Raw genomic sequence first — 72,089 nt, 5'->3', positions numbered from 1 at the left:
TGACCATGGTGTTGGTGTGCTTGACTGGCCAGCAAACTCACCAGACCTGAACCCCATAGAGAATCTATGGGGTATTGTCAAGAGGAAAATGAGAAACAAGAGACCAAAAAATGCAGATGAGCTGAAGGCCACTGTCAAAGAAACCTGGGCTTCCATACCACCTCAGCAGTGCCACAAACTGATCACCTCCATGCCACACTGAATTGAGGCAGTAATTAAAGCAAAAGGAGCCCCTACCAAGTATTGAGTACATATACAGTAAATTAACATACTTTCCAGAAGGCCAACAATTCACTAAAAATGTTTTTTTTATTTCTTATGATGTATTCTAATTTTTTGAGATAGTGAATTGGTGGGTTTTTGTTAAATGTGAGCCAAAATCATCACAATTAAAAGAACCAAAGACTTAAACTACTTCAGTCTGTGTGCATTGAATTTATTTAATACACGAGTTTCACAATTTGAGTTGAATTACTGAAATAAACGAACTTTTCCAGGACATTCTAATTTATTGAGATGCACCTGTAGGTGAATTTGTGTCTTTTCTTTCACATAAAGTCAGAAAAAAACAACATATGAATCCAAATTAACACGTATTTATACTAAAGTAATATTCAAAGCCGTGCTGGTCCATAATTGTAACAAGTACCCGTCTCTTCCCCTGGCTCACTCGGTGCACCTCAAAGAGGATTACAGCAGCATCAAGACCTTGCTGGACACCTTGAATTATGAGGAGTACGGCTGGGAGGTCATAGGAGACTTCAAAATGGTGGCATTCCTGATGGGTCTCCAAGGCGGTTTTACCAAGTTTCCCTACTATCTTTGCCTTTGGGACAGCAGGGACACCAAGGCGCACTACCACAGGCGGGACTGGACACAGCGGACCGAGTTCTCTGTGGGGAGGAACAACGTCAAGTGGGAGCCACTGGTGGACCCCCGGAAGGTGCTGATGCCACCACTGCACATCAAATTGGGCCTTATGAAACAATTTGTCAGAACTCTAGATAAGGAGTTGGCAGCCTTCAAGTACCTTCAAGACTTCTTCCCTAAGCTGTCTGAGGCAAAGGTCAAAGAACGTGTCTTTGTCGGACCACAGATAAAGAAGGATTTTGGATTCATATGTTGTTTTTTTCTGACTTTATATGAACGAAAAGACACAAATTCACCCGTTTTCTCATTGGAAATAGATACATTTCAAAATATCACTGTCCTGGTCACAAAGGCAAAGTTTGTGGGGGATATTGGCCATTTTCTATACTTCTGAGGCACAAGCAATTAGGAAATAACACTTACTACCCAGGAACAAAAATTGTGTTACATCGTGTAATTAGAGGAGTGGGGTATATAAGTGATTTAGTTTCATTTGTGAAGGGGGTGGCTCTCTATGCAGAAGGCTCTCTCAGGAGGGGTTCTCTATTGAGATGCCACATTTTATTTTATTTTGGTCCCTTTATTCATGTACTCCTTAACCATGTAGTTCCAGAAGATATTTTGTTAACATTTTATTTTTGTTGAACCTTAGACTTCTGTTTGTTATTATTTGTATTTATAGTTGTTAAAAATGAAACCACTTGCATTTATTAATTTAGTTGGTGTGACCTCTCTTTTATGTTGTGGCATGGAACGAGCTGTTTGTAACATCTTTTGAACCTACTTCATCTCTGCATTTTCTCCATCATGTGCTACCGGTCGGGTATTTTGTTGTCTGGGCAAATACATCACTTATTGTGGGTTGTTGGGGTTTTAATGTTGGTGTTTTATTACCTTTCATCCCAGGACCCAGTTTAGCTGCTTCGGAAGGGTAATGACTTTGAATGTGTGTGAATAATTATTTTTTTCCCTCCTAGGGCTGGGCGATATGCAGAAGTGGAAAGTAACGAATTACAACTACTCTCGTTACAGTACTTGAGTACATTTTTCACATTTTTCTACTTTTTTTTTTTTTTTAAGTATAAATAAATAATAGTACTTTTACTTGAGTTGATTTCACTTTCGCTTCAGTTATTTTTCACCACAATTAAAAGTACAAAAAATACATAATATTTCTGAATTTTTGGGAAGAAGAAAGTTATAAGCGCTAAATCTGTTTAAACAAAAACCCGCTGTGCGCTGCACGACGGAAGCCTGCAGGGCACAGCATCATGAGCACAGCAGCTTGCAAAAACTGCCACCGGTGTCCTCTCATCTCTAGCTTCTCCATGAATCTCTGCCCTGTCACTATACCGATTCAGGTTTAATCAAATACTGTGATTTTCTGCATGTTTCATTTTATTCTGGAAAGGAGCCGTTCATTCAGGTACGAGGGAACTGTCTGAACATGTTTAACCACTGATCAAACTTCACTTGTTTTTAAGGTAGGCAATGTTTTAACTGTCAAACATTAACACAATGTAGTTTGATATATATGTGGGGATATCTGGTTTACTTGCTACTATATGTCTAAAACAAACTTTTAAATACCTTAGAAAGATACAATTCCAATAGTGTCAGAAATTAACGGGGACTCGGGGCAAAAATGCCACCGAAATTAACAAAAATATCCCCGAAATTCTAAATATGGAGGCAAAAAATGCCCAAGCAACGAGTTCCCGTGTTTTATTAATAATATCTGATATAGTTACAATTACATACATTGCGATCTTCTTTTGACTTTTCACTGAACATTATTTTTTCCCCACCGCCCAGTTTCTCGCATCATCGCACGCACAATCCGCATCAGTTTGGTATTGTACTCCCACGTTAAATTCTGTAACCGTTTGCCCCTCTTGTTCAAAATAAACTGTCCTAGCGGGTAACACTCTTGCTCACGGTGCAGTATTGTACTTGCCTGCGCTGCTGTTTATCGGTCTGAAAAGCCTCACCTGCTAGAGGCCAAGGGATGGATGTTATATAATGTATGAGAAATCACAAAACATAATGTTACCAAATGCTACAATTTACTTAATTATAATATCTCAATATGTTAAATAACCATAATGTTAATTAAGACTTTATTATTACAACTGTATTACAATAATACATATACAGAACAACCACTTTTAGTATTTGAATCAATCATATCTCTCACTAAACACTGTGTGAAATGTTTATTTTTGCCTTATTTTATTCAGTTGGCATGTAGGAGCTGATAAGTTACATACAGTATATTAACTTAATAGCCAAAACACTTGGACATACGTGAATGAGAATAAACCTAAAATAGGAAGTGAGGAGTCTGTTTCACAAACTAAAGACTGTGATTTACTTGCCTTTTTGTTGTGCATCCGGCCATCCTCTTCCCTCTCTTCCCTGGTTAGAGAATCTTTTTTCAAAACAGTAATGCGGAATAGCCTTCATCTCTCTAAAACAGTCGACTTTAGGAGAAAATTGAATTTCAGGAGAAATGTCTTTCTTTTTGCCTATTTTTAAAACCAAAATTTGACTTGCAAGTGTAAAGCAACTTGTAAGAACTCAATACCTCAGCAAATGGGGAAAAACCCCATGATTTCCGCATTTTCTTGAGTACCAAATTAGCACTTTAGGATTATTTTGTAAGAAATAGGTGACACGGTATATGTTTGCAGTCACAGATAAAGAAAAAAAATTATAATTACCACTTAAAACAATTATTTCAAATCGTAATAATAATTTGCAATTAATGATTTTGGGAGTATTTTTGATCAATTTAATGCATCCTTGGTGAAAGGAAGCTTCAATTGCTTTCAAGAACAAAAATGTCTCAGTGTTCTAAAAATGTAAGCGTATATACTATATATTATAATATTTTAATAAAGTAACTTGTAACGTAATTACTTGAGAAGTTTTTTGGCAAACTACTTATTTACTCTTACTTGAGTCATAATATTTCTCAGTACTTCTACTTGTACTCAAGTGAATTATTTCTTAAGTAAAAGTACTGCCACTGATGTAAAAAAACAAATCAGTACTCTTTCCACCACTGGCAATACGCAAGAAATATGTTCACAATATTTTTATATATATATATATATATATATATATATATATATATATATATATAAATTAAATAAAATAATAATAATAATAATAATAATAATTTATTATTATTATTATTATTATAATATATATATAAATCACAATAACTAATTACATTGTCAACCCCCCAGCTGAGGGATCGGTGAATATTCTTGCTTTAGTGATTTTGCATTGAAAATTAAATTCATTTATTTAAAAAACAGAAAACTTAAACCAAAGACATTTCTAAATTAAAATTTCACTTCAAACGAAACAAAAAAGCAATTAAAATAACGAAGTGGTCAAAAAACATCAACATACAGTATATAACCACCTTTCCATTTACCGTCCGTCTATGACAACAGGTGGAAAATTACTAATACAAATTAAGATCTAAAAACAATTATAAATGTAAACATAATAATTATAATGATGATAATAATCACTGAAATATAAATAATGGTTCGAGATGAGCATGTTTTTGTATTATTTTATGATTTATTATCACAGATGTGTAGGCTACTGTATATATAAAGTGACCCTGCAGAGTTGTGCTCCCAGCGAACTGCTCTGTGGAAATAAAGCTAACTGAACTCAGAGCACCTCCTGAGCTGAGATGGTCTGAGGTCATTTGCAGCATTCTTATAGATGATACTATTCTCTCAAAGAAATTTCAGAAAACTGAAACAAAGAAAGAGTGAGAACCCTTTACATCCACGTGTTCCACGAGACTGCACGCCTCCGAACAAACAGCGTGTCAGACATGCACATAGCTTTTCTGTCATCTGTTCTTACAAATATAATAAATTGCGTTTCTTTAAGCGCGTGTCTGTGTGTCTAACAGCATTTATTGTGTCATTCCGAATCCAAGACATCTTACAGTTACCCACCATGCACATTATATTCGCTACCTGCAATTAAACATCTTCTGTCAGTGCGCTTACTTTGCTGCCTGTGTAATTTGATACATTGGTAAAGAACATCTGGCTTTCAGTGCGTTATTTAGGTTCATTTATCATGGGTCGCAAACTCTTCATTAGGCAACTATTCTTTATTTAAGGCTATCCTGTTCGTTAGGCTATTGTATTGATATTGGAAGTTTCACTCATAATGTTTGCTCCTTTTCCCGGTATAACTTTTCACACCGGTGTTGTCCCTTGTACCGAGTAAAACCGGTAACACCGTACACCGTGGCAAACCTACTGTACACCCACTTATTCATGAGATTATCTAATCAGCCAATCGTGTGGCAGCAGTGCAATGCATAAAATCACGCAGATACGGGTCAGGAGCTTCAGTTAATGTTCACATCAACCATCAGAATGGGGAAAACATTTCGACCGAGGTGTGATTGTTGGTGCCAGGTGGGCTGTTTTGAGTATTTCTGTAACTGCTGATCTCCTGGGATTCTCATGTCTTTAGAGTTTACTCAGAATGGTGCCAAAAACAAAAAAAACATCCAGTGAGCGGCAGCTCTGTGGATGGAAACACCTTGTTGATGAGAGAGGTCCTCGGAGAATGGACAGACTGGTTCGAGCTGATAGAAAGGTACAGTAACTCAGATAATTAGTCTGTACAATTGTAGTGAGCAGAATAGCATCTCAGAATGCACAATACATAGAACCTTGAGGCAGATGGCTAACACAGCAGAAGATCACATGGGGCACTTTATTAGGACCATAATGTTCCTAATAAAGTTGCTCAGTGAGTGTAAATTTCTGCTTTTAAACCCTCAACTGTAAGCATATTACTGTAAACCATTTTTTTTTATTTTTATTTTTTTTACAAACTGAGGTACTGGTTAAAAAAAAAACTGCATAATCAATAACTTGTATTGAACCAGTAAACAGCGACCTTCTGGGCCCCATTCACACTAGCTGATAATCAAAAATAAAATGTAAAAAACTGACTTTATGTTTTAAATTTTTAAATGTCTCCAATAAAAGAATGGGGTGACATCTCGAGAACTTTTAAAGGGATAGCTAACCCCAAAATAAAAATTTTGTCATTACTTACTAATCTTCATGTCTTTGCAAACCTATTTTTTCATCCGTGAAACTCAAAAGGAGATGTTAGGCAAGCTGTTAGTCTCAGTCACCATTCACTTTCATTGTATGGAAAAAAAGATGAATAAAAGTGAATGTGACTTACATTCAGCTTAACATCTCCTTTTGTGTTCCGCAGAAGAGAGAAATTCCTATGGGCTTAGAACAACAAATGGTTGAGTAATCATGATAGATCATAATTTTTTGCTGTGAACTATCCTTTTAACTACCTGTAAAAGTATTTGTTAAAGGTATATGCCAAGAACAACAATATGAATGTGGCAGGGTGCTACAGGATTTTGTAAATTCTCAAAAGGATGCCATGACTGAAAAAAGGTCGGGAAACACTGCCCTAGAGGAAGACAACTTTTGTCCAAAAGGACAAAGTTATTTGCCACCCACTGGTTATACACTAAATATATCACCATTTGAAACATTCAGCTCTATGAGTAACAATAAATGTGACACTTAAAAGGCTCATTATGTTGTCAACTTATTTAAGTGTTACATGCTTGAGTCAGTGATATTGCCGTTTTACAACAGTGACTACGCAATGTTAAATCGATTGTCTCTTTGTACATTCAAATAGTCCTCGGTGACTGGAAAACACACACATACTTAATTCCAAAGGTATGGAGACACTCCTACTGGTAGAATTTTTTATAAATGATTGTTACTAAAGTTTTAAAACCTTGGTGGCCAAAAGCAAACACAGGCCTTATTGATCTTGCAGTGAAAACAAAACCACACTGTCTCAACTGTGACATTAATGTTAAAGTAAAAAAAACCTGGGATTTGAAGTACCACTTTGTTGTACAAATTTAGCACTAGCTGTCTATGTGAAGTGGGTCTGCATTCTGTGGTTCCAAAATCTGCATACTGTAAATGTACATACAAATCACACATACACACACACACACACACACACACACACACACACACACACACACACCTCTAATTAAGAACTGAGTCTTAATAAGGAGTCATCGGGTTAGTTGTTATTGCTCGTATCACAGATTGCCCATGAAATGTATCCAAAAGCAATGTAAGCCTCAAATGAATAATGAATGAAAATGACTTTACACATTCCCTTATAACAAATACCCACATGACTAATGATCTCATGTTGTTTTGTGTCTGTTTGGCTGAGGATAACCACAGTAGAAGTCATTGCATAGTTGGCCTACTTTAGTACGAAATGATCAGATATCGGATCATATCAGTAGGAGGTATGTGTATGTATGACATGCCAGTATGCATGTAAGAAGCTCAGACAAGTGACATTTTTATGGCCTTGCTGATCACAGAACAGGTAACAACAGTCCTTAAGCAGCTAGAAAAATGCAACATACGCAACACACCAGAATAACTAGATTGCAGAACATTAGTCACAATCACAAGTATTTCCAAATGTGCCATTGCACAGGTAATATATAAACCACCATCATACAGGGTTCCCACACCTTTTACCAATGAATTTCCATTATTTTTCCATTGGTTTGTGATAACTGGATAAGGGTATTCAAAAATAATTTAATGATTATTATTTTATATTAAGATTTTTTTAAAGATGTTTTTCATTTCCAAGACCTGGCCTGGAAATCACATTTTTAAAATTCCCTAATATGTCCAGGTGGTAACCCTAAAATGCACCTCTTTCCCTCAGTGCATACATTCTAGCTGTTAAAGGGAAAGTTCGGCCAAAAATGAAAATTAATTTACTCATCCTCATGTTGTTTCACACTTGCATGACATTCTTCTGTGGAACACAAAGTGAGATGTTGGGATGATTGTTATGATCAGATGTTGGGATGATCATTAACTTCCACTGCATTTTTTTTCTCCATACAATGAAAGTGAGTGGTGACTGAGGCTAACATTCTGCCAAACATCTCACTTTTGCCTTTCATAAACTTAAAGTCAGATGGGTTTGAAATTACATGAGGGTGAATAAATGATAAAAGAATTGTCTTTTTTGGGTGAACTAACCCTTTAACCTAAAAAACTGCACCACATTGAAAAAAGGCTTTAAACATATTGCATGGTAGCCCCTGAAAGACAATTATGGGCCTTTTTAACACGTAATAAATCTATGGAGAGAGTCACAGAAATACGAGACAGTCCAGTCAATCATCAACTTGCGTTGTAAAATCAGCAGAGGTTTGTGCCTTTTAATAAATTACCAAGGAACAACTTGTCATATCTAATTGTTAAGTAGGAATTCTGTGAATGCTGCTCAAATCTTGTCTAATCTGCAAAAAATGCTTTTGTCAGGTTTATGAAAGCACTGACTAAACCAAAATAGCATGAATGTGGTATGTGGTGTGGAAGCATAAAGAACTGGCTCTGAGTTGTAAAACAGCCTACCATGCTTCTTCTTGAGCAAGCACACATAAAAAGGGCATGCGCGCACCCACACCCACACACACACACACAGGGTGCTGTGTGACCTGTTTTTAGTGACTGTAAGTACATTTCAGTTGTGGTACAACCACACACATACCTAGTTCCTGTCTTGTGCTGCAGACCCCCACTCCGTACTGCTTGGTCTTCTGTGCTACTGTTTTCAGAAAGTCGACATTGTTTTCAGCGAAACCCAGATAGTTGTAGGAGCCCATGTTTATGACATTCTCAATCGTTTTCCCTGTTAACCTGTCAAAGTGGTAACAAATCATCCAACCAACCATTATTAACATTGATTTCTTCTGCATATTGTGTACATACAGTAGTTCTTTCTTAGTTCAGGCTAGAACTGAAATCAATGGGTATTATATACTGTAAAAGCAGCTGCTTATATTACAGAGAAAGCAGTTAGGGTAGCTGGTGAAAGAAATTAAGAATAACATGAAAACAATTGAAAAAATGAGACAAAACAATTTAATAGGAATCTAATACTTTAGTTTATCAAGACCCTTCCTCATAATCAGGCCCACACAGAATCTGCACATACAGAACTCTGCAGAAATTTCTGCTGATTTCCACATAACTGGAATGACAATCCAGTTTACAAATTTCTACATTATTTCCCACCCCTTGTGTGCATGATTATACAGTATTTTGGTTAATTAGATTATGCTTTAAGCTACCAATAAGACTGTAGTACTCTCTCAACTGTGTTTAAGACATTCCATTCAGTAGAATTCCAAAGATTCCCCAACCAAATCAGTGCAGAAAACAAGCTGTGGGGGGGGGGGGGGGGGGGCACACAAAAGTGCAGATTCTATCTGTTCATAACTGCTTGTTTAAATGCAATGCATTGAACCCAATATACCTGAAAGTCCAGTTGTAATCATCAGAGACCCTTTCAATGAGGTCAAAAACCGGACCAGGTAAACTGCATATGGGCCGGTTCCAGTTGTCTCTGACTCTCATGTACAGGTTCCGGGTGTAAAAGTTTTCAAAATCTTGGTAAAGAGGAACAAAGTCCTGTAATACAAGAAATCAACAGTTACAATTATAGAACACGTAGCATCAGTATTTTTTGCTGCCCTTCCTCAATCTGCACAATTCATTACAAAGAGGAGGCATTGCCCCCAGATTAGCAATAAAAATACACTGTTTGTGGGAGTCACGTGACGCCATGCGAGGATCGGACTTGTGAATAGCGAGCTCTGCGCACTTTGTAGTTTTAACACTTTTAATTACATAAACCGGTGAGATTCGATACACTCTGTTCCATAACTGTTCTAGGAGGACAATATGTCAAAGAATTAAAAATTCTCGGGCTCTGGAGACATTAAAAGACACTTACGTGCTCAAGCTGATGCCGCCGAGCAGGCCCCGAGCCAGAGAGTCAATTTAGTCGGAGAGATGCGGGAAATGCGGCGAGAGATGTTGAACATGTTGACAATGCTGACGGAGGTCGTTGCTGACTTGGAGGATCTTGCTGTGATATGTCAATTGATCACTGCCATGAAGACGAAATTCTCTGAGGTGGTTATAAGAGTGCGAGATGTTGAGAAACAGATCGATTATCTGGAGTCATCGGATAGGGAATTATCTGCTAATCCGCTAGCAACCAAGGTGGATTTGGAGCATGTCTGGAAGAAGTTGGAGGACATGGAGAACTGTAGCCGGCAGAATAACATCCATATTGTCGGAATTCCTGAGGCCAAAGAGGGTCAGGATATGGTTAAATGGACGGGCTCTTTCCAAATCTGCTTGACATAACAGGCCATAAGCTGGAAATTGAGCAAGCTCACAGGGTTCCTTTTCGGCGAGCTGTGGAGAGAGGCAGGCCCAGATCAATTCTGGCCAAATTTCTGAGATCATCCGATAAAGATCTTGCGTTACGCAAGGCAAGGAGTAAAGAAGGCTTTCTTGGAAAAACCACAACATTTTCTTGTTCCCAGACTTTGCGAATTCGACAAGAGAGAAACGTGATCGATTAAAGGAATGCAGTAAAATTTTACATCAACGGAAGATCGCTTTTGCACTGATATTCCCGGCCAAATTGAGAATAGATGCTAAGGATGGCCATAACACATTCACATGCCCACAGCAAGCGATGTCCTTCATATATATATCTCTAAGTCCCTCATTTTATCTGTTGTTGATTTCTCAATTGGAAACATTAAAGTCTCAGATCATGCCCTGGTGTGTATAGAGGTGTTGCCACATATGAGAAAAGGAAATCATATAGTTGCCGCTTTAATGTAATCCGTAATTGCAAAATCCTGAATTCCAACAAATGTTAAAGGCTTAAATCAATGTCTATATGGAGACCAACTGGTCCTCAGTATCCTCTGTGGGCGTGGCTTGGGAAGCAACCAGGCAGTTCTTAGAGGCCGGATCTATATGTAAATCCCATTTCATTCAGCCAATTTCTTACAGTCCTGTCACAAACATTGTCTCCTGTTTCCACCCATTTGTGTTTCATTTGTTTTGTTGTGCATTTTCTATTTTCAAGGCATATTGCTTTGAGTTTTCTATCCTGACACTCTGACGTCTTCCTTGGTCTACCCGTAGGTTTTCCTTTTATAAACTTCCCATTTTGTTTATACTTGCACCAAATTTTAGACACAGCACACTGAGAACAACCAAAACATTTTGTGTCATATCTGTGATTTGTTTATTTGCTACGAAGTAAAAAAAGCTGGGTGAACATCCTCTAAGTGTGGTGATTCCATAATTTCTGCCAGGGGTTGTACAGAAGTAGTCAAAATGCTTGTGATCATATCATATTTGAGGTGTAAATGCTAAACTTTCCTGAATGTGTCCCGGACAGCAGCAATGCCCCATCCTCACCTGTTAACAAGGCCGGTGCTGGCCAAATTTGTGCCCTACAGGGGTTGCGATGCGAGTCATGGTGCAAGCTGTGAGGCAAGAGAATTTCAAGGATCTTCTTCATTGTGTCTGATATCAACATGCAGTGACAAAGATGAGAAGCACACACATCTGCAGCTCAGCAATGTACTGTACGTACTAAACTAAAACAACGGATTGTGCTCGAAATGTTGCATTTGTGCTTAGATTAAATTTTCACTGCATCTGGGAAAAACAGTGCACCATTTTTTTTTTCGTGCTTTCTTTGTCTTTTGACTTTTTTGTGGTTTATTATCATGCAATAACACAATGACATAGTGATTGAAGTCATTATGAAATCAGAGACCCTCTCCTTGAAATCTGATGACAAGTGGTCCCAGTAGATGTATTTAAGTGAACAGGTGTAAACAGCAATGTGTCTCGTCTGACCACATGTCATCGGATCACCCGAGACGCATCTTAATGCCAGGGGTAAAGGGGGTCTTGATTAAACTACTTTGAACTAGTCTTTATCCAACTTTCAGTATGGTGATAAAGTTCACCCAATAATTACAATTCTGTTATCATTTACTCCCCCTCATGTTGTTCTAAACCCGTATGACTGCCTTTCTTCTGTGGAATACAAAAAGGATATGTTAGGCAAATTATTAGCATCAGTCACCATTCACTTTCATTTCATGGAAAAAACAAAAGATGTAATGAAACTGAATGGTGACTGAGACTAACATTCTGACTAACGTCTCCTTTTGTGTTCCACGGAAGACAGTCATATGGGTTTAGAACAATATGAGGGTGAGTAAATGATGACAGGATTGTAATTTTTGGGTGAACTATCCCTTTAAGACAGCAAAAAATAACAAAGGCGCAACAAATTGCCATCTGACTTTTACACATTTTGCATAAGCTTTTGACTGTCACTCATTCGTTTCACTGGTTAGCAGGTATATGACCTCGGCCCATTGTTTCAGATCACATCAGATTAAAAATCATTATTTAAAAAAAAAAAAGCTCAAACAAAGAACTGTGTTCTTATTCTTTCGCCCAAGTTTTGTTCTCATTTATTACAATAGAGCGAGCATACAAACTAAAGCTTTGCTGGTGTTTTGACTTAAACGCTGATGTAGAAATCTTTATTTCAAATAGGGAGAATAGAAATGCTGTGAGATCCATATGTACATTTTGCTCTTAAATGCTAATGGTGCACTTAAGCCTACATATCAAACATCACAGTGAAATGTGCAGTGCAAAACAAGTTTTTTTCTGTTCATATATTTATCTTTATTGCATATTCAAAAGAGGGTGGTATTTGAGCATTCCTACACTGAAAGGTCTGATGCACACTCAAATCTATCAGAGTTCATTTTGTATTTATTAAAGCTGTCTTGTGAGAGCCAGTTTGGCTGCAGTGATTCATACTTACAGGGAAACATGGCAACAACAGAGCAGAAAATCTGCAATATGTTCACTTATATCTAGAGGCTGACTGATATGGGTTTTTTTAATGGCCGATGCCAAAATCCAGAGTGCAGGGTCAATATAATGCTGACATATCACACAATTTAATATAGGCCTAATAGTAAATTATATATATATATATATATACATACACACACACACACATACACTACTGGTCAAAAGTTTTGAAACACTTACTCATTCTTTATTATAATTTTTTTCACATTTTAGAATAATAGTAAAGTCATCAAAACTATGGAATAACATAAATGGAACTATGGGAATTATGTTGTGACTAAACAAAATCCAAAATAAATCAAAACTGTGTTATATTTTAGCATCCTCAAAGTAGTCACCGTTTGCCTAGAATTTGCAGACATGTACTCTTGACATTTTCTCAACCAAAACTTCTTGAGGTATCACCCTGGGATGCTTTTTAAACAGTATTGAAGGAGTTCCCATCTATGTTGGGCACTTATTGGCTGCTTTTCTTTATTATTTGGTCCAAGTCATCAATTTCAAAAATGTTTTTTTTTTTAATTAAATTTTAGTTTTATAATGAAATAAATTAATATGGTGGCACTATTATATTTTTGTCTACAAAACTAATTTGAAACATTTAAGCATACGTCTTCAGATCAAAAGATTTTTAAGATCATGAGAAACATTTCAGTCAAGTGTTTCAAAACTTTTGACCTGTAGTGTGTATGTATATATATATATATATATATATATATATATATATATATATATATATATATATATATATATGTATGTATATATGTATATATATACACACACTGTATATAAATGTTCTAAAAATGAATGAAATTTTATTTAGCATTACATTTACTCAAACTTACACAAAAAACTTAATAAATAAATCTACAAAAATAACATTTTATGTGTTTTAGATGGTAGATAGCAGTTTATCTTGGTTTCTGTTTAGTCTTTCCATTTTAGTAATTGTTTGCACATAAAGAAATGGTAATATATTAGGAAGAAGGAAATAACACAGTGCACACAGTAATCCAGCAACCACAGACAGTGGTGGTGCTAGGGCGGGGGTTGCCGGGGCAAAAGCCCTGTCAGAAATTTGCATAGAACCAGCACATCCCCCCAAAAAAATTTTCCTAAGGATGTAATTGTTTTTTTTTTACTCTCACTTCACATTCATTAAACATTTCAAAATAAATAATTAAAACCTGAAAAAAATTCATAAGATTAAAATGTGAGAGTATATGTATAAAAATAAACAATGTTCTTGATTATATTTGTTAGGGGGGAGTAGTCAGTTTGGCTCTGTACTCAGGTAAAGGCGCGCATTAGCGATCTGAAGTTGATCTTCAACGTCGATCACAATGCAACTCTATCTAACATGAAGCAACAGATCACGGACTTCAGACACCTCAAAATAGTTTAGAAGAGGACATTAAAACAAGTAGACAGCCTCTGTTTGAGCCTGATGTTCAGGAAGCGATGCAGTGAATCGAGACGGCTGGATACGTGCAGTACTAACAACTGTAGAGTATGTAGCACATATCTTTGGTAGGTGAATAACATTTTTGTCAACTACTTGAAAGTTTGCTAGGAAGAGAATAGCTGGCTAGTTAAGTCCAAGTATTTCTTTACATGCTCTAAAAGTGACTATAGATCACTCCCATTATAAAGAATGAAGCTGCGCAAGTCACGCACTTGGCAGCATTATCAACTTCATTGAGTATACTGGGTGCGATCAAATATTTCATCCCTTTCTGCTAAGCAAATAATTATAAGCATCTAAACTACGATACGCTTTAATCGCCGTGACCAGATGTCCCGATAAAACCGGGACAGTCCCAATTTTACGAGCCAAGTCCAGTGTCCAAATGTAGGTACAGTCAGGACATCTTTTGTCCAGATTATCAGCCTTAGCTTAAATGTTTTACGAAACTGACATAGCTGTGCTTCGTGCCTCTTCTGTTGTGAGAAACAAGCGATGAGTTATGAGAGAATTGTTCATTTCCGCATTCAAAATCAACCGTACTTTCTCCGCGCAGCTCCCGGCCTGTGCAAAACGTACCCCCCCCCCCCCCCCTTCCTGCCCCCTCCCACCTCTGCTGCTGTCTGTCTGCATATAAGAAAAGTCTCTACACCTGTTAGAAGCACAAAAAAAACAGGGAGGGATGGATGATAGAAGCATGTGTGTGTGTTTTTATAAAGTATTAATTTGGGAGTGTCATAGTTGGCAGTAGATGAGCTATTTTGCTAACATCAGTAAACAGTTTAAAGCTGTGTCCTGAGCTGGGCAAAGTGGAAAACCATTTAGAAAAATTAAGTCTTACAAGCTGTGCTGTATCTGCACAATGCTATATGGATGAAACTGCATGTTGTTTAGATACTGCATAGCTGCAGTTTATAGCTGCAGTTCATGCATTCATTACACAGTTTTATTATTTTATTAACATCACCTCTAAACCATTAAGACTCCCCTTAGCACACCCAACAAAAAATTACTGGAGCTGCCACTACCCACGGATGTCATGTGTGCATTAGCAATCATATTAAACATCATGAGCTCATACAGGTCTGTCACACCTCTGATATGCGTGACCGTTTATTAAATGAATCTTATGCCGATAATTTAAAATTACCAAATACTGGCTGATTTATCGCCTCACCGATATATCGGTCGACCACCACTTATATAAATATAACTCTACCACACTGACTGGACCATTTGAGTTTGATAAAAAGTGGCAAAAGGTGGGATTTTCTCTGAAATATTACCATTTCAAAATCTTACAAACTAAACTTCAAAAGACTCAAGTGATGCATGATAAAAGAGTGGTGACAGCATTCTCAACAGACAGACTTTGAGCAGAAACAATGAACTCACTCTCCTTTGAGGTTTAATTGCATCTTTAACCTCCCCAGCATCACCTCACACATACTATGGAGACTTTCCATGATACCCAGTGTGCAAATGAGAAATGACACACACAAAAACACATTGTGACATTTACTGAATAACATCAATATTCTATTCTATTGTTTTACTAAATACACATCCTTTTTTTTTTTTTTTTTGTTTAAATATGAAGTAGATAACTCTCTAAATCTCTGCCTTTGAGATGCTTTTAAAGTTGCATAAGCCCATTCCTACAAATTCAGTAGAAGTTTTAAATGAGATAAAGGTAAAATGTTAAAATATATAATATTGCTGGACTTCCCAGTGTGAATTCCCTTGACCGGAACAAAACAACTTTGTGTCTTGAATTATCTTGCACAAATCATTGTGTTTTGCGTTAAAATCAACAATACAAGAGGGTAACTTTAAGAAGGTAAATTCTTCTTACAGAGAGTAAACCTACCTTTTGCTCTTCTCTCTCTTGGGCCTGATGGCACTTCTCTAAGCCAACAACTCTTAAGAAGTCCCTGAAATAGCCAAACAGGGTGACAATCCCAAATCCCATGTAGGTCAGGACAGCCACATACATGGGGGCCTGCTCGAATGAATCTTCGCCCCTGGGTCGGGGCTGATGAAAACCGTTCCCTTTGCCATTTTTCTGCACCTACAACATCACATCTTGATATTATAACCCAACAACACTCAAAGTTAAACATCAATGGAGTTAATATGAATTTGATGCTAATGTAATTTATCTGGCACAAACAAGCACAGCCAGGATCTCACTTGTGGTAACAACATCAAACTGGAACTCCAACATAAACATAGTTTCTAAATGTGTTTTAGCATTGTTTCATAACACAACATAGCCTACAAATAGGCATAAGAAACAGCATAGGTTTATTTTTTTTATTTTTTTAACAGAAACCATCGATCTAACCATGGTAGCGAGGAGCCACCCATGGTGCATGTGGTTATGGTCTTAAAAAAATAGTATGGTTACTATGCAATAAATATTTTCATATTGGTAAACATTTCTATTTCACTACCAAAGGGAAGACATAAATGCCGCGGGCAAGGACTTCAAGTAACATTTTAAGCGATGACTCAAACGAATCGGTAAATCATTTAATAAAGGCGATTCATTAAAAACGAATCGTCCAAGCGAACCGATTCGCTGAAAAGAGTCGGACTCTCCAACGCTACAATACAAGTGCTTCAACTCTATCGGAATTTAAACCGAAGTATACGTTGTAGAAAAGTGTTGACGATGAAACTTAAGCTTTCCAGCGCTTTCCTTTAACTTTTCATTTTAAAACAAGTTTAATGTGATAAGAAATTGACATAATTAGGATTTAAAGAAGCAAAAAATTATGCCATGATATACCTGTTCATTTCGGTGATGTCCATTTTTCACACCAATGTTATTTTTCAGTCGTTTCTGTTCAAAATTAGACTTCAGGGCTCCGTTGCACGGATGATGTTCTGCTGCTCGTATCATGTTCGACAAGTGTCAAAACTGAGGGATAAATTCTGTTATTTAACTTGTCTACTCGCTCCCCCAGTTTAGAGAAGTGCGTTTATGAAACCGGTCCGTTGAGCTGTAATTCCTTAACGAGAGTTAACCATCCGATTTCATGCTAAATTGCCTTTGGTTTGTGTGCACACAAACACAACTTTGTACCAGGAAGTGTTCACGGTCATCAGAGGAGCGATAACGCGACCCAAGCAACTGGACGCTCCCATTGACAGCTTCATTGATCATAATGGGGGAGTTCAAGTTTTGTCCCATGCAAATACTGCTTTCAAACTTTGTGACAGTGCTGCTCGCGTGGTTTATAGAAATAAGGAAGTAAAACTAAAAGTAAAACTGCCGCAGTAACTAAAACTCATTGATGCAAATTTCAAAAAGCTTAGTGCAATAAAATGTCAATTGTATAACATATTTTGGGCAATATGAAATTTTTAGTTTTTGCATAGTAAAAAAACAATAATGAATTTTCCATCACTGTCGTGTAGTATTAGGACAAAATATCGGCCAAATACCATAGCTAGACTATCACAGGTAGTGTTACTCTAGTAAAATCAGATCAATTTCAAAGGGGGCACTACATGATTTTAATTCATTTAGTATTTTTACACTCATATCACTAAGTAGGATAACAATAATATCTGTTTAGATAGGGAAGAGGCGTTTCCAGATGGGTGGCCCTAGCTAGGTAGTTGCTCAACGCTGAACAGGAACTTGTCATTAGCGTCGTTTCCATGACGACTAAATTATTCACGCCCTGTCTGCATCCTAGCAACCGGCCTCCGCCACAGACGCACATAGCAAAGAGTCACACGTCATTCATTTAGGCTCTACTTACATCAAGAGCGATGTAAATGGGCTTTATGCGGTACGTAAATAATGATGAACAATGTTCTATATATTTTGCAACTTGATCTCTATTGTAGCCTATATTTTGGTGATTATTCTACATTTAGAAGCGCAGCATAAACGTGCATGTGAAACATCTTTCTTGAAGAACTGGCATTTATGCTTATTTTTCTAACTTTATTTAGCCCCAGATCGGTAAAGGTCTATACTGTATTGTTATTATATTATATTATAATATTATTCTATTGTTCAGAAGATTTAAGAATATTTTTTAAAGATAATTGTCTTTGGGAATGTGTATCTCTTTTTGTTTAATTATATAGTTTCTTGGCAAATGGCAATAGTGTTTATGGGGAAGCGTACAATGGGGCCAAGGGTACCCAATAAGGAAAATTGACTTTTTTATTTATTTATTTATTTTTTTCTGGTCGCAAAGTGTAACAAGACTGCAAAAAAATAAATAAATGTATTTTTATTGAATAATATGGCGTGACATTTTATGTTGTTTTGAATAAAATTACTTGAAAAAAAGTGACGGGCCTTTTAAAGGGATAGTTCACCCAAAAATGTAAATTCTCTTATTATTTAGCCTACTCACCCTCATGCCATCTAAGATGTGTGTGACTTTTTTTTCTTCTGCTTAACACAAACAAAGATTTTTAGAAAAATATCTCAGCTCTGTAGGTCCATACAATGCAAATGAGTAGTGAAGCTTCAAAAAGCATATAAAGTCAGCATAAACATAATCGATCAGACTCCAGAGGTTTAATCAATGTCTTCTGAAGCGATCCAGTTGGTTTTGGGTGAGAACAGACCAAAATATAACTAATTTTTCTCTGTACATCTTTCCATTGCTGTCTCTAGGCACGATCATGATTTCAAGCTCGATTACACTTCCTAGTTCTTGACGCATGCGCAGAGTGCTAGATGGCACTATAGGAAGTGTAATTGAACTTGAAATCATGATTGCCAAGGAGACTGCTGTCAAGATGTACATTGAAAAAGGAGTTATATTTTGGTGTGTTAAGAAGACATTGATTAAACCACTGGAGTTTGATGGATTATGTTTATGCTGACTTTAACTTCTTTTGCAGCTTCAAAGTTCTGGTCACCATTTACTTGTATAATATGGACCTACACAGTGGTGTAGTAGTGTCTGAAGAGGTGGGCATTCTGTGAATTTATGAAAGAGCCCCCAGTACATTATATATGTAAAATGTGTAAGAAATAGATTTTTTTTCCATAAAAAAACAAAAAAACAATAAAAAAAAACAAGACTATTGTATTTACAGTCCCACGTAAACGTACAAAATGTATATTAGGGTAAGTTTCTTGCTGGCATGGTGTACAGTACACTATTAAGAACCTTGGTATGGTAACAATGTTAAATATATTTAAATAAATAGGTGTCATTAATGTTCCTTTCATTAGGCTACTATGAAAATTGTTAATACTTTATGATTACTCAAATTAATAAACTAATGCATACATAATACGCAATATACTGTTAAGCATTGTAAGCTAATATGTGTGTAGTAATGTTCACATTAACATGTTATCTTGTATTACCATATGTAGCATAAGAATTATCTGTTTTATTTGTGTCTATAATGTGCTTTTCTGTGTATAGTGAAATTGTTTTCCTATTTAGAAATGTAAATTGAAATGATTTGATATCACAAGAAAAAGTCACCACAGACAGCAGTAAAAGGCAAAAATAGAAAAAAAAAAAAAAAAACGACATTTGATATAATTAAGGGACACAGTTGTCCAGCATCTGCGAAGAGCATAAAAAACTAGCACGGGTGCAATAACATGCAGATTTTCACAAAGTTTAACTGCATAAGTTCGTTCTGTAAGTATCTACATATATTTACATTTAACAGGGAAATGCTTGTGCATCAGACGCTGGTAATATCCCACCCCTTACTGAAATGGAAAATATTACTGGTTAGCAAATATCCAATCAAGTCTGAAATTCATGTTCTTAGTCCGACTGTCTGTCTTGCTTGTGCCATCAGTTGTGCTCCCGCCTACCGCTGCTCTGTGCGCATTCAGAGAGATGCTCTGTACACTTTTAAAATAATAATAATAATAATAATAATAATAATAATAAACAAAATTCACTCAATGGTGATGTGGTCTTGCATTGGTAGAATGAAAAATGTAGTGTCAAAATCGGTCATCATTTATTTTAGGTGGGCATCTGCTAGACTATACTACTGGACCTACAGAGCTGAGATTTTTCTTCTAAAAATCTTCATTTGTGATTTGTAGAAGAAAGAAAGTCATACACGTCTGGGGTGGCATAAAGGTTAGTAAATGATGAGACAGTTTTCATTTCTGGGTGAACTAACCCTTTAACCCTCACTACGTGATATAGTGTAGACATAGGGGCAATAGTTATAGGGCAAGACAGCAAGATGCTTTTGTGACTAACAAATTTAGATGCTTTTACAAATTAGTGCCTTGTTCCCTGGGGGGCCTTTATCCCCATTGTACCCCACCAATGTAACATAAATACAGTTGCAAAACGAATCCTATATTGTACTTTACTATTATATTGACAAATATTGCTTTTTAATGATTTATAGTTTAATATTTATAAAATAACTATTAAATCAGGGGCATAACAACAATTATAACTGAAAATATTTTATGAGGCCAAGTTTAACATGCATCTCAGCCCATAACCTCGGCAAACATTGTATGATACAAATTCATGACCACAAAGGTAACTGATAGTGTTTTATTTTGTGTCGACTGGTTTCTAAAATTAAAATTTAATTGTTACAGGGATGAGTGTAACCAGCCTTTGTGCCAGGTGTAACCTCTAAATAAGTGACCCATAGCCATCATTACAGTTTTAAAGAAATTTGGAAAAATTATTTGGTACTAGAGTGCTTTAATTCCACATTGTTGCATTTTATATTATTATTATTAGTAGGAGGAGGAGGAGGAGGAGTTGGAGTTTAAGGAGCAATCTATCCAACTTGGTAAGTTTGCACAGGTCTACTGCCGCAGCACTCTACTCTTTAGAGTCATTGCAGTTGCTCCAACTTGAGCTGTATTTGAAACCATTTACTACCTTCTGCATGTCTACAACACCAACTGCATTCAGCAGAATGTGGGAAGTCTTACCTGCATCACAAGGAAGTCATTGTGTTTACATAAATGGTGAAATAAATTGTGCTTATGTCTGTGTGAGTTTTAGATGGAAAAGAGTGTGTACTGTAGGTGTTAAAAAGGTGGAACGGCATCCACTGGCTTAAGGATATGATTCCTAAAGCCAAACATTCCTACCTTCTGTATTATGGCTAATTGTGTTTCCAACGCTCTGGAATGCACACAGATGAGATATAAATAAATAAAAACACCTGAGTGAATACAGAAGAGAGGAAGATCTATCTAGAGTGGCCCTTTATGGCAATGGAGAGTGAATGAAAGTGGCAGCGTGTGGCATTGGTTGCTGGCAGCAGCCTGCAGCTGTCTGAACCAATGCTGGACCAACCGTGGAACTGTCACTGCTAATTAACCACATCTAACTCGATCTTTCTTCTTACTGAGCCCTAAACCCTCCCCTCTGTCCACCTTGAGCTCTTATTTCTCCACTTCCACTTCCACTAAGCTCCCTGATCCTCCACCAGAGCCTTCATGCTAAGGGAGCTGCACTAGCCTAGATCTGTCAAGCATCATTAACTTTATTAATATTAGTGCTCATTATTTATTTCATATCTCATATTTGCATGGAAGGTGTTTCTGAGCTCTCTCCCTGTAGACCTCTAATGAATTATCAGTTAGTGTTAAAATTATGCACAAGGCCTTGGTTCTTTTATTATGTTTGTTAATCTTTTATCAGAGGTAATTAACATTTATTTATTTATATTACATTTATTTATTATTATGATGGTAAAATACTCTCTCCTATTTCAGCTTAATTTATAGAGGCAACTATATGTAAACTATTTGTAGGTTGATTTCTCTGAAAAGTGTAAACACTGTGGCCCATTTGATAATCCCGTCCAGCCTGACATGGCAACAATGGATTCAACAATGGCGTAAATTTGGGGCGGAGCTGTCTGTTTGATTCACCGCCAATGGCAGACAATGGGGATTATCTGGGAAATCTGTTTGAAAAGAGTCATTATTTTTGTGATTCAGTTTGGTGATGTAGTGCTACAGAAATTACACCTCCTTTAAAGAGTCTGTTTACCAAAAAATTTAAATTTTTAACTCACCCTCATGCCATCCCATATGTGTATGACTTTCTTTCTTCTGCATAACACAAACAAAGATTTTGGCTCTGTAGGTCTATACAATGCAAGTGAATGGTTATCAGGCCTTTGAAGCTCCTAAAAGTTTAATCAGTCTTTTGAAGTGATCCAGTTGTTTTTTGGTGAGAACAGCCCAAAACATTACTCCTTTTTCACTGTACATCTTAACAGCAGACTCCTTGGCGATCATGATTTCAAGCTTGATTACACTTCCTATAGTGCCAGGAAGGTACGCTAGTAAGTGTAATCAAGCTTGAAATCATAATCATGCCCAGAGACTGCAATGGCAAGATGTACAGAGAAAAAGGAGTTACATTTTGGTCTGTTCTCACCCAAAACCAACTGGATCGTTTCAGAAGACATTGATTAAACCTCTGGTGTTGAATGGATTATGTTATGCTCACTTTATCTACAGTACTTTTTGGAGTTTCAAAGGCCTGATCACCATTCACTTGCATTAAATGGACTGAAATATTCTTCTAAAAATCTTCGCAAATTTGCCGCAAATTCGCCACTGATCATTTTCACAAGCAAATGAGCTTTGCTGCAAACTTGCGACAAATTGTACATTGTTGCCAAAGGTTTGCCAGAAGTTTACAACTACCGCCGAAGAGCTGCAAACTTCTGGCAAACATTTGCGACCAATCAAAAGCTAATTTGCATGTGAAAATAGCGAGCTGCGAATTTGCTGCAAATTTATGGCAAGTTTGAGGCTAGTTTTGATTTTTTGTAAATATTGATAGAATCTTTGTCATGCTTTTACTAGAACACCTGCCTGTTTCACTGCTCAGCATGCCTGACCACTAACCCTTCCAGGCAGTATTTCTTAGGTTAGGTAACATGTTAATAATGAAAAGAAAAGTGAGGATTAATGGGAGTTTATCGCTTTAATACTCCTGAAAACCCTGCTGTTTAGAGCCCTCCTGACCTCTTTTAACAGTACTATGTGTCTGTGTGTGTTTAAGATAGTCTCCTTTTTTTGCTAATGACTGTATGCAAAGGAAGTTTAGACTGCAGTATGCTCAATTTGTACCTGTAATAAAAGATGGAAAAATGTGTTCTCAGTGGAACACAGCAGTAGAGTTACTCTGGCACTGCTTCATCTGAATGTTATGTGTACAAAGCATCTTCATAAAAAGGCTTATATTAAATGAAGGAATGCATGGCTTTCTCGTGTTTTTATTTTATTTTATTTTATTTACATAATTTGAATAAATATGTTTTCAATTCTGGGCAATCAATCATGGATTTAGAAATTGGAAGAATGTCACTCAGTTGTGTTTTCTCTCAGATTTCATAGTGCATTCATTGCATATCGTGGTGAGGCTGAGGCACTTATGACAAGATAAAACAGCTCGAAAAGTTTAGTGCACATGTGGGAAAGAGTTTCTCCTCCACCTAGTGGTCAAAGCAAAGAGGTAAGTGTGCTTGACTGACCCTGTGCACTTGCATTTTTAAGAGAATAAGAGAAAAGTAATCATGAAATTGAAAATAGTCAAGTCATTTTTATTTGTATAATGCTTTTCATAACACACATCGTTTCAAAGCAGCTTTACAGAAAATCATGCATTAAAAGTCAGAGTGATCATTGTGTAGTTTGATTAAATACGATTGTAAATTGTGTATAAAAATTAAATAATTAAATAATAATTGTATTTAGAACCCCTGTGAGCAAGCTGAATGCGACTGTGGCAAGGAACACAAAACTCCGTAAGATGTTGGTTAATGGAGAAAAAATAACCTTGGGAGAAGTCAGGCTCACTGTGGGGGCCAGTTCCCCTCTGGCAAACCAGCATGAATATAATGCCAATATTAGTTATTTACATGCAGTTTCATGGTTTAAGATTAGTAAACTAAGTTAAGTGTTAAGGTCCAGTGTTTAAAAAAAATAAAAAAAATAAAATAAAAATAAAAAAAAAGATTTTTTGTGAGCTGTAAGAGTAATGACTAATGTCTTTGAAGTCAATCCTGGATTAACTGCAGAAATGCACATAAATGCATAGTCCTTTGTTAGTTGGCTGATGAAGGCTTTTGTTGGCAATTAAATGATAGTCTATGTATTCCATTTCAAGAGTGTATTCCATCAATAGACAAAGGTGATGCAGGCAGAGATCAATGAGGTGTTCGCAGTTCAACCGGCAAGTCATTTCGGTGCACTTTTTAATTAATAGTTCACATACCAGTAAGGATTTTTATGATATTTTAAGGGCTGCATGTAATCATGAAATGATAATTTATCATATAGTATGAAAGGCATAATGCATTTTCGTTCTTTAACATTTTATTCGTGGTAGACAGGCCTGTGTATGTTGTGTTTTGCTCTTGATGTTTATTGGGTGATGTCCTTGCTGCTCTGTGCTAGGAGGGGCAAGAGTTAATGCAGTGCTATATTTGTGTTTACCCTCAGGGGCCATTAAATCACATAATTTCTTCATCAGCTGGGTCTGACCTGATTTTCTAGACTGCCTCCTCAAGCAACAAGGGGAAAAAATTAATGGTACAGAAATGTAGATACAGTCATGAAATGGTAATTTGGATCTTTTGCAATACATGATATTTTTGAAAAGACATGAGATTCCATTTATTGCAGTCTGTATGTCTGTTTGCTTGTGTGTACGCACATAGCTATATTTTTGGGACAAAATTCTCACCAAAAGTGAGTTAAATTTGTAATATCCTCCCTTTGTTTGGCTACATTTAAGGACATCTTCAATTGTAAAAACTTCAATTGTAAAAATAAATAAATAAATAAATAAATAAACAGTTTCTAAACATCCAACATTTTTGATTTCTGGGTTAGGGTGTTGTTTGGGTAAGTCAATAGCAATTATAATTAGCTTTGTATAAAAACAATAGAAGTCTATGTGGTATGTCCCAATGTGGAATGTGTCAGTGAAAATCCACCCTTATACACATTAGTCATACAAGTAATATTGCAAGTAAAGTCTTCTCAGCCTTAAAACCTCTCTCTTACCACACAGTTTTTATTTATTTATTTTATTATTATTATTATTATTATTATTATTTTTTTTTTTAAGGAATATTGTAATAGTACATAGCACATAATGTGCATTTCCACTCCCTTGGAGCTAAAATAAGTGTGAAATAAGCACTATACTCAGACCTCAAATAACTGAGCAAGTGTCTTTCTCTTAACACTAAACAATAGTACACATATTATTAAATAATTACCAAATCTATACCATTCGTTTGTGCTGATTTGTGCCGCACAATGATGAACGTTTGTGCTGGTTCGGTGTTTGAGATAGGCAATTAGAATTTTTTTTTGTTTGCCTGTGTAACGTCTCTTTCCACCCCATATGGTCCAAATCGCTCCAAACCGGTGCCGTTCGTTTGTGCTCCATTTGTGCCGTGAAAAGAAACACTGTAATTATTTCCCTTCCTTACATATTGCAAGAAACTTTTCGGGAGCAGTGATGTCACTCTCCACCCCATGTGTTCCAAATCGCTCCAAACAGGTGTCGTTCGTTTGTGCCGATTTGTGCCGTTAAAAGAATCATCATAACATATTCCTTTCTTTGTATTTAACAAGATAGCTTTTGTAAGAGTTCATAAGACTGCAGGCATATGATATTAGCCAAATTTAGAAAAGTCGTATGAATCCTTACGATTTCGCTGTGAGAGTGTGTAGGGTTTTGCCTGCGTGATTTTATGGATCCCAAAAGCTATCTTGTTAAATACAAAGAAAGGAAATGTTATGATGTTTCTTTTAATGGCACAAACTGTCACAAATCGAGAAAAAACAAACTACACTGGTTTGGAGTGATTTGGACTTCATGGGATGGAGAGTGACGTCACTGCTTACGAATACAAGCTGTTATTTCTAAGGAAGGGAAATAGATACAATATAAAATTTAACAGCACAAATCGAGCACAAATCGAGCTCAAACGAATGACACCAGTTTGGAGCGTTTTGGACCACATGGGGTGGAGAGTGAAGTCACTGCTCCTGAAAAGTTTCTTGCTATATCTAAGGAAGGGAAATAGTTACAGTGTTTCTTTTCACGGCACAAACCGGTACAAATCGAGCACAAACAAATGGCACCGGTTTGGAGCGATTTGGACCACATGGGGTTGAAAGTGACGTTACACAGCCCAAAAAAAGTCTAATATCTCAAACACTGAACCAGCATAAACGTTCATTTTTGCGGCACAAATCAGCACAAATGCAGCACAAACAAATGGGATAGATTTGGTAATGATTTAATTATATGGGGTACCAACTTCATGGAGGAAGTAAGAGTGCCTTTTCAGTCCCTTGCAGCTAACAAAGCATTTGACCCAGATTAAAACTATCAACATTTGCAATAGTAATGTTACTGGTGACAACATCAAACAGTTCTCCGAATGCAGGCAGTCTTTAGCTAATTAAAACACAGTTAAATTTTGAATGCAAGTAAATGGTGTGGACTAGAGGCCGGTCTCCCTGAGGTGTTTTTATGAATACAGTTAGGTCATGACTGTTTAACCTTGAATTGGGCAGGTGAGCTCTAGGGGTTGGCGGCAGCCACACAACATTCCTCAGTACTGTCAGTGCTTTTGAAGGGAGAGGCGGCATGGAAAGCACCCTCTGACTATCAGGGAGAGAAACAAACAGATAGTGAGATAGATAGAGTAGAAAGAATGCTATAAGCCAGCATTTCCCGACCTTTTTTGTCTTATGTACCCCAACAGTACTGTATGTAACATAAACTAGATAATACACACCCCATCAATAAGCCTCAAGTCCATGACGCTTCAAGGTTCACTCAGTAATTTTTTTCCTCATCAAAAAGTTTTACTCCTCAAGAAATTAATTGTAAATTTGAAACATATGTATAAAATCAAGACCATGAGATGAAGACTTTTTACATGGAGTGGGTCCCCTCAATTGTCAAAAGATGATACCAGAGATCCAAGTGCAGAGGCAAAGTAACACAGTGTAACAATGTAACACAGCAGAGCTGGCAAAGCGTGATGAAAGGACCCGGCACCGACTCCAGCGTGGAGATGGAGAGTGTGTTCGTAGGCTTGTGTGCGTTGTGGTAGTGTGGAGTGCAGATCCGTGAGGAATCCTCTGGAGAATAGTGTGTTCGTAGGTCTGTGTGCATCATGGTAGTGTGAAGAGCAGATCTGCGAGGAATCCTCTGGAGGATAGTGTGTTCGTAGGTTTGTGTGTGTCGTGGTAGTGTGAAGAGCAGATCCAGTGTAGTGAGATAACCGATAAGGAATACTCAGGTGAAGCGTCAAGGCGAGCGATGCACCCAACAGGAAGGTAAACACATGAAACACGGGGTGGATGCGACTGAGGAAGTGGGGCAATTTGAGACGGAGTGCCACCGGGCTAATGACCTTCATGATGGGAAATGATCCAATGAATCGGAGTATATGAATAGTCAGAGTGGGGTGTCCTTAGAAGACAACCAGACCTTCTGCCCACAGAAGTAAGCTGGGGGCTTAGACTGGTGGTGGTCCACCAACTTCTTAACACGTGCGACGGTACTGTTGAATAAACGCGTTCTTGGGCAGGGAACAGAGGGGGCTGGTAACCTTGGCAACACAGGAAGGTTGGTAGCCCTGTAGACGACGACGGTAAGGAATTTTGGGCATACTCGACCCAGACTAAATGAGAGCTCCAAGAAGACGGATTACGGGAGGTGACACAACGCAGGGTCTTTTCAAGCTCTTGATTAGCCCGCTCTGCTTGCCCATTCGTTTGGGGATGGAACCCAGAAGACAGACTCACGGTAGGCCCCAGCTGTTGGCAGAATTCTGCCCAAAACTGAGACACGAATTGGGGTCCCTGTCAAAAACCACATCGGCCCGGGAGGCCATGAATGCAGAAGATGTGATTAATGACTTCAACCACTGTCTCCCTCGCTGAAGGTAATTTGGGGAGGGGAATGAAATGAGCCGCCTTCGAGAACTGGTCCACCACGGTCATGACGACCGTGTTGCCATGGGATGGGGAAGACCGGTGACAAAATCCATGGCTATGTGGGACCAGGGTCTTAAATGGACTGACAGCGGTTGGAGGAACACGGCTGGAGTCTGACAGGAAGTCTTACTAGACACACAAATAGGGCAAGCGGACACAAACCGGTAAATGCCCTGCGCTAGCGAAGGCCACCAGAATCGCTGTCTAATGAGTGCCTGGGTATGAGCAGCCCCTGGATGGCAGGCGACGTAGCATGAGTGGCCCCACCGGAGGATGTGTGTCCGGACAGAACGCGGAGCAAATAACAGGCCTGTTGGGCACTCGGTGGCATGGCGGCGTTGCGCAGCACGGAGTGGACTTTAGCCTCCACATCCCAGGACACCATGCCCACCAACTGAGAGGCGGGCATTGGGCTTAACGTTTTTAGAGCCCGGATGATACGACAAGATGAAGTCGAAGCACATAAAAAATAGTGCCCATCTAGCCTGTCTGGAATTTAGATAAATTATATTAGCAAATATATTCCAAATTTTTATGGTCAGTCCAGACCATGAAAGGTACCCCAGAACCCTTTAACCAGTGGCGCCATTCCCCCAAGGCCAATCTGACAGCCAACATTTCTCTATTACTGACATCGTAATTCCATTCTGCTGGGGTGAGGTGGTGCGAGAAAAAGGCACACGGATGCATCTTCCGGTCCGAGAAAGAGTGCTGCGGCAGAACAGCTCCGACACCGACCTCTGACACATCCACCTCAACCACGAACTGATGTGAAGGGTCGGGAGTGTTAAGAATGGGAACAGTAGTAAACCTTTCTTTTAATTTATAAAACGCAGCTTCAGTCCACGGGGCCCAGCAAAACTCAGTATGGGTGGAGGTGAGATCCGTCATAGGCACGGCGAGCTGGCCGTAGTTTTGAATGAAACGGCGATAAAATTGGCAAACCATAGAAACCTTTGCAGGGATTTGCGGGAATCTGGGGTTGGCCAATCAGAAACTGCTCTGACCTTAACCAGATCCATGCACAGTCCCTCGGACGAGATGATGAACCCCAGGAACGGAACCGATTGCACATGAAAAGCACATTTCTCCGCCTTAACGAACAGCCGGTTCTCTAGCAGTCACTGAAGCACCCGCCTGATGTGCTGGACATGGTCCTTGATATTCTGGGAGAAGATCAGAATATCATCTAAGTAAACAAACACAAATCGGTCGACCATGTCCCAAAGCACGTCATTCACAAGCCCCTGGAAGACAGTGGGGGTGGTGACCAATCCGAAAGGCATGACCGAATATTCAAAGTGTCCCCTATGGGCGTTAAAAGCCATCTTCCACTCATCCCCCTCCCTGATCTGAATAAGGTGATAAGCATTGCATAGGTCCAACTTTGTAAATACGGACACTCCCTGCAATAGTTCGAAAGCTGAAGACATCAATGGCAAAGGATAACAATTCTTCACCAAGTGATGGCATTTAGCCCCTGATAATCTAAACAGGGTCTAAGCGAGCATCCTTCTTCCCTGCAGGAGAAGAGGAAGGATGGATGAGGCCGGCTGCCAGAGAATCATTGATGTATTTATTCATGGCCTCCCTCTCAGGAGCAGAGAGCAAATATAACCAAACTTGTGGGGGAAAAGTACCAGGAAGCAGATTGATAGCACAACCGTAAAGGCGATGAGGAGGAAGGGTCGCGGCGCGGGACCGACTGAACATCGTCCTCAGATCATGGTATGTCACAAGAACTCTGGATAAATCTGCCGGTTCATTCAGAAACGAAACACAAGACTGGACAGAAGAGACAATAGAGTAAAGACAATGGGACAGAGAATACGGACTCCAGGTAAAAACAGTATTGGTTGACCAGTCAATGTGAGGATTGTGCATTACCAACCACCAGTGTCCTAACACCACCGGTGCTGACGGAGACTGGACCAGGAGGAAGAACAGCTGTTCAGAATGGTTGCCAAAGATGAGGGTGAACGGTTTGGTGGAATGGGTGATGATGGCCAGGGGTGTGCCGCTGATGGAGTATGCCATGATGGGCTTGACCACCGGAATCCGCCATCTGGAAGCCGTGGTGACATCCAGGAAATTCTCCTCCACTCTGGAGTCCACCAAGGCAGAGACAGAATGGCTGGTCGGTCCGTTCTGCAGTTAGGCCGAGCTCTGCCGAGAATTCTTGGAATGATGAGGAACAAGAGAGGCCATTGTCCCACATAATGGTTCCACACTCACCGGCCCTCCCGGACAGGTGCGTTATGACGAAAGCCACCTTAGCTGTCTCCGAGGGGAATGCGGAGGGCTACAGTGAGAAAAACAGTGAGCATTGAGAGAGGGATGTGCGGCATTACTCCGCCTCACCTGAGTATGGAGCAGGAGGGTTGAGACAGGGTTCCGAGTGTTCAATGCTGGGTGGAACCGCTGAGGCCGGTGCGGGAGCTTCCGTAGTGAGACCAGTATTGGGAGGCAGGTGAAGTTGATTGAACCAGTGATGTGAGCTCGGGTCGGGTCCTGCAGGCGACCCAACAAAACTCCCTGCTTAGTGAGTGCAGACCAAAGGTTAATGTCCTCTGCTGGATCCATCCTAGCTAGATTGTTCTGTCAGAAGATGAGACCAGAGATCAAAGTGCGGAGGCAAAATAACAGACTTTATTAAATGTAACACAGCAGAGCTGGCAAAGCGTGATGAAAGGACCCAGCACAGGCTGCATCGTGGAGATGGAGAGTGTGTTCGTAGGCTTGTGTGTGTTGTGGTAGTGTGGAGTGCAGATCCGCGAGGAATCCTCTGGAGAATAGGGTGTTCTGTGTGCATTGTGGTAGTGTGAAGAGCAGATCCACGAAGAATCCTCTGGAGGATAGTGTGTTCGTAGGTTTTTGTGTGTCATGGTAGTGTGAAGAGTAGATCCAGTGTAGAGAGATAACCGATAAGGAATACTCAGGGGAAGCATCAAGGCGAATGATGCAACCAGCAGGATGGTAACCACAATCCGGGCACTACGGTGAAGACTGGCAACCAATATAGAAAATGCTCAAAAGGACCGACTAGGGCAGAGAGAGTGAGTGGTAAGTAACTAAACACACAACAACAATCTAGCAATGAACACGATACAGAATGGGGTAAATATAGGCAAAAACAAATCACGATCACGTGCCGCTCGTCCACTGAAAGTTGGCATGATCAGTGTTCCCGTGGAAACAATCAGGGTTCCCATGGAAATGGTGATTCCACAAGCCAGCGGCACCTGAAACACATGAAGAGAACATAAACACAAATGGAACAAACCGGCGGACTCACCAAGACCGTCAGATCAAGGGCTGCGATGTTAGGATCACATAACCAGCTGAACACTACTTTCTTTATCGCAGTAACTTCCCTGTTATTGGAGAATTTTACTAATGGATTAAATTAATCATGAATGACTGGGAATAGGGAATTTCTGCAGTGGAATTGGTAATTGAAATCTATTGTGTTTGAATGATGCTGCTTCCACACCCCTAGGTGCCAGTGTTAGTCCAAGACAACATAAAAAAATTACTAAGAGCACCTTTAATAAGGCTCAAATTATATTGTATGTTATCAGTGATGTGTAAGTTACTTAAAAAATAATCCACTACAAATTAGTAATTACTTTTCTAAAATTGTTAAACAAAGCAAAAAGTTAAAACTTGTAAAAAAAAAAAAAAAACAATTTCCTGATTACTTCATTTACACTTTTCACAGGAAAGTTTTTGTTTTTCCAATCACACAAAATAATATTAAATAATAAGTATATTTCCTCCTTGTTCATTGCTGCATGCAAGCCATACACTCAGCACCATACTTATTATTCTTCAGCTTTCACAGAAACAAAAAAAGACAAAAATATGAACATACAGTAATTCATATTTTTAATATATTCTACATAAATGATATTTCAGAAATGTGCTTAAGCCAATTATTGTTCTTAATTGTAAATCAGTAACTGTAATCTGCTTACAAGAAGTTTAAATGTGGTGTACTTTTAAGTTTTTGACTTAAAATTAATTAGATTATAGTAGTTAATTACTGTAATCAGATTAGACCCAACACTGGATATCATAAAGCATTATCATTAATGTTATTAAAGTCACACACAAAAACAAAAAACAAACAAAAAAAGATCAATATTATGGGCAAAAACAGACACCCAAAATAGCACATACTATTTCTTTATTTGTTACTTCTTTTTTGTTTTTATAGGTTTAACAAAGGAAAAAATACAAGTAAATAGAGTCCAAAACTTTGAAGCTCCAAAAAGCACATAAAGACTGCATAAAAGTAATCCATACAACTCCAATGGTTTAATCCATGTCTTCTGAAGCGATCTAATCGATTTTGGGTGAGAACAGACCAAAATTTTACTCTTTTAATGCTGTCTCTGGGAACCATTATGATTTGAAGCTCAATTACACTTCCTTGTGCTTGACGTATGCATAGAGTGCAGGATGGTGCTAGGAAGTGTAATTGCGCTTGAAATCATGATCGCCAAACAGACTTAACTTTTATAGATTTTTAGTGAAAAAGGAGTTACATTTTGGTCTGTTCTCACCCAAAACCGACTGGATCGTTTCAGAAAACATGTATTAATCCACTGGAGTCATATGGATTATTTTATACTGCCTTGATGTGCTTTTTGGAGCTTCAAAGTTTTGGCCACCATTCACTTGCATTGTATGGACCTAAATTTCATTTGTGTTCTGCTGAAGAAAGAAAGTCATACATATCTGGGATGGCATGAGGGTGAGTAAATGATGAGAGAGTTTTCATTTTTGACTGAACTCTTCCTTTAAGTAACCCCAGGAAACAGTTGGGAATCACTGCTTTTAATGATGGTTCAAAGAAGGAAATGGGGGAGGAATAGGGGAGAATAACTATATAGTCTTATGATTAGAGTAATGAGGAAGACAGAGAAGGAAGAAGTCTGGGGAATAGAACAAAACGAGATAGGAAATGTGAAACAAATGAAGTAAATGTGAGTTGAATTTAATAGAGGGCTTGTTGTCTCACAACTGTTTACATGGTCAGAGGGTCAGAAAAGTCTCTTGGATGCGGATTCCCCCCCGGTAGTTCTAATTAAGATCTCCACCTCTCGTGACTCAATTATGATGAAGCAAGCGTTTATTATTGGAGAAAAACTGCCTTGACTAATGAAAGTTTCAGGCAATATCCTGAGGTATTTCCTGTCACTGTTTTCTCGCGCTCTGTTCTCTCTCTCCAAGCTTCTCATGTCTTTTTGCTGTCAATCAAACAGCATGTTCTCCGCCCCTCTTTCCCTTGCATTGCTGTTTTATCTTTCTCTAACCTACTTCAGCAAGTCAGTCTCAGTTTGGATAAATTGCTAGCTATGTCTGTGTTAAGGCAGCCATGCTTTGATGCCTGTGTCTGTTACTGTACAGATAAGGTTTTCAGCCCATTCCTCAGAGTCAGAAGATGGAAGCCAATGAAGTTAAAAGTAAACAGAATGATCAAAAACTTTGCTTTGCCTCTGTCTCAATGTAATCGCATTATTAATCGTAGGTATTCATACGTAAAGTGTAGTTATGGCGCACATAAATTAGTTTACATTTTGGACAAACACTGATATGTATGGACAGTCTCTAAAACCTAAACGCTTTTAAGAATGTAAATAACATAAACTTTAAAAATTTATAAATTTTTTAAAGGAATTCATAGATTGATGATTTTAGTGTATTTATAATAAATGATTTGAATAAAATGCCATTTGCTTAATTTGACTTTATAGCTGTTTTATTTTATTGTATGTATCAATGTCTACCCAAACATACAAAAATGGACATGTACACTTACATATGAAAATACAATTGAGATCATATAGATTTTTCTTAAACTTCTTTAAGTAAAAGTGTTTGAATCTCGCTTTAAAACATCATGTTTAGGAATTGATTGACCGTTGAATTGCTATCTAGTTTTGTTTTATCCTGATATTTATCCTGATTGATTTGTAATGTGTAATCTACTGCAGATTAACTTTTTATTCTTTCCTTAAGTCTAAAAGAACTTCTTTATTCCTTGTCTGAACACATTTTACAACATTGCACAACAAATCTCATCTCCATCAGTGATTGATGGGTTTCTTTGACAGCTCCTCTCACACTCTCTCCAAATCCCTTTTACTAAAATCAGGAACTATTTGTCTTGATTGCATGCTTGCTTCATGGTCCATATGACACTCCATCTCTGCTGGGGTCTAGTGAGCGATGACGAGCTCTGATGCCTCTTCCTGTAATCCATCTAAGGCTGAAGCAATCCATAAACTATTGGAATTGGAAGACTGCCCTTCTCTGGAACAACACTCATGTGATGGTGCCTGCCATCAGGCTAGTGATGCATAGACTCAGTGTGTCCTGGAAACTCACCTCAATGTCTGGTAGTAATGTATTACTGTTGGCAGGCAGAGCATACACAAGACTTTCAGGAGATAGATGGCTGTTTGCAGAGGCTGCTGGGACTCGGCAGGATGGATCTGTGTCTCAGTCTTCCGGGAAGGTGTCTCTAAGGGGGATGAGGAAAGTGCAATAGAGAAATAGTTTAGGTGCTGCTCAGTCAGAAGTGTGACAGTTATTGTTTGGAGAAGGAAGAGGAGATGGTTTTTGACATTTTATTTAGAGAGACAGTTGAAAAAGAAAAGGAAATTAATGGGAGAGATTTATGTCTCACACATAAGCACCACAGCGCAACACAGAGCACTTGCCCAAACCACTATGCCATGGCTCCAGCCAAAATGAACTGTTTTATTAATGGCCAATATTTCCATCCATTCATCCATCCATCCATCCATCTTCTATAGCCGCTTGTCCTATGCAGGGTCGGGGGTAGTGCTGGAGCCTATCCCAGCTGTCTCGAGCCGAAGACAGGGAAACACCCTGGGCTGCATTTCCCAAAAGCATCTTAAGCCTAAATAGATGGTAGAAACCATTGGCGCCAATAGCTTCTACGAACAACTTAAGCTTGCGATGCTTTTGGGAAACACAGCCTTGGACAGTTGGCCAGTCCATCACAATGGGCAATATTTGCCTATTGAAATTATTTTTGGGGGCATTTTTTTGTACATTTATGTGTGCATTTTTTTTTTTTTTTTTTACAATTAAAAACACACATTTCGTCCAAGTACTTTAATTAAATCAATTAATTTAAATGCATTCTCAATATACTGTAGACAATTATGGTTCTATCTATAAAATCACACCAACATCAAATATGAAAGTATTCACAAGACATCATAACTCTATAAATGCTCTGCTAATATATTATAAATAATTGGCATCCCTATTTTAGATAATCGGCCTACAGCTCTCTGCTCTTTACAGTCACAGTAGATTTTGATGTTATCACTGTTTGAAGTTTTTTCTTCACAATTACAAGTTTTTTCAAAAACCACTTCAGGTCACTATGGTGTAGAGGGTACTTTTTGAAACCTTTGATATTTACTTGTATTTGCCTTAACTGTTTAGGAAAAATAATAATCACAAAACTGAATTCTGGTTATTTAAGAAGTACAGTTTTCAATTGTCACACACATTTTTAAATTAAGCAACTTTGCAAACAAATGTGGTTTTTGCATATTCATTGGAACATATGCACAACAGAAATGAGAATTTGATAACATTTAACAATAAAGTTGTATTAATCGACATTAGTTAACTACATTAGTTAACATGAACTAACAATGAACAATACAATACTTTTACAGCACTTGATAATCTTGGTTTATATTAATTTCAAAATATTCTAATACATTTTTTTAAATAAAAGTTGTATACTGTATGTAAACATAAATAATACATAATGAACTAACATGAAGCAACAAAGAACAAATTAACCTCTAATGTACTAAGATTAATAAACACTGTTATAAAACATTGCTTATTGTTATTTCATGTTACCTAATATTAACAAATAGAACTGATAATTCTTATTACTTAAAAAAATGGCTTGAATTTACATGGTTTAATCATGTACATCGTTCCACATAAATCAATTAAGTTACATGAACATATTTTTTCCTCTTGGTTTAGCTTATAATTCTTTGTTAGAAAACATAACTTGTTCACATAATTTCAACACAGTAGAATAAAGTTATCTTCAAATTACCCAGTTAAGTAGTCTCAAAATGATTTGATATGTGTCCCTAATATGATTAATTTCCTTAGTTTTACATAATACATTAGTTTCACATTACTGATTTATGTTGTAAAGTTATGCAACTTAGCTTACTTTTAGCTATCAAAAGCATACTTTAGCAAACTAAATGGTAAGCAGTAAGTGAGTAAGTCTCCCTCTTTTCTCATCTTGCTCAAAAATACATAAAAAAACAACTTCTCTGCATCAAGTCCCATGCAAAGCATGCTGGGAACTACAAATTCCCTGCCAAAATCCACTTGCCCATGTTGTTGAACATAGTTGATTTTTCACATTCACCCTACATAATGTAATCAAGTAGGCATATTTTAGTGAATTACATTAATCAAAATAACAGAAAACATGTTTAGAAGAGAAACACAATTTTGTTGTGTAGATCACAAATAATATGATTTAGTAAATTGGCCAACCTGCGTTTTCAAGTGGTTGTGATAAAATTCACATTATAAAACAGATAGTTCCAGTCCTCAATGCCACTGGTCAACAGCTGTGCTTTGTTCATGATAATGCACAGTTCTGACCTCTTCACAGAACGTCTATTTGTCACACCGCAGCACACATAGCTGACAATTATTCTTGTTGCCTAGCAGCATTGAGTTTACTGTTTACTGTCTGGGACTATTTTTTGTAGTGGAAGGATGGAATTGAATGATTTTAATAATATATATAATGTAATCGAGCCGAGGGCAAATGTTCATATATATTATGAACATTTGTCCTTGATATTTTTATTATGTGGTAACCATTTTATAAAAGCAATGAGGCACTCAAGGCTGTGCAATATTGTGAATATAGTCACGGCTGAAGGGGTTGCAGGCACTCCACTTCACCTCGAGCCTGTAATGCCGCCTGTATCAAATTTGATATGCTATTTTCTAAAGACTGTGCATCATTAAAATAATCAAAATGTTGCTAAAAATCCTTTTGTCTGCAATGTACTATATGTCTTCCGCCACCTGGTGGACGTTTCTGGGCATTTCTTGATGGAACAATATTTTTTAAAAATGTCCCAAAAATTTTCACTTTTGTATTGCAAGCATTTATATATATATATATATATATATATATATATATATATATATATATATATATATATATATATATATATATATATATATATATTATTTTTTATCTGAAATCTTTGCTAATTTTAATAAAGTAAAAGTGATAGTAATGATTATATTGTTACTGATATTTTAAAAAGAGCTTTTGCTGAATATATGCAACTTGTGCTTGGTTAAAATTTTGCATATTATTTTATTGAAAAAGCCAGTTGAAATCCATGTATCAAATATAATACAACAGGCTTTTGAGGTATATCTCTCAATCCCCATTACATTCCATGAATGTAAAAAAATTACAGAGCTTCTGACATATACTTTTTATAAGATATATTTAACGTGTGAACTAATATTTCTGTGTAATTTCATATATGCAGCCTGCTCTGTCAAGCTATTATGATGTCATCTTACCATAAGTTCCTGAGACCCAGCAAAAAATGTTGTACAATTTCCCTTTTTTAAATGTCAGTGTAGTGTTTGGTGCATAAAATACATATGATAAAAATTGTTTATTGAATTTTTTATTCATATTGTATTTGATGTGCTGAATTGAACTCTGATACATTTCAATCCATATTTATAGACCAAGGAGAGGAAGTTGTCATGGCCAAACTCTCAAACATTTGGTATCTCTGAAAAGTCCAGGGACTCCTCTAATAATACCCCAAGATTTACCACTTAGCATGTATGGGCTAAGAAAAACTTAAATAACAAATGTCCTACACAAAAATTAATTGCTGGGCCTCAGGAGGATAATGTATCAAATATGATAAATTAATTTTTAAATTTTTTTTTTTTTTTTAATATATATTTAAACTATTTTTTAAATAGTTTGTCTAATGGTACTAAAAACAGTTTAATATCAAAATATTATAATTTTCTGACAAATCTTTCATATGTCAGGCTTTACAGGGTAAAATAATAACAAGGAAATACACGTAAATGGTAAAATGTTTTTGGTTTGTTTGTTTGATAGCAAATCATCAGGCCACATCAGAGTGTCTTCCCACACCTCTTCTTTCTTACAAATTTCTCTGGAAGCAGAGATGTTTACTGAAAGCCAGGCTTCATTTGCTTGTCTTGTCATTTGTCATCTCAATAAAGAGGTGGAAAAGAAAAACACATCAATTTTTTCTAACAATGTCCTCAGCGAAAAATAACCTTCTGAAGTGTCTGTCTTTATTGTGGGTTAGTAAAACTGAATCTGTTGTATCACTAGTATCTCAGTGGCTCTGTTTCGCCATCATGTTATTCCAAGAGTTGTGTTTGTGCACTATTCAAAATAAAGATGAAAAAAAGCCATTGATTTAGGCTTTGCCTGTGAGACCTGTCCTTGATGCAGAAGCATATCTGTCTCCAATCCAACTACATATTCCCTCACTTTCAGCTGAATATTTGCATCCAAGCTCCCTTTTCTGTTTCTATCATGAACATTTTGTATGCATTTTACCTGAAGCTAATGGAAATCCTGTTAGCATCTAATAGGAGGTACAAGCAGAACCAGTCAGGAACATTTTGTGATCAAGGTATTTTTATTTATTGACATGATAAATTTAGAGAACACGTTTAAAAAAATGCACGGCCAATTCTGTTCCACAACCATCATAGAAAGAGAAAACAATGAAAGGAAGGCAGGACATCTCACAAATGTCAGAAATAGACAGAGTAGGCTGAAATCACTGAGCATGCCAGTAGGGAAATAATGTTTCCAATTATTGCCACAATATGAATGCTGCATATACAGTATACATAAACTACTGTAAATATACTTACATTACATAATGCACACAAAAACCTTTACATGCATGTACTTTATATGATAAATACATGAATAATCTCTTTATATAATTGGCAGTTCATGTCAAAACTTTCATTTTATCTTTTTTCTATACAATGAAAGTGAGTGGTGACTGAAGCTGCCATTCTGCACAATACCTCCTTTTGTGTTTCACGGAAGAAAGAAACTTATACAGGTTCGGAACAACACAAGTGTAAGTAAATGATGACAGAATTTTCATTTTTTGCCACCCAAGTGTATTAATAGTTCTGTGTCATCTACGCTGTGAGGGACTGAAAATCAATGGAAGTATTTCATATTTATTCAAGCTTTATCCAAGTGGAACAGAGCTGGTCAAAAGCAAGTGCCAGTAGGTGACCCTGAAGGGCTAGGTCTCATTAAATCTTTATCCTAGTGTGCATGTGGTCTACCAGACTCTCCTTCAAAGCATTGTTTCCTGTAGCATCAGTCCAACAGAGACTCACACAGAACAATCAATGTAGGAAAATCTCTCCAAGTGTGGGAAGTTAATGGCCCTGCTGTACTCAGCATCAGATTTTATCAATATAACAAATGAGTACAGTTAAGACTTTTCACAATATCAAACTATCAGACTTATCTTTTATATAAGATAAGCATTAAGTGTTTAAACATTGATGTGTTGAGTTTGTGGAGGTTTCTTTTCTTTTTCTTTTTTTTTTTTTTCTGAAAATAGACTTTCATTATTAATCAGTATACATTAAATCAAAACTTACACATAAGGACAATTCACACAAAAATTACAAATCTATCATTATTTACCCACTTCATATTGTTCCAAACTGGTATGACTTTTTTTTCTTTCATGAAACTGAATTTATGAAAAACATCCTTTGATTGACTTCTGAAGACTTAGACGTTAGCGCATGAGTCATATGGACCACTTTTATGATACCTTTAAGTATTTATTTATTCATTTATTTATTGTTATATACATTTTAGAGCTTGACAGCCCAAATTCTCATTCACTTTTATTTTATGGAAAAGAGTGGCCAGGATATTCTTCAAAAATACACATTTCGTTTCCCCAAAAGAAAGAAAGACATTCGGGGTTGGAACAACATGAGGGTAATTAAATGCTGATTTCCTTTTTTGGGTTACTTTTACTTTAAGACAGCAGCAAATAACAAAAGCGCAACAAATTGCCATCTGACAAGAACATGAGGGTGAGTAAATAATGACAACATTTCCATTTTTGGGTGAACTATTCCTTTAAACAAAAAATGTATAGTTTTGTGTCAAGGACAACAAATGAACTTCCCCACAAAGTTCAAACAAGCAAAGTCAACTTATTGGCTCAACAGCAGACACAGTGCTAAAAGCCTGTTTGTTTTGCACGTTACATGAGCTCATTGATGGAAAGGCCACTTGTGACAGATAACACACAGGGGACCGAACTGGAATCAGTTAGGACAGATCATCCGAGGTGAGATGTGCGGGGAGACAGGTGACAGTCTCAAAGCCTGGGGTTACTGGATTGAGCGACAGGACTGTGTCTCCTCCCCAACACTGCAGGGTGCATAACGAACTCTCGCCTGAGATTAGGTGTTGGAGATAGTGAATAGACAAGTGTCATTTTCATTTTGAATCAGATGCTCCATCAACACCATGAAAGGAGAGAAGGTTAGCACTCCCCTTGACAAGGATGAAAGAGGAACTACTGACGTGCAGTACACACCAACATACACCATGGGCTATTTTAAGAACGCTATAAGCCATAATCGCAAAGTCAGTGGGCATGGCCATGAAGTTTTGGTATTTTCGTGCAAGCAAAAAGTCCAGGCACAAATGGGATTGGCGAAATCATGTTCACAAAGTGCTAATGGGCAGGGTCAATTTAAGTGCAATTTAATTCTGAGGTTCTTCTCCGTTATTATACTGTATAGTCCATTCCCTGTCAAGTACCAGCATTGTATATAAAGACAGCACATTCATAAGAATTTGGAAGAGTAAATGGGCTGTATGCAATGAATTAGAAGAATAAAAATGTGGACTTATGTTCTTTTGTGCATTAACGTCCTTGTTATACGTCAGGCATATCTCTTGTGATGCTCCTTTTGTACGCATGGAAAATGTGGTTCTCGTCAGGATTTGGATTTACACTCTGTTGAATTGTAGAGAATGTAAGTATTATTAATAATATTGATCAAGTGACACACAAATCATGGCTAATATAAATAGTGACATTATTGGCCTTCCAGAGTATAGACTGTGGATTTTTGCATGAAGGTCACTTGAAACATAGCCATTGTCAAACATGCCTTTTAATAGTTTTTAATATAAATTGAAAGAAATCAGCCCATGGACTTCTAAGAGCACTGATAACATGAGGTTTGACACAACAAGTCATCCCAGATGAGTGTTTGCTACAGTTACTATATGTAGTCTACTCTGACCTCTATTTGTTTGCTGCATTACCCTGAAGACCCTTGGTGGCATCCTGTGGGAAATAACCAAGTGAAAATAAACACTGTCGAGCACTGTGTTGAAGACACTATGTGATTTAAAATAATAATAAAAAAAAAGAAACGGCTCACTGCCTCTAGAAAACATCCATTTTGCAAGTGGTTGCATAACAGACAAAGGCAGGACAAATGAATATGGTTTAAAAGCTTTTTTAGTGCTGCAGTATATGTTCATTAGCCTTAACAGCTCTTCAGCGCTGCAGTGAATATCAGCACTTGTGTCTACACAGAAAGTACTTGATGCAGCAAATAACATCCCTCATTTTAAGGTCATTGGTCCATGATGAATGTATCAGCAAAGTGAAAATTTTCTGCACTGTTTTTGCTTCATAACTTTCACACATCCCTGCTGAAAAGACCAGCTTAACCACCATGCAAACCCATGCACGAGGCTGGTTTATGCTGGTTAAGTGCTGGTCTAACTGGTGAAGCTGATCGACCAGTATGGTTTTTCTGGTAATGCTGGTAAAAAAACAGTTCACCCAAAAATGAAAATTCTGTCATCATTTACTCACCCTCATATTGTTCTAAATCCACATGACTTTCTTTCTACTGCGGAACACAAAAGGGGATATTTTAAAGAATGCGCAACAGCTGATTTTCATACAATATCAGTCGATAGTGACTTATTTTAAAGCTAAAAAAAAAGCACCCAAAAGTGTCATAAGAGTAGTTCATGTGACTCATCCAAGTTTTAAACTGTCCACAAATTAAGTCATTATTAACCATAAAATTAAATCAAATCAAGTCAATGTAAAATCATTGTAAAACTGCGAACAAATCCAAAATTGTGACACGTTAATAACATCAAACCCCATTGGTTTAATGTTATTGATGCGCTGCCATATACTGTTTACCCTGAGTGTGTTTACATGCACAGCAATATGCTGATAACTACCAAAAATCTGCTTTTATTAAAAATCTGACAACGCAAGAAAACCATGTTTACAAGTGATCTGAAATCCTCAGTCTGAGTATTCTGTTTTGACGTCAAAACATAAACAGACATGCTCACACACTTAACATTTGCTCACATTGGAAAAGCCAGTGAGAATGCTTGTAAAGGTGTTTTCAAGCAATGAAAAATCTACATGTGTGAAATGAACAAAAATCTACATCTGCTTTTTAGATTTGGCTTAAACTCTTTATGACTTTACCCCGATAAAGGAAAGCCATTTAAACCATTTACATTACCTTGCCCGTTGTCGCTTATTAAGCATTATCGTGTAACATTGTGCATGTAAACGCACTCAGTGATTTGATTTGATTTCATTCTGCATAATTAAGTCATATGGATTTGGAACAACATGAGTGTGAGTAAATAATAACAGACATTTTCTTTTTGGGTCATTTAAGCTTGTCACATAGCTTTGTTGGAACACCAGCACATCAGTATCTCATGTTGTGGACCAGCTATGTTGTATTTTTTTTCCAATAGGAATACCCAACCAAAGCATTTGAAAGTGTGTGTCGCTAATCGTTTCTTTATCATTTTAATGGCTTTATAATGGCTAAATTCAGCACTCAAGGGAAAGGATTATTCAAATTCCACAATGAATGTCTCTGGGTGCCTTTGATGCCCTTGAAACACTCAGTATTGAGTCCAGTGGCCTCAGGTAAGTGTTTTTGAAAGATACTAATTTCCATAACACCTAAAGAAGTAAAACAATGTAGTAGCCACTTCAGCATGACTACCTATCCTTGTCCAGCAGGCGTGTAATTGGCTGAATGTTATCTGAATTGTTGGTAGAAACTGTGTCTGCAGTGCTGCTTAGACTAATTGGATCTTTAGCTGATAGGAGTCTCGATGACTAGCCAAGCAAGACAACTAGGGGCTCAGTATTGCGGCAACTGGACAAAAACCAGCTCCTATCTTTCATGTCCAATGATGAGAAAAAAGGCAGTTATGTTGATCCACCACCTCCTTCCACCATGAATACATTTCTGTTAGTGTTTTGTCCCATCATTTTTGGAAGGTAAGTTTTATAAAAAAAATAAATAAATAAATGCAAGTGTGTTATTAGCCCTTTACACATTCTCGGGTTGGTAATGTGAAAGTAAACTACAGAAAATCATTTTTTTTTTTTTTTTTACTTTTATTTTTTGTCCCTTTCCAAAAGATTAAAAAACAAAAAAAAAAAAAACAGAGAGGGATGGATTACGGCAGTCCACAGAGAGAAATATACCAAATTCAGTCACACCTTCAGCAGCTGTATATGAAACCCCATCGCAGCAGTATTGACAGGTGTTTTTTTTATTTATTTTTTTTTTTTTTATTATTATTAATGTCAGGGTAATGTAACACAAATTATAGTGATATAAATGTACATTAAATAATTAAAAAAAATTGAAAATAAAAAGTTAGTGTAATGCTGATAAATTAAGTTGGAAATGCCTCACAGTCTATAAAAATTGTCAATTTCTGTGCCACAAGCGTCATCAAACAGAGTTGAAAAGATTCTGTTTCAAGAACACTTCCCTCTGCCATCGGTTGGTAAAACAGATTTGAAATACATGCACCAGCTAAACAACTGGCATTTAGATTAATAAGAATGCTATCAGATAGCTCTCACCTGGTATTTCAAACCTTCTTGTATCATCCATATAGCATTGGATGCTACATGGTGAATGTAACAGAATGTAACAGAATGAGTAAACAACAATTAACAAGGATATAGAAGACATTACCGTTTATGAGTAACTAATTATTGTAGTTGCTATATGCAGCCATGCAGCAGGTAGCAGGAAGCAACAATCATTCTAGAGGGCAAAAAACATATTAAAACTGGACACATATGGGAGATGGAAACCATCAAATTTTTATTTTACCAATAGAAATAGCTTTTCGTTCATCTATGACAGTCCTAGCTCAGTAACAAAGTGGCACCCCAAAGATTTTTCCTACTTTTATGATCACAGTGCGACGAGAAAGTATGCTGAGCCGGCCCCAGCTGGTGGGAAGCAGAGATTGTATTTGAGAAATAAAGAACGCTAGCATGGAGTTTATGTATGTGGAAAAGATCATAACCATTCAAAGTTATCATTCTTCAGTGACCTTTGTGCATTGTTGGCATGGAAATGCAGATCATGAATGTTTAACGAGAAAAAGAAACTAATAGGAGACCCGGGATGACACTAGCTCAAAGTCGCAGGGTTGAAAGGACAAGCGGCATAATCAACCCTGCCAGAACACAAGGAGATGGCAGAGAAAGGACGTCACACATGAGAAGAGGTGCTAGTGGCACACATTGATGAGCTTTTGCATATTCACACACTCACAGACATGTAAAAAACATAATGTTTACCTACACATGCATCGCTTTGCTGTAGCCAGAGATAAGGCACAACCTGGAGAGAATTTTTTTTTTTTTTTCAATATTCAAGCTGAATCTCTTTTCCTCCCTAGGTTTTGAACCTTAAAGCCATGAACCAAATCTCAAAGTTTAACCACTCTGTTGCTAAATTTAGCCAGTGTGTAGACAAATTGTCATCATCTTTGCAGAGCAGAACAAGGATCTTAAATCTTTAAAAAAATGAAAATGTTCTCATAATTTACACACCCTCATGTCATCTCAGATGTGTATGACATTCTTTCTTCTGTAGAACACAAACAGAAATTTTTAGAAGAATATCTCAGCTCTGTGGGTCCATGCAATTCAAGTGAATGGTCGAAGCTCCAAAAAACACATAAAGGCAGCATAAAATAAATCCATACAACTCCAATGGTTTAATCAATGTCTTCTTAAATTATCTAATCGATTTTGGGTGAGAAACAGACCAAAATGTAACTTCTTTTTCACTGTTCATCTTGCCATTACAGTCTCTAGGTACAATCATGATTTCAAGCTTGAATACACTTCCTAGTGCTTGACACATGCACAGGGCACTAGGAAGTGTAATCGAGCTTGAAGATTTATAGTGACAAAGGAGTTATATTTTGGTCTGCTCTGAACCAAAACCAATTGGATTGCTTCAGAAGACATGGATTAAAACACTGGAGTCCTATGGATTACTGTTATGCTGCCTTTATGTGCTGTTTGGAGCTTCAAATCTATGCCCTTGGGTAAGGCTAAATGAAAGTAAAATCTAAGATGTGCAATTCCAAAAAAACAAAAAAACAAAAAACAAATTCTAAATAAATTGGACTTAAACGTCAAAAGACATGAGAGAGGACATGTCAGAGAAAATGTACCAGTCATTTTGAAACTGGTTGTCTCCCCAACAAATAAACATGTGAGGATGTAACTCTATTTTGGTTGGTCAGTTTTCCTCTCTTCTGCTCCGATGTGATACACGGAGCAAAGGAAATGGAGAATGATGTGTTTTGAGGCTGAAGAAAACTTTCCCTTCAGTGTATTTACTCTGACATTTCTGGCGAGAAGGTGAGGTGAGATAAAACAATTTTTTACAGAAATATTCACATTTAGCTGTAATAATTAAGCTCACTGTCAGCTTTATACATATGAATAAATCTCTAGCACACTAAACATTTTATTCAGTTAGCTTCATTTACATAACTCGGCCTGCGGACACTCAGACATGATAACCGGGCTAATTACAGCACAGATTGTCACAAGTAAAATACCACATGTGTTGAAATGATACACAAGGATTAACTTTTAATAATTCTGAATGTTTCGTGTCAGTGCATACATGATTTGAATAATACTATTGTAGTTAATACCTCAAGGATTAGAAATGTCTTTCCTGGCATCTTTCATTTCAAAAGGGATAGAGCACCCAAAAATTAAATTTCTGTCATCATTTACCCTCATGTTGTTGAAAGCAAAAAGAAAGTAAAATAAGGCTGTCATTCTTGAGTAATATCTCCTTCTGTTCCACAGAAGAAAGAATGTCACACAGGTTTGGAATAATATGCGGGTGAGCAAATGATGACAACATTTTCTTTTTTGGGTAAACTACCCCTTCAAAAGTGAGTTTTTAAATGGTGTGAAAGAGATCAAGATTGTTCTGTGTCTGGAGATTTGTGGACCCTTAGATCAAGGAGACCAATGAAGGTAAGCGCTATGCTAGTTCATATATTCAAATTAATTTAAATAATGCATTTAGATATTCCAGTATGCATGAAAGCTTCATTGACCTTTGCTCCTTAGCATTTAGCTGAATTGAGGGTTTGGGTTGTGCTGACAGATACACCAGAAATTTTCACAAAAGCTTTCCACCGTTATCTACAAAGCTTCAAGAAATAAACTGTAGGTCATTCTTGACACCTTATAGTTGCTGGAGTCCGTCCATCTCAAGAGGTTCAAAAAACAAGCTAGCATGATTAGCCGAAGTAAAAATGTTGCCAGAGGAAAAAAGGGGGAACTGGCATTTTTTATTTTTTTTCTCTTTGTTGTGCTGCTGACCTTTAAAAATATCACACATTAGATCTTTAATTATTTATGAAGGGAAGCAGCCTTGGGTTGAGGGAGCCACAGTCTTGTCACACATGATGAGGTTGTGTTGTTGGCGTATTAAGAAGGACATAATGGATCAGTCTTGAAAGTTGCTCTTAGAGTCCACTAAAAAGGCAACATTAGAGACTACATTATGTGAAAGCATTCAGAAAACATGCAATGCAAACATATAGGCCTATGCTCTGTCTAAGCAAATGGGAGGCGTGAGAAAGAGAAAAACGTATTCAAAAAAATTACATTTATTTTGAAGAATTATTTTTGGTCAGCATCAGAAATACTGTAAATAAACAGCCCTTGCACACCTAGGTGATTATGGGCAGGTGCGTAGGACACAGTCCATACAATGGAAAAAAAACAGAGAAAAATCCTCCACACTGCACACAGTAACATTTTGGTCAAAGACCTACTTCAAGGAATTAATTGGAATGTTCAAGGTTCAGTACAAGTTAAGCTCAACTGACAGCATGTGTGGCATAATGTTGATTACCACAAAAAATTATTTTGACTCATCCTTTGTTTATTTAAAATAAAAGTTGCATAACCACAAAAATCATGGTCCTAATAAGGCACTTACAATGGAAGTGAATGGCCAATTCATTAACAATAAAATACACAATGTTTCAAAAGCATAACTACAAGATGCAAGCATTATACATAATAACATTATTTTAGTGTGATAAAATCAATTAACCTTGTATGTACAGTTATATCCAATATTGTTATGGCAACGTAACCCTGGTAAATCCTGTGATCTGGTAAAACGCTGAAACGCTGTTGAATTCCCCAATTTTTTATCACGTTAACACGTAGGCTATAATGTTTACATCTTGTGACTATATTATTGAAATAGTGTTTATTTTAACATTTATGGACTGGCCCTGTTCACTTCCATTGTAAGTGCCTTACTGTAACTGCGACTTTCGTGTGGAAAGTATTTTTTGTGGTAATCAACATTAGGCCACAAAGTATTGCATTGATTGAGTTTATGCTTTAAGGTTTTTGACAGAAACATTTTTAGATGAAAAGTCACAATTTTTACAGATGCTTTATTGCAGCCTTGAAATCAATCCAGAAACAACTTGCCAAAGCTCAACAGCAACTGAAAATATCCACAGCACATTAGTTATGCAGCTAATAATGCATTCACTTTTAGCATCAGACTAAAACAGCTTGACTATCAACTCGCAAACAAACACGAGAACGAGCAACAGAGGATTTGATGTCCTCCCTCGAGTGTTAACTATGGCGTGTTTGATATGCAAATTTTCTCTGGTAGTAAAGATCTCTACATTTCGCAAGGTAGAAGTCACTAGAGAGGAGGTGAACAACTCAATCACAGCTCTGCCTCCAAACACTGGGGGAAATGAAAGGCGTCATTCAGATTCAGCAAGGGCATCAATGAAAATAGTTTAACAACTTAGTGTGAGCTCTGACTCTGCCTGATGTTGCTTCTCTCAAAAGGATGACTTTGTTTTGCAGATCTGGGAGGCATGGACTTTTCTCAAACACTAGAACCAAAATTCATACTTGATTTAGCCTGTAGTGAATGAAAACTATGTTTGGACATGTGTTTTTCCTGCTAAAAATCAGGTTAGACCAGCATTAATTTTTACGCTGTTCCAAACTGGTGCTCGAGGTCAAACAGTCCACCTGACCCAAATATTCATTGCACAAACAAACTCTTACATTAATAAGCTTCGACAGTATTCATGAACACATATATGGAGAAGATCAATAGATATGTATAAGTGTGTTAACACCGCACAGAGACTTAACTAAGCCTACAGTGACAAGTGGGTCAAAAAAATAAATAAAAAAGGATATGGTGGCTGGTGAGCCTTTCGAGACGGAGACTTGACACCAACCTATAATTCTATAATGGAAGATTAAGGACAGACGAGGTCTTATAACGGCTGGTTTGATGGATTCTTTTTTTGTTCATGCCAAAAGGAGCAGGTTTATACTGTATTTTTTTTTTTTTTTTTATATATTGAAGTTCAAGTATTAGGCTTAAAAAGAAATTACTCTGAAAACCTGGAACAGTTTATATTTACACCAATCAGCCACAACATTAAAACCACCTGCCTAATATTGTGTAGGTCCCCCTCGTGCCGCCAAAATAGCACCAACCCGCATCTCAGAATAGCATTCTAAGATGATATTCTTCTCACCACAATTGTACAGAGTGGTTATCTGAGTTACCGTAGATTTTGTCAGTTCGAAAAAGTCTGGCCATTCTCTGTTGACCTCTCCCATCAACATAGCATTTCCGTCCACAGAACTGCCCCTCAATGGATGTTTTTTGTTTTTGGCACCAATCAGAGTAAATTCTAGAGACTGTTGTGCGTGAAAATTCCAGGAGATCAGCAGTTACAGAAATACTGAAACCAGCCCATCTGGCACCAACAATCATCTATGCGATTATCTAATCAGCAAGTCGTGTGGTAGCAGTGCAGTGCATAAAATCATGTGGGTCAGGAGCTTCAGTTAATGTTCACATCAACCATCAGAATGGGGCAAAAATTTGATCTCAGTGATTTAGAGCATGGCATGATTGTTGGTGCCAGATGGGCTGGTTTGAGTCTCTAGAATTTACTCCGAATGGTGCCAAAAACAAAAAACATCCAGTGAGCGGGAGTTCTGCGGATAGAAACGCCTTGTTGATGAGACAGGTCAACAGAGAATGGCCAGACTGGTTTGAACTGACAAAGTCTATGGTAACTCAGATAACCACTCTTTTCCATTGTGGTGAGAAGAATATAATCTCAGAATGCTATTCTGAGATGCGGTTTGGTGCAGTTTTGGTGGCATGATGGGGACCTACACAATATTAGGCAGGTGGTTTTAATGTTGTGGCTGATCGGTGCATATTATACAATAATACCAGTCCTCTAATGTGATTGGACAAATGATGTTCCAAAAGTGCTTATATTTAGTAAAACAAGTCAGGCATGCTGGACATTTACTTTGTTTTTTAATGGTTATTATAGGCAACAAAATACATTGTAATTTTTTTATATGATCAAGGCCTATTCTTGGTCTAAATTACTTAACCATACCAAGCAAAAATGCTGAAACTAAAAGTCCAATTAAAAAAAAAATAATAATATTTCACTTGAAACATGACAGTAGCATTTCTCTCTCATTTTTCTCGTTGTTTCTTCAGTCTTTTCTTCCTGCTCCAAATGTCAGCTGTACTTTTTTGAAGATTACAAAAATAACTAAATGTTTTTAGCATCTCTTAATTGACCCAGTTTTGGATACAACCAGCTAATGTCTTTATTTGTGTGTGTGTGTTTCAAGTTTTGTCTACAATGTAAGGATCACGGAAAATAACCTGAAATCCCCCGCATTGTGGTGTCCAGTCAGCTGTCCCTACCAGGAAAATGGCCTTATAAACAAACTAAATAGCATCTTAATGAAAATCTCAAAATGCAAAAAGGTTTGTGTGTGTTAGGTTTAAGGTAAGGGTAAGGGAACAGAAAAAATCACTGTGTCAGTATAAAGCCAATAGAAGTAAATGGAAGGTCCCCACCAATGGTAGAAATATCAACATGTGTGTGTATGTGAGACAGAGAAAAGAGAGAGAAAGAAAGAAAGAAAGAAAGAAAGAATGAAAGAAAGAAAGAGAAAGAAGGAGAGCAGAGGAGACTTTTGCAGAGTAAATGTTACAAGTAATGGGGGTGCCTAAAATGCAAAACCTGGACACCTTATTATGAAGCTGCTCAATGCTCTGCGAGACAGGGGTCAACCCAGTGAAGTGACCTTGTCTCCAAACTGTCCCAAGGTTGACATGTGCTTTGCATAAAACAAGACATTTTAGAAAATGATTAAAACTCATGCAAAGTATTCTCACACAGTGTTGTCCAAAATTCTGAGACCACTAGTGAAAATGCTTCTATTTTGCATTTTCTATTTTTTTCTTTCGTAGAAATCTATCTATCTATCTATCTATCTATCTATCTATCTATCTATCTATCCATCCATCCATCCGTCCATGCATCCATCCATATGGTGGTAGAAATATTGTACAGGGTGTGACCGTGTTCACACAATGCTTAATCATTTACATAAAAACAAATAAGATTGAAAGGTGTTTTCCTGAGTGAAATTGATTTGCATCTCTCTGAAGTTCTCTATGTTCCAAACTCAATTTTAACTCTATTCTTTTTACAAATAACAGAAGCCTAATTTTAGTGAGCAAATGTTACTGTGGCAATTATATCATCTCATCTTCAAAGGCACATAATTCTCAAAGGTGAAATTAACTGGTCAATGTAACGAGAAGGATAAAAGATGTTTTTGGCACCCCTTATTATACCTGCCACTTTGAAAAAAAAAAAAAATTAACCACAAAAGAAATACCTGCAGAACATACACTCACTGAGCACTTTATTAGGAACACTATGGTCCTAACAAAGTGCCCGACATGGTCTTCTGCTGTTGTACCCCATCCGCCTAAAGATTTGATGTGTTGTGCATTGTGAGTTGCTATTCTGCTCACTACAATTGTACAGAGTGGTTATCTGAGTTACCGTAGCCTTTCTGTCAGCTCGAACCTCTCTGGCCATTCCCTGTTGACCTCTCTCATCAACAAGGCGTTTCCGTCCGCAGAACTGCCGCTCATTGGATGTTTTTTGTTTTTGGCACCATTCTGAGTAAACTCTAGAGTACAGACTGTTGTGCGTGAAAATTCCAGGAGATCAGCAGTTACAGAAATACTCAAACCAGCCCGTCAGGTACCAACAACCATGCCACTGTCGAAATCACTGAAATCAAATTTTTTCTCCATTCTGATGGTTGATGTAAACATTAACTGAAGTTCCTGACCTGTATCTGCATGATTTTATGCATTGCACTGCTGCCACACGATTGGCTGATTAGATAATCGCATGAATAAGTACAGTAGGTGTACAGGTGTTCCATATAAAGAGCTCAGTGAGTGTATGGAAGCATCTCCCCAACAGATCAATGAAAACGTTCACACCATTCTGTTGCATAAACATGATATCAGTGTTTAAAATTTGTAATCCTTCTATTTATTTATCATTTGTGCACAATGCTGCATTGGTGAACTCCATTCTTTGCTATTCCCAAATGACCATGGAGATGTCAAAGAGTCAGAGAGACAGATAGAGCCAATGTAAAACTTCAGTCATGTCCATCTAGATGTTGCAGTAGGAAAAGACTTTGCCCTAGGCTGAGGAAGCATCAATTGCTGAGGTTCAGGGAGTTCATCAGCTAAAGTAATCATTTTACTGTAAAATGCTGGCATTGTCTTTATGGATACAGAATGGATACTAAAAGAGGTTGGATCTGACAAACTTTAAATTATCATTTAGTAATATTTTCATCACTGTTTTAAGAGATTTTAGAGGAAATATTGTGAAAAGCTTATTGTAGGGTAACGGGTCAACACTATTTAGTGGACAGACTAATAAAACTCAAACTTTTTTATGGCTGAAGGGGCTTTTCTGGATCTCTGGAGTACCACTATTGGTTTCACATCAAATAAGGTTATCTGTTGCAATATAACTCTGCTTTAGCTGAGAAGGTAACACTTTATTTTGATGGTCCCCCTACAGATGTTCAACTGTCTATAAGTGACTTATCAACTGACTTGCTATAGCTAGTAAACAGTGTTTCAACAAACATTCAGTAGAATTTCAGTAGCCTGTATATATATCTTTATTAACTATCTACTTTATTAATCAATCACTTACAGTTAAAAATGTCATTGTCAATTTTATTTATAGAGCACAATTTAAAAACAACCACTGTTGGCCAATTGACATAACATTGTAAAAAGTAACATACAACATAATACAAACAATACATCACATAAAGTATAACATGCAACAAGAAATCATCATTGATTAAAAGCCATAGAAAACAGATAACTTTTAAGCTTTGATTTTAAAAAACATGTACAGTTTTTGCAGTTCTGATACAAACAGGCATACTATTCCAAAGCTTAGGTGCAGCTACAGCAAACGCACGGTCTCCTCTTGATTTCAGTCTAGTCCTAGGTACTGATAGTAACATCTGGTTTGTAGATCTTAGAGACCTCCAGGGGTGTTGCCCAGATAAGAGTTCAGAAAGATAAAATGGTGCTAAGCCATTTAAAGATTTATATACCAGGACTTTAAAATCCATTCTATGGCAGACTGGCAGCCAGTGTAGTGAGACTAAAACTGAGGTGATGTGTTCACGTTTTCTTACACCAGTCAGAAGCCTAACAGTTGCATTTTGTACTGTTTGCAACCGAGAAAGAGATGATTGACTGATTCCTGTATATAGTGAATTACAGTAGTCAAGCCTTGATGTACTAAGTGCATGAATTGCCATTTCAAAATTCTTAAAAGAAAGAAACAACTTCAATTTTGCCAATGATCTTAGATGAAAGAAACTAGATTTGACATAGCTGACTTGTTTGTCAAACTTGAGCTCACTGTCACCCAAATTTTTCACACAAGATTTAACATACGGGGCTAGAGAGCTGAAATTTAACTTAGATGTTTTTAGGGCCCAAACAATATAATCTCAGTCTTGCTTTCGTTTAAATATAAGAAGTTGGCAAGACAGGCAAAGAGAGGGTCTAAACAGTTTTTGGAATGTTTTTGGTAAATTTGGGTATCATCGGCATAACAGTGATAGGAGATATCATGTTTCTTAAAAATTGAACCTAATGGAAGCATATAAAAGGAGAATAAAACTGGGACAAGAATAGCCCCCTGAGGAACACCACACAAGATAAGAGGAGCTGAGCCTGAGGAAAATTCTCCAATATTGACCGAAAACTTCTAATTTTAAAATAAGATTTAAAGGTGCAATATGTAATATATTTACTGTACTAAAGCATAAAATTATCATAATATGTTATTAGAAATTTAGGAAACATACTAAGTTGAAATACTGGCTTCTCCAAAAACAATGCCACAGCCAATATATTCTACTTTGAAATGTCCGTTCTGGGCCGGAATTTCTGTTTGTGTTTTAGCCTGTGTGATCCCGTTCACTGCCCATTTCCAAATAGTATTTCGACACCCCGGGTTGCCAGATTTAAAAGAAAAAAAAAAAAAAAATAGCGGGCAAACACAGCGTGCTGCAGCCATGGAAGTCAGCAATACATCTAGCTAACATTGACAGAGTTATAAAAAAGCCACATGAACTGGTTTATAATTTGCAAACAATAAAAACATTGCAAAAGTTTACATTAGCTGATCAGATTACAGTGTAAGTCTCTTGCCATTGCCATTTTGCTCTTTCCTGTTCTCAACCTGGCAACCTGCGTGAGCTTGACGTCTGGGCAGGAGGGGGTGGGGGAGACAACTCTCTCCAATATTTTGAATTTGGACTGCAGTACCCATTTTAAACGCTTGATGTCAATGTTACATATTGCTCCTTTAAACCAATTTAAAGCATTTCCTTGTATGCCAACGCATTTCTCTAAATGAGAAATGAGAATAGTATGGTCAACTGTATCGAAGGCAGCACTCAAATCTAAAAGCACAAGTACTGTGGTGCAACCAGTGTCGATAGTTAGCAGAAAATCATTTAAGACTTTTACAAGAGCTGTCTCCGTAGAGTGGTATTTTCTAAAACCTGACTGAAAACTTTGAATATCTTGTTTTCTTCCAAAAAACTAAATTTTCACTAATTTTTTTTTATATAAAGGGAGCTTAGAAACAGGTCTAAAATTTGATAAGACAGTAAGATCTAGGTTTGGCTTTTTAATGAGGGGCTGAACTGAAGCATGTTTCAGAAAATCAGGTACAGTTCCCAATCCAAGACACTTATTGATAATTTAACAGGCTAGGCCCAACCACTTCAGACGCCTGTTTAAAAAGACGTGGAGGGATCGTATCAAGAGAGGAGCTAGTAGGCTTCAGCTTACTTATAGTTTCTTGTAAAGCTGGATATGAAATGGTTTCAAATTTGTTAAAAATCGCAGTGCTAATAGAGGTGACAGAAGAATCATAAGTAGTCGGGATGATGTTCAGTCTAATGTCCCATATCTTATCAACAAAGCAATTAAGAAAACTTTCACACATATCTGACGATTCAGCTGCAACAACACTGACAGAGAGGTTCACAACAGCATTTATAGTATTAAAAAGAGTTCTCGGATTGTGGCAGTTCTTTTCAGTGAGGTCAGAGAAAAATTTAGACTTGCTGATCTCACTGCTCTCTGATATTTAGATAGTGTGTCCCTTAGCATCTCATAGGATACCTGGAGTTTGTCTTTCTTCCATTTTCTTACAGCTCTCCTGCAGGCCTGTCTAAGCCCCCTGGTGGTGTTGTTTAACCATAATATTTTGCCTTTAGAGGAGCAGTTTCATCTAAGATGTTTGTGCAGGCAGAGTTTATCCACCTGAGGTGTTCCTTGGCACTCAGGTCATGAGAAGAAAGATCAGCAGACAGAGAGACCTCCTTAAATGCTGTGGAAAAATAATCACTCGTGGAAGATGTAAGTATGCGAGACCACCGCATAACTTTAGTAGGGTTGTTTTGTTTCAGTATGGCATATAAATGGAATAGTAAACAATATAGGCTTATGGTCAAAGATGGCGTAATCACATAATTCGATGTCATCAATAGGTAGGCCATATGATAGAACAAGATCGAGTGTATGACCCTGTGAGTATAAAAGTCTTATTTACCACAGATCTGGCATTAATCAAAGCAATCCTCAACTTCCACGGATCCTCAGTCGGCTGTGATGACTGGCACAGCGAGCAGAGATGTCGTTTATCCACGCTGCCACGCTGACAGCGAGTTGAACAATATAAAGGGTGTTGAGGTGTCGAATCTGGAAACACAGGAATATTCCACACGTACGATGGTTCCAGGGAATGCCACCAGATGAAGCAGGTTCCATCCATTTATTGTGCCAGAGAGCCCGTGTTTCAACTCCCTTTTGGTCACCAGAAAAACTTTGAGCTTGACGGCTATACCTCCCCGACTTACGGTACACCACATTGACTTAAAACAGAAAATAAACCTATTAAAACAAACAGACTCAGGAACAAGCCAGGTAGCTGACGGCATGCCACACAGAATGGCGCCATATTGCCACACATTAAAAAGAGCTGCCTGACTCACGGTTCACCACCATTCTTTTAAATCCAACATTTTGAATGTGATGTAACCTCAGCTCCCAAGGGATAAAAGTGCAAAGTGTTCGGTTGATCCGTATTTCAGAATCTTGCCGGTAATAGTAAGTCATCCGGGTATTTCTCACTCACTGTTTTATGAATACTGAGGATTCTGACTTACTCCATTGGCATACTGTTTTTGGCATACTATATGGTAGGGAAGTATGGATATTCGGATGCAGTGTGAGTTTAGTTGCCTAGTTTACAGCAAAGGCAAAATGGTATATCTCCTGGACCACTTCTTAATGTGTTGATCCTGCAACTTTTCTTGATTTAGTACACATCAGCACTCTGAGCAAAAAATATAGCTACACAGAGTAATATAGAAATATAGTGTCATACATCAATATATAGAGTACATAAGGTGGTCATTTTACAAGTTTTTATATATACACACTGGCGGCCAAAAGTTTGGAATAATGTACAGATTTTGTTCTTATGGAAAGAAATTGGTACTTTTATTCACCAAAGTGGCATTCAACTGATCACAATGTATAATCAGGACATTAATAATGTGAAAAATTACTATTACAAAAAAAAAAAAAAAAAAGAATGTTCAGAACTTCTTAAACTACTTCAGAGAGTTCTCATCAAAAAATCCTCCACGTGCAGCAATGAGAGCTTTGCAGATCCTTGGCATTCTAGCTGTCAGTTTGTCCAGATACTCAGGTGGCATTTCACCCCATGCTTCCTGTAGCATTTGCCATAGATGTGGCTGTCTTGTCGGGCACTTCTCACGCACCTTACAGTCTAGCTGATCCCACAAATGATCAATGGGGTTAAGATCCATAACATTCTTTTCCAATTATTTGTTGTCCAATGTCTTCCACATCTCTTTCTGTCCTTGTTAGAGCCCAGTTATCCTTTGTCTTTGAAGACTGTAGTCAAATCAAATCAAATCACTTTATTGTCAAACAGCCATATACACAAGTGCAATGGTGTGTGAAATTCTTGGGTGCAGTTCCGATCAACATAGCAGTCATGACAGTGATGAGACATATACCAATTTACAATAACATCAAATTAACACAACACAATTTAAACATCTGTTATACACATAATTACACTCAACAGTATACAAATAATAACATACACTGTACAGTATACAATACGCACTATATAGATACACATTATTCAATAAAAATAAAGATAAAAATATATAAAAAAGTATATATATATAGAATGTACAGTATTGTACTGTATGGACATTCAGGCTGTCTGTTGATAGTCAGTTGTTAAGAGAGAACATAATATAATAATAATAATATAATTTATGACAGTCCGGTGTGAGATATAAGAGTAAGGGTAATAAAGTGCAGTGCTGATGTATTTTGATCGTGGGAGATCAAGAGCTCAGAAGTCTGATTGCTTGGGGGAAGAAGCTATCATGGAGTAGGCTGGTGCGGGTCCTGATGCTGCGTTACCGCCTACCTGATGGTAGCAGTGAGAACAGACCATGGCTCGGGTGGCTGGAGTCTCTGATGATCCTCCGAGCTTTTCTCACATACCGCCTTGTATATATTTCCTGGAGGGAGGGAAGCTCACCTCCGATGATGTGTCTGGCAGTTCGCACCACCCTTTGTAGTGCTTTGCGGTTGTGGGCGGTGCTATTGCCGTACCAGGCAGAGATACAGCCAGTCAGGATGCTCCCCACAGTGCAGGTGTAGAACCGTGTGAGGATGTGGTGGTTCATTCCAAACTTCCTCAGCTGTCTCAGGAAGAAGAGGCGCTGATGAGCCTTCTTCACAACGACTTCAGTGTGGATGGACCATGTTAGTTCCTCAGTGATGTGGACACCCAGGAACTTGAAGCCGCTGACTCTCTCCACTGGTGCTCCATTGATGGTGATGGGACTGTGTTCTCTGTCTTTTCTTCTGAAGTCCACCACAAGCTCCTTTGTCTTACTGACGTTGAGGGAGAGGTTGTGCTCCTGACACCAGTGTGTCAGAGTGTGTACCTCCTCTCTGTAGGCTGTTTCATCATTGTCAGTGATCAGACCTACCACCGTCATGTCATCAGCAAACTTAATGATGGCATTGGAACTATGTGTTGCCACACAGTCATGTGTGTACAAGGAATACAGTAGTGGGCTCAGAACACAGCCCTGCGGGGCTCCAGTGTTGAGGGTCAGTGATGAGGAGATGTTGCTGCCTATTCTAACCACCTGGCGTCTGCTTGACAGGAAGTCCAGGATCCAGCTGCACAGCGAGCTGTTTAAGCCCAGAGCCCGGAGTTTCTCATCTAGCTTGGAGGGCACTATGGTGTTGAATGCTGAGCTGTAGTCTACAAACAGCATTCTCACATAAGTGTTCTTTTTTTCCAGGTGGGAGAGAGTAGTGTGTATTGTAGATGCAATGGCATCATCAGTGGAGCGGTTGTTGCGGTAAGCAAACTGCAGCGGGTCAAGAGAGAGTGGCAATACAGAGCAGATGTAATCTCTGATTAGTCTCTCAAAACATTTGCTGATGATGGGGGTCAGAGCAACAGGACGCCAGTCATTTAAACAAGTTATTTTTGATTGCTTTGGAACAGGCACAATGGTGGATGTTTTAAAGCATGTGGGGACTACAGACAAAGAGAGGGAAAGGTTGAAAATGTCCGTAAAAACACCAGCCAGCTGGTTCGCGCACGCTCTGATGACGCGGCACGGAATGCCGTCTGGGCCAGCGGCTTTGCAGACATTCACCCGTCGGAAGGATCGTGTTACATCCGCTACAGAGACGGAGAGTGAACTAACCTCTGTAGCTTCAGCCGTGAGAGCTCTCTCCGCGAGGGCGGTGTTATTTCCCTCGAAACGAGCATAAAAAGTATTTAGCTCATCCAGTAGAGAGGCAGCGGTGTTCATGGCGGAGTTTTTATTCCCTTTAAAGTCCGTGATGATGTTAATTCCCTGCCACATGCTTCTAGAGTTGGTGGTGTTAAACTGTCCTTCAACCTTACTCCTGTACTGGCGTTTTGCGGTTCTGATAGTTTTTCGGAGGGCATAACTGGCTTGTTTATGCTCCTTCACGTTCCCGGAATTAAAAGCGGAGGTCCGCACATTAAGTGCCGCGTGAACATCGCTATTGATCCAAGGTTTCTGATTCGCATAGATTCGTACAGTTCTGGTCGGAATGACATCCTCTACACACGTTCTGATGAAACACATTACGCTATCAGCGTAAAGCTCGATGTCGTCATCAGAGGCGGACCGGAACATCTCCCGGTCCGTGTGATCAAAACAGTCTTGTAGCGTAGAATCTGATTAGTAGTTTTTTAGTGTATACCTTTGTAAGAAATCTTCAGTGTTTTGGCAATTTCAAGCATTGTATAGCCTTCATTCCTCAAAACAATGATTGACTGATGAGTTTCTAGAGAATGCTGTTTCTTTTTTGCCATTTGTGACCTAATATTGACCTAAAGACATGCCAGTCTATTGCATACTGTGGCAACTCAAAAACAAACACAAAGACAATGTTAAGCTTCGCTTAAAAAACGAACCAAATAGCTTTCAACTGTGTTTGATATAATGGTAAGTGATTTTCTTGTACCAAATTAGCAATTTAGCACGATTACTCAAGGATAAGGTGTTGGAGTGATGGCTGGAAATGGGGCCTGTTTGATCAAAAATGACTTTTTTCAAATAGTGATGGTGCTGATTTTTACATCAGTAATGTCCTGACCATACTTTGTGATCAGTTGAATGCCACTTTGGTGAATCAAAATACCAATTAAAGTACATTATTCCAAACTTTTGGCTGCCAGTGTGTGTGTGTGTATATATACTGTATATATATATATATATATATATATATATATATATATATATATATATATATATATATATATATATATAAAGTTACATATATGGTAAAAAAATTAAATGTCTCAACAACCCTACCCACACAAACATATACATATAAATACAGTGGACTAGGATAAAATGTGTGTGTGTGTATATATATATATATATATATATATATATATATATATATATATATACATACATACACACAGTATAGATATATAACATTTTATCCTAGTCCACTGTACTTACAGTATATGTATGTGTTTGTGTGGGTAGGGTTGTTGAGAAATTTCATTTTGTACCACTAAATATGGAAATTGCCCACAGTATTTCTGTTATACAGCCTTTTTTAACACTGTCACCCAAAAGTCTTGCTTCATTTTCAATGTGTGTGAAACTCTTCATAATTTAATATAAATAGTATATTAACCATTTAAAAATGTAAATAAGTAATGAAATTATCACTAAAATTAATTTTATTTGAAAAATAAGTAGTTTTAAAAGAATAAGCATCTAGATTTCACCTAGGTCTTTTTCAATCCAAATATGCATTCTGAGGATAATTTGGATTTGGGCCTGCCGTCTTAAAGAGCACCTATTATGGTTTTTAAAATATTACCTTACATGTAGTGTGTTATATAGCTGTTTGTGAATGTAAAAAAGTCTGCAAAGTTTCAAAAATCAAAGTGCACGACAAATGGAGTTATTGACTCCCAAAAGAAAGAACCAATTCTGAACACCTGAAAAGAGTCATTAGTAATTCCAGACTTACTTCCTGTACTAATCTATGTAATTTGGTAACAAAAAACCAACCTCTGGTCTTCATTGGCTGCTTGCGAACAGCTTTGACCTGCCTTCAAACACTACACTAAGCGGTAGACCAATCACAACAGACTGGGACAACTGACCAATCAGAGCAGAGTAGGCTCTCTGAAAGGAGGAGTTTAGAATGAATCCTTTAGAACGGATCACTGAACGAGTCATTTTTGACACTGGGGAAAAAAAGGTAATGCTGCAGTTTAAATTATGAGCAAATTAAAGTGTTTTTTGACCTTGCATGTAAATCTATTGTATGAGACCTTTAAATGATGCATGTAAGTCTATTGTATGAGACCTTTAAAACAAAATTTGGCACGTTTAAAAACCATAATAGGTGCTCTTTAAAGGAACAGTAACAAAAATAAAAAATAATAATCTTGACCATGGCTGTCAATCTCCAAAAAGCAGCTCCAGCTCCAGCAGCTTTTTGTGTGTTGTTTACTGATAAAGCTTTTATATTGCTTCAAAAGACTCTAAATATACAGTACATAAGTCATATAAACTACTTTTGTTTTGTTTTTTATGGAGTTTTTTTGTCGTCATGAGCTTGACAGCCTTCATTACTATAAAATGTCCGCAAATGGAAAAGAGTTGGCTAAAGATTCTTCAAAAATTCTCCTTTTGTGTTAAACTGAAAAAATAACTGCATAATGGTTTGAAACAACATTGTAATGACTAAATAGGGAATTTTCAGTTTTGGTGTACTATTCCTTTAAAATGGGATCATAAAAATAGGGGGTATAAAATAGGCTATAAAAACAATAGAACAGAACATTTAGATGCACAGACTATAAGATGTTTAGAAACACATGATCAGGAAAAAAATGAGAACATCCTGCTTTTGCAGTTGTTCTTTATTTTTTATTTTTTTGTGGCATTGCTATTATATTACTGTGTAGCATACATCACTCCCATCTCCAACCCTATTTATGTGGTGGATTTAAATGGCAGGATGAGCCAGCTGTTTGGATGGTTTTAATTTGATGATTGGTGAGGCATGTCTGATGAGCTAAAGCTAAAGCTCATCAAACAAGTGCAGAGTCATCCTTCATCACAGCCCTTCCACAACCGGCAATAATTTTCTGTATATTAAAGCTTTTTGCAGAGATAAACTGGTGACATGCAGTTTTAGAAAACTTAGGGATGGGTTGCAAAGTAGGTCAGACATTATGTTTTAGTGTAATTAGAACGAGAATAACATTGAAAATTTACCCAGTGTTTAGACTGACTGGAAGATTTAATGCGTGTTTGAAACATGGAGGTCTATAATAACTGGAGAGAGCTATCTGTTAGTATTTCCACCCATCTCAATGGCATTTGGCATTTAAGTCACTGGCAAAAAAATGTCACTGGCAAAACATCTACCATCCACCTAATTTTTTAACTTAACTACAGTGGGCCATGACCATTTTCAAACGTGAATGCTAGTATAAGCCATTTCCAGCTATTTTAGCAATACAAAAATGGAAAATTATGCTGCTTTTTATTGCAGGCTGCCAATATATGTCATCATATTATTATCATTCCTTATTATTTTTATAAACACATTGGTTCGGAGCACATCTAGTTTTACCCTTAATCACTCTTTGCCATCGTTTTATCACACACTTTTGCACAGGCAGACAAGTGCTAGACCGTGGGAACTATCAATGAATGAGAGATCAAGGTGCTGAAATGGACAGTCCTCGGCTCCATCTGTCCTGACTACCACAAACTTTACACAACCAGGAAAGAGGAAGAAAGAGCAGAAAGCAGATTGACTCAGCATGCACTTTTATTGCTTCACCTTCCATTGCACCAAAACTGCATCTTGTTTCATATTGGCAAAATAAACACTTTCTCCTTTCTATATTTCTTTTCAGTGTACAGTAAATACACATGGATCTTGTATTTAGCATGGCTTCTGAAACATCACCTTTGTAAATAAAGGCATCATCTGAGGTTACAGCTATATATATATATATGAATGGAGATTTACCTGGAGACATTAAAATATTGCATCTTCACACTTGACATTGTAAAGTAAGATTTTATTATATTTTTAATATACCACACAGCAATAAGTGAATGATCTACTTTTTATACTATAAATGCTACCATTAGGAAATTATCCTACATTAGCATATTATTCTGCTGTACATTCTGTGGTTGTGATAGTTTATAACCCCATAACAATAAATTCTGGTATTATTATACTTAGTTATTTACATTGTGGCTAATGACAGAATTCTCACACTTGCCAAATGCAATCACTGTCTTACTTCTGCATTGCAAAATAAGATGGATAATATTGTAATGAACTGGCCATGGAGATGGTGGTAGGATCCATGTGCAGGAAGTTTATTAAAAGAACACAAGCAAACAATCCAAATCGGCAGGCAGATAGACGTAGTCGTTAAGCAGGTGGTTAAACCCAATATACCAAACAGACAGTTCAACAAGGCAAAAAAACAAAGGGTTAAAAAAAAAAAAAAAAAACCCACACACAAACAGTAATTCCAGAAAAACAGTCAATGGTCATAACATGAAAACGATCAGCAATAGAAAAACGCTTGGTAAGGCAGGGTTAACTGGCAATACTTCTATTTATACATGAGGTAAACAGGAAATGAGCAGAGAAGAAATGGGTGATGATCAGTATTTGGGAGAGGGCTCCCTCTGGTGGTTGGTAGGATGGAAAACAGCCTCGGATGTTACAGAACCCCCCCGCCCACGAACAACTCCTGGTGTTCTTCTGTTGGGATGTCCCCTTGGTCGTGGTGCTGGTGAAATTATTGGATCAAGGACGGGTCCAATATGTCCTTGGCGCTACCCACGATCTCTCCTCTGGTCCGTAGCCTTCCCAGTCCACCAAGTATTGCATCTGGCTCCCTCGTAGCCTTGAGTCCATGATCTCTCTGACCACATAAGCTGGTGCTCAATCTACCTCCAATGGAGGTAGCTCTGAACGGTAAGTAACTGGGTTTTCTTGACGTATAATTCTGAAAGGACCCACATACCTTGGACTGAGCTTCCTGCAGGGTAGCCGCAGCTTGAGATCCCTTGTGGACAACCAGACCCTCTGTCCCGGCTAATAGTTGGGATGGGGGCACCTCCGTTGGTCAGCCTGAAAGCATTGTACTCTGACTACTCGCTGTAGCTGGACATGTACGCTGTCCCACACCCTCTCGCTTTGCCTAATCCAATTGTCCACCGCTGGCACCGTAGAAGATTCTCCTGACCAAGGGAACATCGGGGGTTGGTATCCCAGCACACATTGGAAGGGGGTTAGTCCCGTAGAGGTATGAGTGATAGAATTCTGCACGTATTCGGCCCAGGGCAAGAAGTCCCTCCAATTCTCGTTCATGGCTACAGTAGCTTCGAAGATATCTTCTAGTCTCCTGGTTTAAATGTTCCACCTGTCCGTTGGCTTGAGGGTGATAGCCTGATGTGAGACTAACATTGATGTCCAGTTGCTTGCAGAACGCTTGCCAAACTCGGGACGTGAACTGTGGACCTCGATCAGACATTATGTCCTCTGGTAATCCGTAGACTCTAAATACTTGGAACAAAGCATTAGCAGTTTCCATGGCAGTGGGTAAATCCTTGAGGGATAAGCCTACAAGATTTTGAAAATCGATCAATTATTACCAGAATGGTGGTGTACCCATTGGAGTTTGGCAGGTCAGTGAAAAAATTGATGGACAGGTGGGACCATGGTCTTTGAGGTATTAGTAGTGGTTGGAGCAATCCCGTGGGCAGTTCTCTGGGGGTTTTGGATTGGGCACACACCTGATAAGACTTCACATAGTTAGTAACATCATGAATCAAAGATGGCCAGCAGAAGGAATTACGTACCAGGGTAATAGTTCTTTGGATGCCAGGGTGTCCTGTGTTCAAAGAAGTGTTGACCCATTAGATAGTTCTCTGATGCAGAGCTTGTGGTACAAAGTGCTTGGTTGGGGGACAGTTAGGTAGTGATGGTTCATGCTGTTTTGCTTGTATTTCCTCCATGATTTCCCAACTAATCGGTGCAATGATGACAGATGGTGGCAGGATGGATCCAGAAAGAGGTTTGATGTGGGGTGGATCATGTTTGTGTGAAAGTGCATATACCTTGCTGTTCTTGCTGCCAGGGTGGTAAGTGACTGTAAAATTGAACCTGGTGAAAAACAATGATCATCGGGCTTGACGTGGGTTCAATCTCTTGGCTGCTTTGATATATTAAAGATTCTTGTGATCAGTGATAACTTGGAATGGGTGGACTGCCCCCTCTAACCAGTGACGCCATTCTTCGAATGCTGCCTTCATGGATAGTAATTCCTTGTTCCCCACATCATAGTAAAGTTCTGCTGAGTTCAATTTTCAGGAGAAAAAAGGCACAAGGGTAAAGCTTGCCTGGGGTTCCATGATGTTGTGACAAGACTGCTCCAATCCCGCAATCTGAAGCATCTACCTCAACGAAGGGAAGATTGGGGTTGAGATGTTTCAGTATCGGCCATGAAGCTTGACTTGAGGGAGATGAAGGCCTGATATGCGGCATCGTTCCATGGCAACTTGTTGGGCTTTCCCTTGAGCAGTGATATGAGTGGTGCTACAATGATACCGTAGTTCCTAATGAAACGGCGATAGAAGTTGGCAAAGCCCAGAAACCGCTGTTCTTTGATTGTGGAAGGTTGAGGCCATTTGGTGACTGCTGTTACCTTAGAGACATCCATTTCTACACCTTGGTGGCTGATATTGTAACCTAGGAATGTGGTATGGAACTCACATTTTTCACCCTTGACAAATAGTTGGTGTTCCTGGAGATGTGATAAGACTGTCTTGACCTGCTGTATATGTTGGATGTCGTCAATGTAGGCCACCACACAATGATTCACTAAGTCTCTGAATATCTCATTGATAAAAGACTGGAAAACCGAGGGGGCGTTAGCAAGTCCATATGGCTTGATCAGATATTCATAGTGCCCCCTGGTGGTGATGAATGCAGTTTTCCACTCATCTCCCTCTCGGATCCTGATGAGGTTATAAGCACCTCTTAGATCAAGCTTGGTATAGATCTTTGCCTCACAGAGTTGTTCAAGGGCTGAGGGGATGAGTGGCAGTGGGTAACAGTATTTAATGGTGACAGAGTTCAGGCCTAGATAGTCAATGTAGGGACGTAGAACTCCATCCTTTTCTACGAAAAAGAAACCTGCAGCTGCTGGGGAGTTGGAGGGACGGATGTAACCAGAGGCAAGGGCTTCTTAAATGTAATTCTCCATGGCGAGGGTCTCGGGGTGTGACAATGCATAGGCCTTGCTTCTCGGTGGAGCTGTATTGGACAGAAGTTCAAAGGCGCAGTCCCATGGACAGTGAGGAAGTTGTGTAGCTTTGACCTTACTAAACTTCATTGAACTCTGCATACTCCTTGGGTATCATGGTCTCCTTTTGTGATTCAGGGCTCTCAATACTGGTGATAAGGCAAGGCATGGAAACAGTAACATGGAGACAATGTTTATGACAGAAACTTGACCATTGCATTCCAGGATATCGATGGGTCATGGACGGCCAGCCAGGGATGACCCAGGATAAGATCATGCTTGGGTGAGTTGATGACGTATAGTGAAATGTTCTCTACATGAAAAAAATCCAATCTTGATGGTTATAGGAACAGTCTGTTGGGTTATGCCAGTACCAATTGGAGCGTTGTCAACAGTGGTGATGTTAATCATTGGGAAGCATTGTATGGTGGGTATGTTGAGTTCTTGTATGATCGCTTGATTTATGAGATTCACAGCAGCCCCAGAATCCACTAATGCTGTAAAACATCTTACATGATCACCAATGGAGACCTATACAGGTAACAAAACTATGTAAGATGGGTGATACAATGTTCGTGGTTCATGTGCTGCCTTGACTCAGGGGAACTTGATTTCTTGTGTGGGCATGCAGCATTGAGATGACCTGGTAAACCACAATAATAGCAAAGCTTTTCATTGCGTTGACATTGGCGTTCCTCCATAGAAACACGAGCGTAAGCAACTTGCATGGGTTCGGGTGATACAGTGGATGCCTGGGCCTGTACTGAGATTGTAAAATTATAGGTGGAGTGAAACTGAGGCCGTGGAGCATTTTGAAGCAGGTTATCCATCTTGATAGCCATGGTTATGAATTCAGAAAGAGTAGCACCCTCACCCTTGCAGGTCAGTTCCGTCCTGAGTTTTAGGTTAAGCCCTTCGCAGAAAACAATTTTCAGAGCAATATCATTCCACCCACTCTGAGCCGCTAGTGTCCTGAACAGAACTGCATAAACCGCTGCTGATCGATGACCCTGGCGTAGATGCAGTTGAACAGAGATATCTTGGCCACCCGCTGGATACTTGAAGACTTCGTGGATTTGTTGAATGAAGTAATCAAATGAGGCCTGGGTTTGAGGATCTTTGTCCCAAACAGCGGCGGCCCAATCAAGTGCTTTACCGGTAAGGAGCGACATCATAAAGCACATTACTTGGCATCTGGATTAAATGATTCAGGTTGATTAGAGAAATATACTTTGCATTGTCATAAGAAACCCCAGCATTTTTCAGCAGAACTATCAAACTTATCAGGGAGAGCAAAGCTTACCGGTTCAACATGGGGAGCTGGCAGTGAGCGAATGTAGTGAGTCAAACATTCGTTGGCAGCTCATAAGTTGTTCAGCTGTTCTTGGTAACCCCTTAAAACCTCGCACTGGTGTGCAAATGCGGCCTGGAGCTGTGAAACTTCCACTGGATCCATGGTAGGCAAAGTATTCTGTAATGAACTGGCCATGGAGATGGTGTTAAGATCCATGTGCAGGAAGTTTAAAGAACACAAGCAAACAATCCAAATCGGCAGGCAGATAAACGTAGTCGTTAAGCAGGCAGTTAAATCCAATATACCAAACAGACAATCCAACAAGGCAAACAAAACAAAGGGTTATCCAAAAAAACAGTAATTCCAGAAAAACAGGCAATGGTCATAACATGAAAACAATCAGCAATAGCAATGAAAAAACACTTGGTAAGGCAGGGTTAACTGGCAATACTTCACAATGAACAATGGAGATTAATGGCTATTTATACATGAGGTAAACAGGAAATGAGCAGAGAAGAAATGGGTGATGATCAGTATTCGGGAGAGTGCTCCCTCTGGTGGCTGGTAGGATGGGTAACAGCCTCGGATGTTACAAATATACAGTAAGTACATTTTTGCGACTTATACATTGCTTCTAAAGTAATTTAAGTAGGCTATCAGTAGGCTACATATGGCTACTTTTTACAGAGCCCCTTAGAGGACAAGGAGAGAATGTATATTCTGAAATAGTTTTGTGTTCCCTCACAATAGTTTTGCATTCTCTCACAAAAATGTTTGCATACCATATGTCAGGAGTACTAAATTAAAGTCCCAAGAGGTCCGGTCTCTACATTTCCTTCCCAGCAAAGGTCCGGATATTAATACGTAGCTTACACAGTGTCATATGGCTATGAAATTATATAATATATATTTTTGAATAGTTTTTATAACTTGCCACATTGGCAGCAATAGTACTTTGTAAAAAAAATAAAAAATTATTCCTAATCTGTCAAAATAGTCTCTTCAAAACTGGGCAGGGATGAGGACATTGGGGGCCCAGATACAGCCAAAGTAGTGGGGTCTGAGAGATCTTCTACCAAAGGATTAAAATATTTCATCAAGACTTCATCAGTCGAGGGCACTTGATATGAATATTAAAAGGTAAGATCAACAGTTCATTTTGAAGCTGAATGACAGCAGTCCAGTTTTGTGTTTAAATATTTTTACATTCAGAATATATGGGACATAGAAGGCCTTTTGACAGATAAAAAATAAAAAATAAAATAAAAAATAAAAAAACACTGTATGGGGGTTCAGGGGAGTCCTTTTTTTTATAGAAATGTAAAAGTTTGAATGGACCATTTTTATATTTTCCTTAAAGTGAGAATCTACTAACAAACAAACAAACAAACAATTTACATAACAACAGTGAAGCATTCAAATACTGTTTGCTTAATTTAATTGTAAATAGGCTTTCCTTGCCACCCATGCCATGATGACATCTGATTAATTTTCACAAAATTAGAACAAAAATCTGTTTGTTTATTATGAAAGGCTCATAACATTCTGATTAATAAAGCTAAATTTAGACAGAAAAAAAAATATGGTCTAAAGGCACCACGTCAACTTGTCCTGACACAGACCTCGCTTAGCTGAACCATCTGAATCACATATCAGACAGATAGCTGTAGATAGTTTCACTTTGCTTCATTTTTGTTTTCTGCAGTATATGTAGCATTGTCTCCGATAATGTTGTTAAAATAACCGCGCTTGCAAATACGTACAGTAAATTAGGCTTTATGCTGTGCCTCTTTAGCGGGGAGAGAGGCAACACGTGGAGAGCAGGAATAAAAGCACGTCCATTGCTAGGGATTAATCACGTAGCACTGGATGTGCTCGAGAGAAATTTTTATCTCTAGCGCTGAGATCGCTTTATTCCCGCTCCGAGCTCGTATACACATATGCTTACACAATCACTTGGCCAGGTGTCAGATAACTAGCACAAAGATTTAGATCTTGGTCCGGATTGAATTATACTTCGGTCCGGATCTGGACCAGAGTCCACCTATTGAGTACCCCTGCCATGTTACAACCCTGGACATGATGCTATTTTTTGTCCACCAGATGGCATTATCTCTTCCAGGGTGGAGTTTAGGAGCAGGTGTTCTGAATTAGCTACCTGACATGAGAGCTGGAATGAGCAGCCCATAAAAAGGCCCTTCTCCCCAGTATGTGGCCTCTCTTCACCAGCACCTGGATCTGCTTTTTGTGGTTTTTATTTTTTTACTTATTAAGTTATTTATTTATTTTTTTTTTTTATAATGAATAAACATTTATATTTTTATGTTAAATGGTATCCATGTGTGGCCTCCCCTCCATGTTACTCTGCCTTGAGCTGGGTGGTTTGTAACACATACCCTTGCAATAGTTTAATTTCCTCACAATAACTTTTGCATTCCCTCGAAATTATTTTCATAATCATGTACCGCTATTTAACCATGGTATTACTATAGTTAAACCAACCTTTTTTTTTTGTTTTTGTTTTTGTTAGAATGATTACGATTTTTATTACCTTAGTGTTGGTTTTCCTGTATTATTACTATGGTTTTACCACTGATATATATATAGAACATTATTGCTGATGACGTCATAACAGTGAAGCCACTGTGCAGGGCATGTTGCTATACCCAAACATTCCAATGTGCCTTTTGATTTAATAGAAAATCATCTAATTTCAGTGAATATACATTGACCATTTAATCCCAGATTTTATTTCTAAAATCTGCCTGTACATCTCAACAACGCACATGTCCTGCACGTAATTTTTTATTTAATGTCGGGAATTGTTGGTTGAAAGCCTGAGCGAGTTATGTATGTATATATATATCAGTATACTGTACCTCTAACAAACTTCAATGGCGAACAGATCAGCTTAATGTAAACAAGTTCACTGAAACTGAGGTAAGATACAAGATACTGTAAGTCATTGAGGCTCTATGGCATTTGGGGCACACCAAGATGGCTGCTCGAACACTTTGGTGGCTTCAACTCCTGCGATCCAGTTCTATATATATACAGTGGCGGACTGGCCATTGGGAGAACCGGGACTTTTCCCGGTGGGCCGGCCATGAAATGGGGCCGCATAGGCTGCCGCGTTATGCAGAACGCGCCACAAAATGGCGCCGCAATATGAGGAAGGGGGCAGTGATATGTAGAAAAGGACAGCTTTTGGGCCATTTTCTATGTAAAATCCCGGGCAAATTTTCTTCCCAGTCTGCCCCTGTATATATATATAAGTGGGTTTTACCATGAATATTATAGTTCAGCTGTGGTTACTCTAGTTAAACCATGGTTGGTTTTGTAAGGGATGGATAAAGCTATTGTGAAAGAACCCAAAATAATTCAGAGGGAATGGAAAACTTATTGTGAGGGAATGCAAAATATTGCGAGGGAAGGCAAAGTGTTTTGTGAAAGAACGAAAGACTATTTCAGAAAATAAATTTCCTCCCAGTTCTTTAAGGGGTGCTGTAACTTTTGTAAGCCCATCAATGGTGAAAGATGATGTATTTGAGAATGGTAGTTACGACATCTACTAGTAGCAGCCCATGCTAACCAGCCAAACTTTGACCCCTTGATCAGACATTACGGTTAAGTGGTACTAGTATGACACTGGCACCAGAATGACACTGAAAAGTCACATGCCATTTATACTCTCTTTCATCTTACAGATGGCTGTATTTGGCGATTGGGGAGTTTCATATGGTTCTTGGTCTGAATCTGTCATCCTTGTGAATCAGTGCTCATCAAAATGCACAAGCAGCCTCCAACAAATCCACTCAGTGTCTTACCAACCCAGGACGTGAACTCCTTACCTATGAGTCCAGTGAGATCTGCACTGTAGGGAACTGGAGAAGACCTGAACAGAGTCAATTCCGCCTTCGCATCTGGCCAGCAGAATTCATGACATTACAGAAGAGCTGACCTGGAATGCAGGAACGAGACCTGTTTGGAGATCTCAGCGATCAGAAGGGCTGCTTTCAAAAACCTAAAGATAAAAAGAAGGTGGAAGAAAATGTGGGAAGAAATTAGTGTTCAATCATGCACACACATTCAAACACATTTTTGAACTTGGTCATCTACAATGGCCGAAAAGAATGAAGTGTAGAGGAGGCATGTTGAATTAGCCAGGGAAAATCCTCCCCCAGGCTAGCACGGCAGTCTAATGTCTGGAGGAGGAGGAGGTAGGCGCACTGCCGATGTACTGCTGCTGACACTTTAAAGAGTGCAAGTAAATCCACAGATCACCTCTGTGCCACCTCCACTCTGCATTAATGTCAGCTTCATTTCTGTGAAATAGATCATCATCAAGATCCCTGTGAGAGAGGGAAAAGCATCCCCTGCCATCCTCACAAAAGCAGAACCTGTATATCAGCAACTGTGGAGTCAAAGTTCATACATTACACCCTTCCTTCCAGAGCAGTTAGTCATAAATAGCTAAAACATTTTATTTTAGGTTAGATAACGTTTTCATGAAGGAACTACAGTATATAAAGCATCTGTTATGAAATCAAATTAAATGAATATTTCACCCAGCAATGAAAATTGTCATT

The 72,089-nt window shown here is 38.0% G+C and overlaps 1 protein-coding gene and 1 non-coding gene across 4 annotated transcripts in view; one reads left to right on the top strand and one right to left on the bottom strand.

Moving 5' to 3' along the window:
* The window catches only part of LOC127412383 (serine palmitoyltransferase 3-like), a 68,297-nt gene extending 50,856 nt beyond the window's left edge, over nt 1-17,441 (bottom strand). For 2 of the 3 annotated variants that reach the window (XR_007892413.1, XR_007892414.1), the window contains exons 1-4: nt 17,015-17,441; nt 16,091-16,291; nt 9,289-9,443; nt 8,521-8,669 (exon numbers count right to left, since the gene is read on the bottom strand). Coding sequence is in view for 1 of the 3 variants with exons in the window: in XM_051648693.1 (XP_051504653.1) it covers nt 8,521-8,669; nt 9,289-9,443; nt 16,091-16,291; nt 17,015-17,128 (619 nt within the window). In the remaining 2 variants the exon portion in view is untranslated. The remainder of the gene's footprint in view (nt 1-8,520; nt 8,670-9,288; nt 9,444-16,090; nt 16,292-17,014) is intronic. The other variant, XM_051648693.1, reaches the window with a different exon arrangement.
* Nucleotides 17,442-40,876: 23,435 nt separating this feature from the next.
* LOC127412537 (U6atac minor spliceosomal RNA) lies at nt 40,877-40,978 on the top strand. The gene has a single exon (XR_007892439.1). It is a non-coding gene; the product is annotated as a U6atac minor spliceosomal RNA (small nuclear RNA).
* Nucleotides 40,979-72,089: the final 31,111 nt, after the last annotated feature.

This window comes from Myxocyprinus asiaticus, chromosome 21 (assembly GCF_019703515.2).
Source record: "Myxocyprinus asiaticus isolate MX2 ecotype Aquarium Trade chromosome 21, UBuf_Myxa_2, whole genome shotgun sequence".
In the NCBI taxonomy this organism is placed as follows: Eukaryota; Metazoa; Chordata; class Actinopteri; order Cypriniformes; family Catostomidae; genus Myxocyprinus; species Myxocyprinus asiaticus.
This window is presented reverse-complemented; position numbering and strand designations above follow the sequence as displayed.